General features: G+C 40.8%; 6 protein-coding genes and 1 pseudogene across 6 annotated transcripts; 5 read left to right on the top strand and 2 right to left on the bottom strand.

Annotated features, from left to right (window-relative positions):
* The first annotated feature begins 1,377 nt into the window (after positions 1 to 1,377).
* Positions 1,378 to 2,295, top strand: LOC134497309 (olfactory receptor 14A16-like). Its single transcript, XM_063302976.1, has one exon. It carries the CDS (start codon positions 1,378 to 1,380, stop codon positions 2,293 to 2,295), a length of 918 nt encoding a protein of 305 aa, XP_063159046.1.
* Positions 2,296 to 5,464: 3,169 nt separating this feature from the next.
* Positions 5,465 to 6,424, top strand: LOC134496570 (olfactory receptor 14A16-like). The gene has a single exon (XM_063302291.1). It carries the CDS (start codon positions 5,477 to 5,479, stop codon positions 6,422 to 6,424), a length of 948 nt encoding a protein of 315 aa, XP_063158361.1. The 5' UTR covers positions 5,465 to 5,476.
* Positions 6,425 to 15,876: 9,452 nt separating this feature from the next.
* On the bottom strand, positions 15,877 to 16,824 carry LOC134496571 (olfactory receptor 14A16-like). Its single transcript, XM_063302292.1, has one exon. It carries the CDS (start codon positions 16,813 to 16,815, stop codon positions 15,877 to 15,879), a length of 939 nt encoding a protein of 312 aa, XP_063158362.1. The 5' UTR covers positions 16,816 to 16,824.
* A 15,185-nt stretch (positions 16,825 to 32,009) lies between these two features.
* Positions 32,010 to 32,927, top strand: LOC134497310 (olfactory receptor 14A16-like). The gene has a single exon (XM_063302977.1). It carries the CDS (start codon positions 32,010 to 32,012, stop codon positions 32,925 to 32,927), a length of 918 nt encoding a protein of 305 aa, XP_063159047.1.
* A 4,218-nt stretch (positions 32,928 to 37,145) lies between these two features.
* Positions 37,146 to 38,104, top strand: LOC134496574 (olfactory receptor 14A16-like; annotated as a pseudogene).
* A 5,761-nt stretch (positions 38,105 to 43,865) lies between these two features.
* Positions 43,866 to 44,813, bottom strand: LOC134496575 (olfactory receptor 14A16-like). The gene has a single exon (XM_063302294.1). It carries the CDS (start codon positions 44,802 to 44,804, stop codon positions 43,866 to 43,868), a length of 939 nt encoding a protein of 312 aa, XP_063158364.1. The 5' UTR covers positions 44,805 to 44,813.
* An 11,306-nt stretch (positions 44,814 to 56,119) lies between these two features.
* Positions 56,120 to 57,037, top strand: LOC134497311 (olfactory receptor 14A16-like). Its single transcript, XM_063302979.1, has one exon. It carries the CDS (start codon positions 56,120 to 56,122, stop codon positions 57,035 to 57,037), a length of 918 nt encoding a protein of 305 aa, XP_063159049.1.
* The last annotated feature ends 15,052 nt before the right edge of the window (positions 57,038 to 72,089 follow it).

A 72,089-nucleotide genomic window follows, 5' to 3' on the forward strand; every position in this document is an offset into this window, starting at 1 on the left:
CTCTCTCTCTCTCTCTCTCTCTCTGTATATATACAGTATATATCTATAATATGAGAGAATAACTCTTTGTAAGTATTCAAAGTACTTCTATTGTTTAGTTTGTACAGTTTTTTTCCTCCAAAATTGATTCAGTAAACATATAATAATGATCTGATTATATTTTCAGATATGTGATTAATTTGACCCAGACCATATATGGGCTTATTAAGTCATTATCTTCTTTATGCTGCAATTGGATGCCCACTTACATAGCTGTGGGCTTCACTGCATTCAGGGAATGTACATCACACAGATATTTGTGTAAAGTTCAGGAGGACTGTAAAATAATACTCAGTAAAAGTGTACATATGTGTGTATGCCTGTGCAATACAGGATGGCAATACTATATAAAGTTTAGCTTAAGAAAACTTATCTTTTAATAGAAATGTCGAACTTCATAAGCTTAATCTGTCTCTTCCCCCCAAACGTAGCTGTAAATAGTTCTTGTCGAATTATGGTTAATTCAATTAATTATTTAATTCATTAATTATTTTGAGGAAGCTGAGAATACTTAGAGAAAATTATTGTTTGAAAATCATATATGCATTCATTTTCTTTCTTGTATGCAGTTTGTTTTGTTTTGATATCATAAAATCCCATGTTATTCATTCACCCAGGGAAAATGGAGAGAGAGAGAGAGAGACAGAAAGAGGACATTTTGGTGTAAATATGTCTATTTTAGTGTATATATTTACTATGGTCATCACTAGCAAAAAAAAGTCTTTCTTACAAACCAGCTATAATGTATTAAAGTTTTCCATAGCTTCCATTTCTTTTTAATTTTGCCATTACTATGGTTTCTGAAAAACACCTTTCTTCTCATTGTAATCCAGTTTGGGAGAGGTAGATTTGATATAGATAAAGGTAAAGGTTTCCCTTGACATTAAGTCCAGTCGTGTCTGAATCTAGCGGGCTGTGTTCATCTCCGTTTCAAAGCCGAAGAGCCGGCGTTTCTCTGTAGACAGTTCCATGGTCATGTGGCCGGCACGACTACACAGAACACCATTACCTGCCCGCCGAAGCGGTACCTATTAATCTACTCAAATTTGCATGTTTTTGAACTGCTAGGTTGGCAGGAGAGATTGGATATACCTTGACACATATCTTGTAGAAAGGACAAAAAATGTTGGGTAAAGGTTTTTAACAGTACCAGGTGCCCTTTTGCATTCTAAGAATGGGTAACCTTGACACCTGTATATATTTCAAACAATGTGATAATAGTAATTTAATAGTACACGTATATCAATATTACCATGAATAATTATCTACCCATATTTATTTCCTCTACTAGTTGCCTATGATCATCTCTTTCTGTCCAGAAGGAGTCCAAGAAACTCAATGGCCAACCAATCCACTGTGACAGAATTCCTTCTGATGGGATTTTCTGATGACTGTGATATGCAAATTCTGTATTTTGTAATGTTTCTTGTCATTTACTTACTAGCCTTAACTGGGAATTTTCTTCTGGTGGTAGCTGTGATCCTAAATCACCACCTTCATGCTCCCATGTACTTCTTTTTGGCAAATTTGTCATTCTCTGATGTTTGCTTCATCTCAACTATGATCCCTAAAGCCATGGCCATTTCTCTGACAAACAACAGGCTGATCTCCCATGCTGGATGTGCTGCTCAGGTCTTCTCAGTTTTCACCTTTGGAGGTTCTGAGCTTGCCTTGCTCACCATCATGGCTTATGACCGTTATGTGGCCATCTGCCATCCCCTGCAATACAATATAATCCTGAACTGGGATGCTTGTATGCATATAGCAGCTGCTTCCTGGCTTACCTGTATGATCCATGCGTTGCTCCAAACTGTAATTGTGTTTCAATGGAAATTTTGCAGGTCATATAGGATTGAGCAGTTTTTCTGTGATGTCCCCCAGTTACAGAAGATTTCCTGTAGTGATACAAGAATTAGTCAAATTCTGATTTTAGTTGTAGGGATTTTCGTAGACTCATTTTGTAGTGGGTTCATTTTTGTTTCCTATGGCTACATCTTCTCTGCTGTGCTAAAAGTTCCATCAGTTCAAGGCAGATATAAAGCTTTCTCAACATGTACTCCGCACCTGATGGTTTTTTCTTTATTTCTGAGCTCTTCTGTGTTTGCTTACATGAGGCCCCAAAGTCTTTCCTCCCATACTCTGGACTTGCTCTCTGCTGTGCTCTACACAGTTTTGCCCCCACTGCTCAATCCCCTCATTTATAGCTTCAGGAGCAAGGACGTCCAAAAGGCTGTGTGGGGAATGCTTAAAAAGTAAAAGTGCAAGTTTTATCTATATAGGGTTTTTTTTTACTTTATTTATAAACTTTATTCATATAGCATACAGTTCTCTCACCTAAGCTCTCCATATTGAAGCAATCATTGTTTAAATGGGTCTTCCAAATGCTCAGAAATATTACTTACAATTTATATGATGGAGTGGGCCCTTTTTTGATATGGCAAAGAATTGTCCCACCACAGTAATATTTGCATTAATGGTTTTGGGAAGAGAAATTTGGTTTAAAATTTGCTAGATTATGCTGAATTCAATATTGACAATTTGGAATTTATCAAGGATGAAGAACTTTGGATTTATTGTAATTGTTGTGTTTTTAAGGAGATAATTCTGTTACAATGGAAAGAACATGTCATACTGGACTTGCAACGTTGGACAGATGGTATGTGTTTGCTCTCTGCTTATGAATTGATTCTCTATGGACAGACCGGAAAGACCAACCTATCCATCTATTGTGCCTCTCATCATTGGCTTTTTGACAACCTGGGTGTGCAAACGTAATGGTTGTGTTGTGGTCTCATCTATGAAATTATCAGGCACTCCTGAGTCAACAAGAGCAGAGGATTGCATTTTCTGGCCTGAGTCTAAACAAAGAATAACAGGAACAATAAAGCCGGCTTGCCTGCTGTCAGCCATCAAGGCTTCCCTTAATTGTCTGAGGGACTCCTTCAAAGCTCTAGGGAGAGGGGCCTGTGAAGTTTCCCAGTGCTGCAGTCTTGAAGTACATTGGATGCTTGCTTGCTACATGGCCACAGTGTGCCACAGTGCATACATTTCTCCATTTCTCTTCTGGTTGGACAGAGATCATTTTATTGCTCCAATTTGCATGGGTTCTTCTGCACTGGATTCTGAGTAAGCCACAGGTTGGGGAGGGCTATGGGATAAGAGCTCTGTATTTCCATTGTTAAATCCTGGTATTTTGCATTTTTTTTCCTAGTTTCTTTTGAGCCACTCTAATGTTATCTGGTATGACCACACCTAAAAGTGATACTTCCTTTTATTCTAGTGAGTAACATCTGCTTATAGCACTCTCAGGTAAAAATTAAGATTGTAGGCCAAAACAGTATAAAAATCAGGGTATTAGAATAAAATTAATACAAGAATAGGTTTATGTTTGTTATCATCATCATCATCTAAAAAAACCCAGACAAATAGCTGTCGAAATACCATCTCTCACTGCTGTCTCTCTCTGCAAGCATAGCTGTTTATTGTAACTAAATGTTGTGAGATAAAATAATTCTAATGTTTGTCAGCTGTTTTGACAATGCCATTGTGTTAGCTCCTAATGCTCCAATAATTATAAGGGAAATATTTACTTATTTAGTCCATAATCTCTTATTTCCATTGTGAAATCCTGATAATTTACAGCCTTTCCACACCTATTAGTAATACTTGGTTTTCTTCAACTACTGTGATCTCCAGCACATTGTGTTCTTGATGTCAGTCCATTTGAATCTGGAAATACTTTCTTTACTTTTTTTTTAACATGGCCATTGTGGATCATTTTTTTTCAACATTACGACTGTATCAACACTTTGGGGCATGAAGTTTACTACAAGCACTGATTAGGGAGTCAATAGTCATCTTTCTCTGCATAACCTCCACTGGAGGTTGTTTCTAGTTCTTCTTATTTATTTTTTTTATATATATAGCATTTGTTGCTAGTTCTTGTTCTTGTCCTGCAAAGATTAAGGCTTTTATTTCCTTCCTGATGGATCTAATTTGAAGCCATTGCCAAGTTTTACTACTATTTATCTTGCCTTCAGTTTCTTTCTAGAATTGAACACTAATGTTTATCTTTCCAATATCCATCTGCCATTGTAACTGATCAGTGTCATATGCCACTCCGATTCCGTAACATTCACATTGTTTTGCTTGCAAACATTTGTTAACCTCCTCTCTTTGCTGTTTCTTCAGTAACCAATTTCTGATCTTTTACTTCACTGCCTGCTTCAATAGCAACAAACCAAATCATATTTTTTTCTTGGTAAATGCAAACAATCTTTGTTGCTTTTGTAGTATAGGGCATGCTGTATTGCCATAAGCATTTGTGTCTTGCATTAAAAAGCATCTTGTTCCATCAGCAATATATGCTGAGTAATATTACAAGAACAACTTAAATATGAATGCTTTTAATTGTATTACCACCACCAATATTCAATTTTAAAATATTTTTAACTGGTTTTGAATATTTGGTATTCAAATTTATATCCATATACCAGAAGTAAATCAGATGGAAGTTATTTACACTCATATTTGATTAGTTAGGTAAAAGTAAAGGTTTCCCTTGACATTAAGTCCAGTTGTGTCCGACTCTAGGGGGCGGTGCTCATCTCCTTTTGAAAGCCGAGGAGCCAGCGTTTGTCCATAGACACTTCCGTGTTCATGTGGCCGGCATGACTACACGGAACACTGTTACCTGCCCGCTGAAGCGGTACCTATTCATCTACTCACATTTGCATGTTTTTGAACTGCTAGGTTGACAGGAGCTGGGACTAGCAATGGGAGCTCACCCCGTCACATGGATTCGAACCACTGACCTTCTGATCAGCAAGTTCAGCAGCTCAGTGGTTTTACCCGCAGCGCCACCACGTCCCCATTTGATTAGTTAGATATGTGCAAAATATCGAAAAATATTATTTTTAGTTGTTTGTGAGAAACAAAAATAAAGAAAGTCAGGAAGGATGATTTGTAAGATGCTGAAAGATGGTTTAGAGGTGTCCTTGAGTCCATTCTGTATGTCCTCAGTTTTATTATTATTATTGTCATTATTATTATTACAGTTTCTACTGAGGGATGACATCTTGCAATGAAAGTAGTAGTAGTAGTAGTAGTAGTAATAATAATAATAATAATAATAATTCCTCATTGTAATGCAATACACACAAACACAGTATTTGTCTGTGTGTGTGTGTGTTTGTGTGTGTGTGTGTGTGTATCCCTATTCTACTTTCATGAATGTAACTCTATACATCAACCCCAAATACATTAATACAGAGATTCTACAGTTGCAAAGGCAGCCTGTTTTGCTAAATTCCCACCACTATCTCTTTCACAGCGAGTATAATAAAATTTAGTAAGCCCTTAGATCATTTGATTTTGTATTCTAACTGTATTCTCCTTTCTTTTCCTCAGAATGTCTCAAATAAATGAAATAAATGAAATGGCCAATCAATCTGGTCTGGCAGAATTCCTTCTGATGGGATTTTCTGATGACCCTGTTGTTCAAATTATACATTTTGTGATGTTTTTCTTCATTTACTTAACAGCCATAATGGGAAATGCCCTCCTTGCTATCACTGTGGCCCTGAACTGCTCCCTTCACACTCCAATGTATTTCTTTTTAGTCAACTTGTCACTTTCAGACATTTGCTTCATCTCAACCACCATCCCCAAATCCTTGGCCACTTCCTTAACAGATAACAAAGTGATTACCTTTGCTGAATGTGTTGCCCAAGTCTTCTCAATTTTCACCCTTGCAGGTTCTGACCTTGCCTTGCTTACCACCATGGCTTATGATTGTTATGTGGCCATTTGCCATCCCCTGCGATACAGTCTAATCCTGAACTGGGACACTTGTATGCAAATGGCAGCTGCTTCCTGGCTCACCTCTATGATCCATGCACTGCTAGAAACTGTAATTGTATTTCAGTGGAAATTCTGCAGGTCGTATAGGATTGACCAATTTTTCTGTGATGTCCCTCAGTTACAGAAGATTTCTTGCACTGATACAAGTACTAGTCAAACACTGATTTTTGTGACAGCAATCACTATTAGCTTACTTTGTTGTGGCATTATTTTTGTTTCTTATGGCTACATCTTCTCAGCTGTGCTAAAGATTCAATCCATTCAAGGTAGATACAAAGCCTTCTCAACCTGCATCCCCCACCTGATTGTATTTTCTTTATTTCTCGGTACTGCATTGTTTTCTTACATGAGACCAAAAGGTCCTTCTTCACATATTGTAGATTTGCTTTCTGCTGTTTTTTACACAGTTTTGCCACCATTGCTGAATCCTATTATTTATAGCTTCAGGAACAAGAACATGAAAGAAGCCATGTGGAAAATAGGGACAACAATTGTTTATTTCCTTTCTTTAAAAATAAAATGATTGTATAAGCTGTATTTTGCAAACGTACGTTATACACTCTAGTTATGAAAAGTTTTTGTGCTTCTTCTGATTTATTTAGCATGATTTTGCACTTCCCACTGCAACTTCCTCTCATGTTCCTGCTAATATTTTCAGTAACATTTGAAGCTTTTTATAAGGGACATTAATGTTTATGTGTGCTGGTGTCCAGGAACAATTTCTGTGAAGTGACCAACTTCCACTACCTTTTTCTTTTTTTCAGTCCTTTGTTCCATCTGTGGTTTAGAATCCTAATAGCCACACGTATGAAAGTCATGGCATGATGCCTTTAGTAGCCTAAAGTGATCCTCTCTATCATTACTTCACTTTTTCTTTATTTTTCCCTCATATATCCATATTCTGATAAATTTGCATAGCATACTGCATATGTATTTGCTCAGATAATCTGCCCATATTCTAGAGACTATTGTACATAACATGCAAATATGTCCATTATACTGATTATATTTAAATTTATTTTTACTAATATATGTATTTGTATCCTGTCTGCTCCTTAATAGCCCAAGATACTGTATTTGAATAGCCCTACCTTTTTTTTAACTAAGAGAAACAAAACCTTTCAATTTGCTAGATGTTGAGGAATTTAGATTATTTCATTTCTTTACTGAATATTGATTTTACCTCGATCTATCCATTTCTAATCTAACTCTCTACTGCACCATATTTCTTCTCAAACAATAAAAAAAAAAGATGGTATGAATTGCTATCTTTCTTGTTAGACCGGTAGCAAATACATTTGGCATATGTTGATGATTTTAAATATATATATATATATATATATATATATATATATATATATATTCAATTTCTATAGCCGCCCATCTCAGCAAGTGACTCTGGGTGGCTTACAATGATAAAAACCATTAAAAAAATAAACAATTACAATTAAAATAGTTACAATACAAAATAAGTATACATGGCTGTCAAGTAAAAAATGTAAGATGTTATTACAACCAAGAAACGGGACCATTACCACACTCGGGGGCTCAGGCCTGGGCACATAACCAGGTCTTCACAGTCTTATGAAAGGCCAACAGGATCAGGGACACCCTGATCTCTGAGGGGAGAATATTCCAGAGGGCAGGCACTACAGCTGAAAAGCCAAGCCCTCAAGTCTCCGCCAACCGACATTCTTTGGCTGACGGGATCCGTGCATGCCCAATCTACCAGATCAAATTGGATGGGTATAGACAGCTGGGAGAAGGCAGTCCATTAGGTAACCTGGCCCCAAGCCATGAAGGCCTTTAAAGCACCTTGAATTGCACCCAGGAGCACACCGGCAACTAATGCAGCTCCCATAGCAGCGGTGTTACATGTGTTGAATATCTGACTCCACTTACTACCCATGCAGCTGCATTCTGTGCCAGCTGAAGCTTCCAAATGCCCCTCAAGGGCAGCCCCATGTAGAGCGCATTGCAGAAATCCAGATGGGAGGTCACGAGGACATGAGTGACTGTGAGCAGTGCCTCCCGGTCCAGGAATGGGCACAACTGGAGCACAACCCGAAGGTGTGCAAAGGCCTCCTAGCCATGGCTACCAACTGCTCTTCCAGCAGGAGCCATGAGTCTATGAGGACCCCCAGATTGGGCACTGGGTCTGTCTGGTGCAGTGCAACCCCATTCAGGACCAATGATGGAAAAACCTTGTCACCGGAAGGCCCACAAACCCAAAGCCACTCAGTCTTGCTTGGGTTGAGCTGAAGCCCATTGTACCCCATCCAGACCCTTACAGCCTCCAGGCACTGGGTCAGGACATCCATGGCATCACTTAGGCGGCCAGGGGTGGAGATATAAAGCTGGGTATGGTCAGCATATTGATGATAACTCACCAAAAACTGTCAGATCACCTCCCCCAATGGCCTCATGTAGGTGTTAAATAGGAGAGGGGAGAGAACTGAGCCCTGAGGCACCCCACACAGTAGGGAATGTGGGCTGGACAACTCCCCCCTATAAACACCGACTGGAACTGACCCCAGAGGAAAGAGGAGAATGAGCACAACACTGTGCCACCCACCCCAACTCTCGAAGCCAGTCCAGAAGAATACCATGATCGATGGTATTGAAGGCCACTGAGAGGTCAAGGAGAGCAAGGATGGTCACAATTCCCCATCCCGCTCCTGTCAGAGGTCGTCTAAGAATGCAATCAATGCTGTCTCAGTCCCATAGCATGGACTGAACCCTGACTGAAAGGGGTCCAGGTAATCCGCTTCATCCAGGGTTCTCTGCAGCTACCATGTGACCACTGTCTCCACAAACTTCCCTAAAAAGGGGAGGTTGGAGACTGGACGAAAACTATCTAGGCTGGTTGGGTCAAGCAATGGCCCCTTGAGTTGAGGATGCACCACCGCCTCCTTAAGTGCTGGAGGGACCACTCCCTCTCTCAAAGAGGAATTAACCACTGCCCAGACCCAATCACATGTCTCCTCCCAGGCAGCTTTGACCAACCAGGAGGGGCATGGATCTAATACAGAAGTGGCCAAACTAGCAGCTGCAAGGGCACTGTCCACTTTCTCAGGTGCAACCAGATCAAACTCCACCTTCATAACCATGCCAGACTTAGCCCGCATAGCCTTCACTGGCCCTGCCTTAAGGCTGGAGTCCAACGAGGAGCTGATGCGAGGGACTTTACCTAATTTTGACTAATGCATTCTTGGTTTGACTGGGGATTGGTGTACCCCTACCTCAAGAAAACATTTTTGTACCTAAACATATTGGACAACCTTCAACTTGTCTTTCCCTTTTAGGGAAAGGGAAGGGAAGGTTTTAAGGGCAGATTGTTAAGACGATGGTTATACTGCATCTTCAGAGAATCCTGGAGGGAGCAGATTATCTGGAGATTTCTAGTCAGGTTTCAGGCCAAGGTTTTTGACCAAGATAGCATTGAATCTGCTTGTGGATGACTTCTGGCAGAAGCGGGTTGGTGACGGTGTGTTCATCCTAAATTGCCTTAAGCACTTGGTGGCTTTCATTACTATTGATTATAGTATCCTTCTGGACCGACTCAGGGGTTGGGAAGTGAGGGACAATGTGCTATAGTAGTTCTTCCTGCAGCACCAATTTCAACTGAAGTTAATAGCAGATGGATAAATCTAGCCCAAGGCCTCTTCTTTGTAGAGTTACTTTCTTTAGATACTTTCTTTTCAGATACTTTTCCTGCTCCTGTTTAACATCTATATGAAGCCACTTGGTAAGTTCATCTGACATTATCCTGATGCTACTCAGTGATATATCTCCACCCTGCGCTGACCAAATGATGCAGTTGAGTGCTTTCTCAATGACTGGAGGCTGTAGGGGTTTGAATGGGGAAGGCATCAACGGAGTGGCACTGAGTTTTACGGCCTCCTGAAGCCAGTGGTTTGCCATTTTGGTTCTGTTTGAGGTGGTACTACCCCAAACAGAACCAGTGCCCCAGTAGAAACAATCTGGGCATTCTCTTGGACTCATGGATCCTGTTAGAGGAGCAAGTGGCAGCCAGGGCCAGAAAAACTTTTGCATAGTTATATTTGTGGGCCAACTGAACCCTTTCTGCATTGGGAAGCACTACTTAGTTTGGTCATGCCTTGGTCACTTCCTGAGCAGATTACTTCAATCCATGGGCTAGTTCTTCAAGAACATCTGGAAGCTTCATCTTGTCTAGAATGTGGCAAGTAGTTATGGCGGTACTCTGGTATGTCCATGTTACACTCCTGATGTATGAGCTACACTTCCTTCCAGTGTGCTTATGGGGGCAATTCAAAGTGCAGGTTGTCACTATAAAGCCCTTCATGGCTCAGTTATTTGAGGGACCACCTTTCTCCAAATGTTTCTACATTCCACATTAGGTCCAACATAATGGGCATGCTCCAGATCCTATCTATCATCAAGTGTTATCTAATGAGACCTAGGAAGTGAGCCTTTTCTGTTGCAGCACATACTCTCTGGAACACCATACCTCTTGAGATCTGGTTGACTCAGTTTCTGCTGGCATTTTGTAAATCCTTAAATGTAGCTGTTTTTCCAGGTATGGGAGTTGGGAGATTAGCTGGGCTCTCAAGAAGGATGTTTATATATGATGATTGCTGTTGGCTACTATTGTATATCATCATCATCATCATCATCATCATCATCATCATCATCATCATCTTTTTGGTTATATTAAGTTTTAGTCTTATGCTAAATTAATTATGTAAATAGCAGGAAAATTAGGTTAATCAAACAACAGATCTCAAGAAATCTATTATTGGTGTTCACGTTCATGTGTCTAAAGAGGTCAGAATGTCAGTCTTGTTAATATTTTATACAGGTATGTTCTTAATGCTCAGATTAATATTTGGCCATGACATCTTGGCATTAGTCTCTGACTTTTCAAGGGGAGAATTTGATTCTACAATGTTTCAGGGTTTTTGTGCTCTACCTATCATCCATATTTATGATTTAAGTGTACTGAGTCCTCATCAGACATATTTTGTTTCTCCTTCTTCCCTCCAATGCTGGGTTTTTCATCATGAGTTTAAATACTTTTGAAGCATTTCAGCCACCAGCAAACATTGTTTTCTGGGGAAAATGTAAAATGTACATGAAATCAGAATGGAAGAGACCTTCTTTTCAGAGATCTTCAACCTTAACAGTAGTCATTGTTTTGGAATCGTGATCCATATTAAAAGTGAAAGAGGCATTCAAATTGAACTTAACTCCCAGTGACTGCATCCACAGAAATCTCTTTGATACTGATCAGAAGAATGATTTGTCATTATTCTTCACACATCCAAACTTATCAATAGCAGCTTGGTCCTGTCACCTGCTTCTGAATCCTTATTCTCTAAAACTATTTTTTCCCTTCCCTTCCCTTCCCTTCCCTTCCCTTCCCTTCCCTTCCCTTCCCTTCCCTTCCCTTCCCTTCCCTTCCCCCTTCCCTTCCCTTCCCTTCCCTTCCCTTCCCTTCCCTTCCCTTCCCTTCCCTTCCCCCTTCCCTTCCCTTCCCTTCCCTTCCCTTCAAAGATGATCAGGGAGTTGGAAAGTAAGTCCTAAAGGGTAGGACTGAAGTAATTTAGTGTCTAGCCTTAAAGAGAAGAGGTTGAGGAAGCACAGAGTATCACTCTAGAAGTCCAACAAGGCATACTGTATGAAGAGCACCGCCTATTCACTAGCATCCCCGAAGGCAGGAGATGGAATAATTATTTTAAGTTACAGAGGTACTGATTCCTTTGTAATAGTAAGGCAAACCTTCCATGTACTAGCATTTTGACAACCGAGCTAGGGACATAGGGGGAGTTAAACTCTCCAGTGTGTGTTTGAATACAGAAGGAGCCACCATTTTGTGTAGTTCTTTTGTTTGGAACCCTGCATGGAACAGTGTGTACGTATGTGTGTCAGTGATCTATTTGGGCCCTTTCCTGTTTATACAGCCATGTAAATAATGCCATGAACACACTATAGCATATTCCAGTAGCACACAAGATTATTATCACCCCTGGGATGGCAATTCCACGTAAGTGTTTGAAAGCATGAGGGAGGCAAAAAATATCAAACACTGAAGGACAACAAAGGTCATGAAGCAAAAAAGAAAGCCACACAGACTCCTGCTGGGTTCAAATGACCCACATAAGGCCCAGTGAATCAATTAGTACTTTGATCAGTCAATCCCTAAGCTTACTTCTGAAACTAATGTACCTGCCCAAATCCCTAAACCCAAACAAACCATGTGACCCAAAAAAGGCAAGACCAGGCAGCTTCTAGAATTTCCGATGACTGGACTTCAAATCCTTTCAGCCCGAACCAGCCAAATTAATGGCGAGCAGTTTTAGTAACTGTAATTCTACGCAGCGGCAGATACAAAGGTGCTTGTGACATATGATAAATACATGATATAAATTACACTGGGAAGTCCAGAAGTACTATTACGGTTCCATTTCCACTACTAGGCACTTTGGTTTACAGGAGAAGGACAACTGACCACCGGGCTTCCAAGGAGGCATCTGCCAGTGTGATGCCTGATCTTTATCAAAGCACTATCCAGACATTTACATGGATGCCTCATATACGTTGATATATTAGTCTTTTGGAAGGCCAATAGTATTTTGTTACATGTGTTCAATGGTCTTTCAAAAGATTAGTTCATCTGTCTCATAAAGTATAAAAAGAGCAGCCTATTGATTTTAATTAGAAAGGAGGTGTACTATGGTTCTCTCCCAAATGAGTGCATTGCTTCAGCACTTACCAACTCGAAATATTTGGGAGCTGGCTGATTTTGACAGAGACTCTGCTTGTTTCCCCTTCCAGTCCAGATCTGGAAGACTGGTAAACTTCTCTATCAGTTATACAGTCATCGGGAAGACTTGTGAACCCTTGTCCAAAATAGCTAGCTTGTCGTGCAGTAGAGGTGGGCAGGAAAAAGTGGAACAGAGTCGAGTTCTGGGAAGCTGCTCCCCCTCAACCTTTAGCTGGGCTATATTTTGATGTAAGACTTCCAATCTTACAAACGACTTGTACATCCCTCTTTAGAAACTCCCTGGTTAATAGTTCACAAAGCAAAGCACATCTGCACTGGTGATGCCACCCTTGGGCAACTTGAAAGTCAGGCTGTAGGTGAGATCGCTGAGTCTAGGGCCTAAATAGGAGCCTATTATTAATGATGAGCAGATGGATTTTCCAGGCTTTTTTCTATTCTGCAAAAAATATGGTTGGCCCTTCACTCCGAAATTCTGGGAACAAAAGTTCCAAATGGCTCTGAGACTCTTGGCATGTGTCTTGATAAAAAAAAAAAAAAAAAAATCTTACTAATGCTATTCATAGTGACTGTTTCTTTCTGGACTCTAGTATGCTGTTATGGGTTTTACAAAGATATGGTGATAATCTCTGGTACACAATCCAACCTATCTACCCTACCACTCTTTATTTTATCCATTCATCTTGCATGGCTTGGGAATTGACAAATATGGATGTGCAAGCATTTTAACGTAGAAATATTCCACTCACAAAACAGCTGCTGTGAGTGTTCCATGCTTTTCAAGCTCAACAAACCAGACAAAACCCAGACATAGAACCACCTAGATCTGAGAAAGGCCTTTTTATTGCTTCTTATGGGTAAAAACATGATGTTGCAGGAAGCCTTGTAGCAAATTACTATAATTAAGGCAGAGTCTTTTGGAAACATTTTCTCCCCATGTCTTGCATAACTGGGTTATGATACCATTTTTCAAAGCAAGAGAACTGCTTCATCTGTTCTCACAGTCTTTAACAATATCTGAAATGAGTGTGTTTCCATATTTTGTTTTGAGGTTAGAACACAACTTGGTCATTTTGAGTCGTTTGAGTGAATAGAATGCTGCACTTAGCTATTTCTGTGGTTGATAGTTTGATTACTGTTTATAACAATTTTACTAGCCGTCCTGTAACACAAAAATGTGATAGAAACAGTATTTTACAGTAAAATTCATCTCAATTCAGGTACTTCTGTCATCCCCAAATGCACATTTAAAAAGGCACACTGGATTGGCAGAAACTGATAAGTTGTTCTCCTGCTTTATTCCTTTTACCTATGCCATATATTTCAATTAGGTTTCCTTGTTATTTCAACTTTGGCATCTATGCAGTCAATGTCCAAATAATATCAGTTAAACTTTGTGGATATTTTATAAGATAATTACCTGAAGTTACATTTCAATCACTGAGGAAGAAGAAGAGGAACTTCATTAATTTAAAGGCCAAATTCAATCTGAAATTGACAGAACATGCAAGTAAGATGTGCTGTTTGTGATTAGAGGTTGGAATGCCACCGTACAGTATTTATTGCTCCTCAAATATTCAGATGATATCAAAACCCAGTAGTGAGCATGTGTTATACGTATTAAATTTTGAACTGTTATTTTAGCCAACAAACCTCAGCAAGGGAATTTTTAGCAGTCAAAATGATAAGTTTCAGTGTATCAAAATAGACAAGAATCAGATAACATTTGGCTAGTAGTAGATTTGACTGATTTGTATAAAGATGGAAATGACAAAGATACAATTCTATTGCTTAATTTGGAAAAAAATAACTAACCACCCAGAGTCCCCCACTGGGGAAGAGGGGCAGTAATATAAATCTAATAAAGGAAGGAAGGAAGGAAGGAAGGAAGGAAGGAAGGAAGGAAGGAAGGAAGGAAGGAAGGAAGGAAGGAAGGAAGGAATAGTGATTCATAAAATTTATAGGAAGAATCTGTATGTTATCTTAGCCAGGTTCATAAATATCTCCCACCCTAACTTCTGAAACAGTTTGTCTTTAGGTAAAATCTGAGCCCACTGGGATGAAAAAGGCTAACTAATTTATCATCTTTTAAAATTTATTTTAGACTTGTGCCATCAGGGATTATTAAAGTTAAAAATGACTGAGACGGATATGGTATATACTATTATTCTGTGAGCAAGAAATATAGTATACACCTTATCCATTTATACTTTACCTGGATTACATTTAAAATCCAGTCCCAACCCACAAAAGTGAGAAATATAAAATACTAAATAAAATAATGCTATAGTGATAAATTAAAATGAATCTCTGAATCCCAGTCAGTGGTCATCAGGCATCATAGAATTTCCCTGCTGTCCCCTATGTAATTGAATAAAAAAAATCATGTTATTGTTACTGATAATATTATAAAAACAATTGGGAAAAGATGAGGCAGTTTAATGAAGGGGAAAATCTCCCAATTTAAAGAAGGGGGAAAAATCAAGGAAGGGGGAAAGAGAGAGAAAGCACATAGCCATATAAATATGCCAATTCCTAATTTTTCCCTATAAACAAGATCATACGCAAATAAATACAAAGGAGTATGTAAGAGCCACAGACGAAGAGGCCTAACAAACTGAATACAAGCATGCCTTTTAATCTAGTATAGTAGCTTCATGATCTCTGCCTGCTCTATATGAAAAACGTCCTGCTTCATGGAGACGATTAAGGTACTGCATTCCTATTATATATCCCAGCACATGAAACCTAAATTAAATGCTTGTATCAATGCCATGAAAATAAATTGAATCAGTAGTAGAATGATGTCAGACTAAAAGTGGAGGTCTCACCCCAAAGCTTCTGCAAAATATCACTTGACAAAGATATCATCTGAGTAATTCCCCTCTTGGTGAAAGGTGAAGGGTCCGCTGCGCAAGCACCGAGTCAGGTCTCACCCTTTGGAGGGATGCCTCTTTCATGACATTTTCTTGGCAGACTGTAGCGGGGTGGTTTGCCATTGCCTTCCCCAGTCGTCACCTTCCCCAGCAAGCTGGGTCCTCATTTCACCGACCTCGGAAGGATGGAAGGCTGAGTTGACATAAATGCAATTCAAAACAGAGGGGTGGTAGCCTACCCTATACATTAGACTGGAAGAATGTAGGCATATGTGTGGGTGGAGGATTGCTAAACTTTAACAAGGATGCTACTTAAACAGAATGATATATTTGTCAGATTAGGAAATTCCTTTTCATGGTTGATGTTAATTTCCACACAGCTGCTTGAATGTCCTTGTTCCGGAGGCTATAAATGATGGGATTCAGAACGGGAGGCAAAACTGTATACAAAACAGCAGAAAGTAAGTCTACAGTGGGAGAAGAAAGAGATATTGGCCTCATGTATGAAAAAAAAGCTGTAAAGACAAATAAAGAAAAGACAACCAAGTGTGGAATACAAGTTGAGAAAACTTTCCATCTGCCTTCAACAGATGGAATCTTCAGCACAGCAGAAATAATATAGCCATAAGAAGCAGAAATGACTCCAGTAATAAATGAATCCAACACAAATGCAATTATCCAAATCAAAATGTGGTTAACTTTTGCATCACTGCAAGAATTTTTTAGTAACTGAGGAATATCACAGAAAAACTGCTCAATCTTGTTTTGCCCACAGAAGTTTAATTGGAAAGTCATGACAGTTTGAAGTGATGCATGTACCAGGGAACTGATCCAGGAAGCCACTGCCATTAGGTTGCACATATTCCAGGTCAGGATGAAACTATATTGTAAAGGATTGCAGATGGCAATGTACCGGTCATAAGCCATGATGGTAAGCAAGGCAATCTCAGAACCTGCACAAGTCAAAACTAAGAAAACCTGAGCAACACATGCAGGAAGAGAAATTACTTTGTTACCTGTCAGTGAAACTGCCATTGATTTGGGGACAGTGGTTGTGATGTAACAAATATCAGTCAGGGACAGGTTGACCAAAAAGAAATACATGGGGGTATGAAGGTGGTGGTTCAGGATTACAACAATCACAATCAGAAAATTTCCAATTAAAGCTATTAAGTAAATGGATAGAAACATGACAAAATGTAGAAGTTGTATATTACGGTCAGAAAAAAATCCCATGAGAAGAAATTCTGTCACGGTAGAGTGGTTGGACATAGTTCTTTCAATCACTCTGGACAAAAACAAATTATGACTGGAGGTTAGTAGGGGGAAAAGATGAGGACAGTAAATTGATATTCATAACAATTTAATGTCACACTGCAATTATAAATCTTTATTACATTCAAAAATGACTGCCAAAATACAGAATTTGGATATCATGTTCATCAGAATTACCCACCATAAAGATTTCTGAGGTTGTAAATTGATTATCCTTTAGATATATTTGCATCATTGTAGAAAAAAAGGGATTATAATAGATTACAAACCACAATTACTGGAGGAAATTTAGAAGGAGGAATTATAGCTATATATCATTATTAATGTTTTTATTATTTATTTGCAATGCTTTTAATTAGCAGTATTAGTACTTGTTATTTCTCTATAATTATAATTGGTTTTAATATAGATTTAATTGTCAAACATAATTTACTAATGCCAAAAGTAGGAGGAGACATTATTCAGGTTACGGGGATGGATGTTTGCTCATCCAACATATCTTTTCTTTTTTTCTATAATGATAGCTACTTAGATAGCTAGATTTGTTGTTGTTTATTCGTTTAGTCTCTTCCAACTCTTCCTGACATCATGGACCAGCCCACGCCAGAGCTTCCTGTCGGTCGTCAACACCTCCATCTCCCCCAGGGACAAGTCCATCACCTCTAGAATATCATTCATCCACCTTGCCCTTGGTCGGCCCCTCTTCCTTTTGCCTTCCACTCTCCCTAGCATCAACATCTTCTCCAGGCTGTCCTGTCTTCTCATTATGTTTCCAAAGTATTTCAGTTTGGCCTTTAATATTGTTCCCTCAAGTGAGCAGTCTGGCTTAATTTCTAGGAGGATGGACTGGTTTGATCTTTCTGCAGTCCAAGGCACTCTCAGAATTTTCCTCCAACACCACAGTTCAAAAGCATCGATCTTCCTTCTCTCGGCCTTCCTTATGGTCCAGCTCTCACAGCCATATGTTACTACGGGGAACACCATTGCTTTAACATAGCTAGATAGCTAGACAGATATACATTATAATAAAGTAATATAAATAGAATTCTGCAAAAATCTTCTGTACTTTAGAGTTCCAAGAAAACAACAAACTCTTACCAATTTGGCTAAAATAAACTATGCATGCAGATGAGGGTTTTTTAAATAAGAATATGTTTCTGTAATCCATCCAAACAAATAAAATCTGATCCTCCCTCCCTGTCTTCCTGCCTGCCTGCCTGTCTGCCTGCCTGCCTGCCTTCCTTTCTGCCATCCTTCCTTCCTTCCTTTTTGCAAGGGAAATTAATCTCTATTTCTCTGTATTCTAATTTGCTACTGTCAGGAGAATTCATGCAATTTAACTCTTACAGAATTGCCGGTGGATGTCTTTTACAGAGAGATATAGGATAGCAATAGGACAATGAGAAGGCAAAGGAGAACCAGAACTGGAAACAGGACCAGTACTCCTTTTTTATTATAGTCAATGACCAGTTCATAACACTTTACATACATAAAACTGATACTAATTAACCAATTAGGTAAACAAATTAATTTTAAAAATCCACACATCTTACATCTCACATTAAAAAAAAAAATTCTACAAATCCTCCTGATTTTAGATATGCATATATTCTGTAAAACTTTGGCCAACCTGTCAAGCTCATCAACATTCAGTGTGATGACTGTTAAAAAGAAAAGCAGAGTATTGCAAGCTGAACATCAGAATTACCTATCTCAGTTTTGTATCAAATTATTATTAGATAATATTATGAGATTTCTAATATATTTTATTCAAACAATAAGAAATCCAGTTGATCACATATTGTATCATGAGAAAGCAAACTTCAAATATTTGCCATCCTTTCTTTAGTATCATATTACTTGGATTCAAAATGTAAGTAATTTATTCCAGCTAATAATTTTGTGACCTTTTACCTAAGCCCAGAAATATGTAGTCTTTATTTCAGGAGTAAAACAATATAACCATAGTTCATCTTATAATATTCTGGGTGAATTATAAATAGCCAACACGTGGCAATGTGTTAATAACTGGTGTTCTACATACCTGGAATAAATGAAAGAGAATTGTACTTACCTTTCACTTCTTTGGCCGAGTAGATGACTCTGCCAATCTGTCTAAATATAGATCCTGTGTAGATGTTTCTGCTTTGCAGAATGAAATGATGTCATCTCTGTTTTCTGTAATATTCCAAGGAATCGGTCCTTTGGGACCACGGTAAATCCCATGTTAATGTAGAAAATTTAAATTTCCCTTTCCTTCCATTTATATTGGAAGACTGGTTGTTAAGACATAATATTTAACAGATGGCTGCAGGTTGGTGTTCTTTTAATATCTCCTTTATCCAGAGAGATTCCCTCAGCCACTGCTATTGTGCCATGTCTGCTCCTTCAGAGTAAGTGGCAGCTGTTTCCAGGAAGACCTTTGCACAGGTTTATCTACTTTACCAGTTGCACCCATTCCAGGACCAGGAGGCCCATCAGATAATCACTTATACCTGGTCACCTCATGATTGTATTGTATTGTTGTAATATCCTTGACATGGGGCTGCCCTTGAAAACTAGCCAGAGACGACAGCCAGTCCAGAATTCAGTGGTGCAGCCTATTATGGGGGGTTGGGTCATGTTCTCATGACCCCACTGTTCTATGAGCTATAGTAGTTACCAGTTGGCTTCCAGGTACAATTAAAGATGTGAGTTATCAACTAGAAAAGTCTTAATGGCATAGGGCCTGGCCCTCTGAGGGGTCACTTAGCCAAATGTTTCTGCCTGTCTGGTGAGATGAGGCAGGATGGTTATGCTCCAGGTGTCGTTGACTAAACAGTGTCATCTTACAAGAGACAATAAACATGCCTTGTCTGTTGCGGTGCAAGCCATCAGCAACGATATCCTCCCAAGAGATTCATATAGTTCCCACCCTAATGAGATTTAGAAAATAATTAAAATCTTGGTTGTTCTCCCAGACCTGGGGATAGGGTGGTTGTGGCGTCTCTTATAGCCTGATATTTTTTACTGGTTTCAGATTGGTCTTCTGTTCACCTACATTCTTCTTATATGCTTTTTTTTTTAACTTGTATACAACCGAGAGTTGCTAGGGAGTCAGGTGGCCCTGAAATTTAAATAAACAAATAAGTAATATTTTATGAGTAAGATTGGCTCAGTGATCAGGACCGTCCCAATTAAGTGTACTACTAAATGCAGTCTTCCTAGAGTATTGCACCTATAGTGATGTTCATTTTACTACACTGGAACTGGTATGCATAATATAAAAAGGTAGCTCAGAAAGAGACTCTATCTTACCGGGGCAACGGTAATTAATATTTTGTTCTTCTTGTTGTTTATTCATTCAGACGCTTCCGACTCTTTGTGATTACATGGACCAGCCCACGCCAGAGCTTCCTGTCAGTCGTCAACACCCCCAGCTCCCCCAGGGACGGGTCCGTCACCTCTAAAATATCATCCATCCACCTTGCCCTTGGTTGGCCCCTCTTCCTTTTGCCCTCCACTCTTCCTAGCATCAGCATCTTCTCCAGGCTGTCCTGTCTTCTCATTATGTGGCCAAAGTATTTCAGTTTTGCCTTGAATATCATTCCCTCAAGTGAGCAGTCTGGCTTGATTTCCTGGAGGATGGACTGGTTTGATCTTCTGGCAGTCCAAGGCACTCTCAGAATTTTTCTCCAACACCACAGTTCAAAAGCATCCATCTTCCTTCTCTCAGCCTTCCTTATGGTCCAGCTCTCGCAGCCATATGTTACTACGGGGAATACCATTGCTTTAACAAGGTGGACCTTTGTTGTCAGTGTGATGTCTCTGCTCTTAACTATTTTATCGAGATTTGATATTGCTCTTCTCCAAAGGATTAAGTGTCTTCTGATTTCCTGACTGCAGTCAGCATCTGCAGTAATCTTCGCCCCTAGAAATACAAAGTCTTTCACTGCTTCTACATTTTCTCCCTCTATTTGCCAGTTATCGATCAAGCTGGTTGCCATAATCTTGGTTTTTTTGAGGTTTAGTTGCAAGCCAGTTTTGCACTTTCTTCTTTCACCTTCATCATAAGGCTCCTCAGTTCCTCTTCACTTTCCGCCATCAAAGTGGTATCATCTGCATATCTGAGATTGTTAATGTTTCTTCCAGCGATTTTAACTCCAGCCTTGGATTCCTCAAGCCCAGCATGTTGCATGATGTGTTCTGCGTACAAGTTGAATAGGTATGGTGAGACTATACAGCCCTGCCGTACTCCTTTCCCAATCTTAAACGGGTCCGTTGTTCCGTGGTCTGTTCTTACTGTTGCTACTTGGTCGTTATAGAGATTCTTCAGAAGGCAGACAAGATGACTTGGTATCCCCATAATGCTAAGAACATGCCATGATTTGTTATGGTCCACACAGTCAAAGGTTTTAGAATAGTTAATAAAACAGAAATAGATGTTTTTCTGAAACTCCCTGGCTTTTTCCATTATCCAGTGGATATTGGCAATTTGGTCCCTAGTTCCTCTGCCTTTTCTAAACCCAGCTTGTACATCAGGCAATTCTCACTCCATGACTTGCTGAAGTCTACCTTGCAGGATCTTGAGCATTACCTTACTGGCATGTGAAATGAGTGCCACTGTTAGATAGTTTGAACATTCTTTCGTGTTTCCCTTTTTTGGTATGGGGATGTAAGTTGATTTTTTCCAATCTGATGGCCATTCCTGTGTTTTTCCAATTTGCTGGCATATAGAATGCATTACCTTGACAGCATCATCTTGCAAGATTTTGAACAGTTCAGCTGGGATGCCATCATCTCCTGCTGCCTTGTTATTAGCAATGCTTCTTAAGGCCCATTCAACCTCACTCTTCAGGATGTCTGGCTCTAGCTCACTGACCACACCGTCAAAGCTATCCCCGATATTGTTATCCTTCCTATGCACATCTTCCGTATATTCCTGCCACCTTTTCTTGATCTCTTCTTCTTCTGTTAGGTCCTTGCGATCTTTGTTTTAAATCATACCCATTTTGGCCTGGAATTTACCTCCAATGTTTCTAATTTTCTGGAAGAGGTCTCTTGTCCTTCCTATTCTATTGTCTTCTTCCACTTCCGCGCATTGCTTGTTTAAAAATAATTCCTTATCTCTTCTGGCTAACCTCTGGAATTTTGCATTTAATTGGGCATATCTCCCCCTATCACTGTTGCCTTTTGCTTTCCTTCTTTCTTGGGCTACTTCTAGTGCCTCAGCAGACAGCCACTTTGCCTTCTTGGTTTTCTTTTTCTTTGGGATGTATTTTGTTGCCACCTCCTGAACAATGTTGCGAACTTCTGTCCAGAGTTCTTCCGGCACCCTATCTACTAAGTCCAGTCCCTTAAATTGATTCTTTATCTCCACTGCATATTCCTGAGTGATATTAGTAAGCTCATATCTAGCTGATCTGTGGGTCTTCCCTAATCTCTTTAGTCTGATCCTAAATTGTGCAAGAAAAAGTTTGTGACAGAACTACAGTCAGCTCCAGGTCTTGTTTTTACCAACTGTATAGATGACCTCACCTTTGGCTGCAAAGGATGTAGTCAATCTGATTTCGGTGTTGTCCCTCTGGTGAAGTCCATGTATAAAGCCGTCTCTTAGGTTGTTGGAAGAGAGTGTTTGTTATGCAGAGTGAGTTGTCTTGGCAAAATTCTATCAGCCTATGTCCTGCTTCATTTTGTTCTCCCAGGCCATGCTTACCAGGTGTCACTTGACTGCCCACCTTAGCATTCCAGTCTCCCGTGATGAAAATAACATCTCTTTTAGGCATGTTGTCCAGTAGGTACTTCAGATCCTCATAGAACTGCTCTACTTCAGCTTCTTCAGCATCTGTGGTTGGGGCATATATTTGGATCACTGTGATGTTAGATGGCTTGCCCTGAATTCGAATTGAGATCATTGTATCGTTTTTTGGATTTTATCCAAGCACTGCTTTAGCCACTTTACTATTAATTATGAAGGCTACTCCATTTCTTCTGTGGTCCTCTTGTCCACAGTAGTAGATCTGGTGGTCATTTGATGTGAAGTGGCCCATTCCAGTCCATTTCAGTTCACTGATGCCCAAAATGTCTATGTTTAATCTTGACATCTCACCAATAACCACATCCAATTTGCCCTGGCTCATAGATCTTACATTTCACGTTCCAATGGCGTGTTGATCCTTAGAACATCGGATTCGCCGTTCACCACCAGCACCGTCGGCCGCTAGCCATCCTTTCGTCTTTGAGCTAGCTGCGTCATCACGTCTGGGGCTAGTTGAACTCATCCTCTGTTCCTCCCCAGTAGCATTTTGACCATCTTCCGACCTGGGGGTCTCATCTTCCGATGGTATACCGACATATCTCTGGTTGTACTGATCCATTTAGTTTTCACGGCAAGAATACTGGGGTGGGTTGCCATTACCTTCCCCAGGGATCACATTTAGTCTGATCTCTGTCATGACCTTCCCGTCTTGGGTGGCCCTTCATGGTTTAGCTCATGGCATCATTGAGGTGCTCAAGCTCCAGCACCATGACAAGGTAACAATCCTTTGCTGAAGCTCCAAGCCTCTAAGGCAGCTTTAACAGCAAAAGCCTCCATTTCCCAAACAAGCCAGCGCCTCTCCGTCTCAGAAAACTTACAGGAAATATAAGTGAAAGGCTTCAAAATCCGCCAGAATCCTTTTGCAACAAAATAGCTCCAATAGGAAAATCAGAGGCATCCACCTGAACAACGAATGGAAGGTTGGGTCAGGGTGGGAGAGGATGGGCTCCTCAGTAAAAAGAGCCTTCAGCCGATCAAAAGCAGCCTGACATGCAGGAGTCCAATTGAGCACGACCCCCAGTTTCTTAACCTTGCGGGTTTCCCCCACCCACTTTGTGTGCAATAAATCAGTTAAGGGTAGGGCAATTTCACCGAATTCCCTGACAAAGACCTGTAAAAATTGGTGAACCCCAGGAAACTTTGAAGTTGACACCTGGTTCAGGGTCACTCCCAACTAAGCACTGCCTGAACCTTAACAGGATCCATTTCAATGCCCTTATCGGAAATCCTGTAACCAAGGTAATCCAAGCAAGATTTATGGAACTCACATTTAGAAAGTGTCATGAATAAGGATGGCAAGCAGGGGGCTCCCACCCAGACTGTCAAGCGCATGCGTAGCACTGAGGAACTGTTCAGCCATTCAAAGAGACACAGATCGGGTCCGCCTTAACCTTTGGGGTTTATATGGCTGGGTTTTTCCCATGCTTCCTCAGTTTGTTAGGATTCTTGTTAAGTACTAGTAATAAATATTAGAGACCAAGTCATTGTCTCAGTGTGTTTCCTGGTAGTCAGGACAGAAAGCTTAGCATAAAGCTTGGCATTTCTAAGCTTGGTTAGAACCTGTTTAAGAAGCCGTTTGTGCTCTTCCGAATATTTAGTATAAATGAGGACAACATCTAAATACACCAAAAGACCCTTAAACAAGTGGTCATGTAAAACTTCATTAATCAGCTGCATGAAAACCCCCAGAACCTCTGCTAGACCAAAAGGGACAACCTTATACTGGAAAGAACCCAATGGGCAATTGAAAGCCATTTTCCATTAATCCCCATCCCAAATGCGGATTCGGTAATAGGCTTCGCGGAGGTCCAATTTCGAGAAAACTCTGCCAGTGGACAGATGTGCGAGGATATCCTTGATGAGAGGCAGAGGGTACTTGTTGGAGAGGGAGGTGGAATTTAACCCACAGTCTTCTGTGCACAGTCTGAGGCTGCCATCCTTCTTCTCCCGGAACAACACGGGAGCCCCAACCGGCGAGTTTGCAGGCTCAATGAAGCCACAAGCTAGGTGTTTATTAATGAACTCCCGTAATGCGGTGAGTTCTTTCTTGGTCATTGGGTAAATCTTTGGCTTTGGCAAGGGGACATCAGGAAGAAGTTCGATGGAGCAGTCCATCTTGCAATGGGGGGGCAATTGGTCGGCTTCCTCCTCCCCAGAAACATCAGAAAAGTCTGTGTATGTATCTGGCAGATCTTCTAAGAGGAAGGGGGAAGCTGGAGAATCGACAATCTCTGCTCGCCCCGCCATCATAGCCAGGGAACGTCCCAGCAGAGGAGCTTGATAGAAGCCATCCTCAAAGGTAATAGAGCAGGACTTCCAATTGATATAGGGATTGTGAGAGGTGAACCATGGAATCCCTAATACCAATAAAGGATTACCCACTGGGTTACGATGAACTCAATGAGTTCGAAGTGCGACCCCATACGTAAAGCAACCTCCCCAGTAAATTGAGTGGCCGCCCCCCCCTGCCATGGAGCCATCCAGCTGCTGAAAAATCAGTGGCTTTGGAAGAGGGAAGCAGGGCAAATCCAATGCCTTGACCAAGTCAGGATGGATCAAACACCTGGAACAGCCGGAGTCTAGTAACGCCCAGACCTCTACGGACTTGGATTGAAATCCTAATTCAATTTTGACAGTGAGGATAGGGCAATCAGCAGTCACCATGTTGGTTTTGCACCCAGTTTCCACCACTTGCCCCACAGCGCCATTTAAGGCAGGTGGAAATCGTTTTCTGCCAGCTGTTCCAGAGCGGCCAAAGCGTCGCCCGGTGTGTAGGCATCATCATCATCCATAGTCGCCAGTGCTCCCGCCAGCCGATGAGGAAGGTTGAGCGGTTCCTTTGGTGTGTTTTGTGGCAATTTAGACAGACGATCCGTTGTCTTAGCCTTGGGCAGTCTACGGCGGGGTGACCCGGTTTTCCACAGGTGATGCACTGCCCATGAAGAAATTGGTGTTGCCTCTTGGTATCCCATCTAGAGCTTGATTGTAAGACCGGTGCCTTCATAGTGGTGGCAGGCCTGTCCTCTTTGGTGGCCATCATAAAGGTGCGCTGGGCATGTCCAACTTTACCAGCGAGGCAGATCCAATCTCCGACAGCTGGACATACCAGTCTGCAGCCCTGCCCTTCAATTCCGTGGCCACCGCCAAAATATGTTCTTCTTCTGACGAAAAGAGGTGGCCATGCTGTCTCATGTAACTGGCGGCATTGGTGAGGAAGAAAGACAAATTAGCTGGGTCACCATCAAACTTGACTGGGAAGTCCTGGGGAGTTCCTCCATCATGTGGGACCCCCCCCAGATGGACGATTCGGGGGCCCCAATACTGGAGTGAATCCCCGCGGACCTGATGGAAAGTCGCATGGTTGGCTTCTTGGTACTGACGCCTGTGACGGGGAAGTCGGGAAGCTGGGCGGCCCCATGGGTGCGGGACCTCGGACGATTCTTATGAGGTCCCCAAAGGCAGCCGATATAGATCACAGTAAGTGTTCCATCGACTCTATTTTGGATTCCAGGACCCTGATCCTGTCGCATGTGGCAGAATCCTCCAGCCCTGGTCCCTCGGGTGGCAGGCCTCCTGACACATCTGGGTGCACCTACCTCGGAGTGTCGGGCCAGCACAGCTTCCACATGGATCGGGATGTGCCGGGTCGGGAGTCCATCAGTGCATCCCAGAAAATCGTTCCTGCCCCATCACATCGGTCTCTGGTGGCTTTTTCGATCCCGGGCTAGAGCTGAAGTCCCCCGACTGGGGTGTGGTGTGGGTTGGGAGAGGGCTCGGATCCCTGCTCGGGAACGTCGACTCGGGCAGCTGTCCTGTCACCTCCTCAAAGTCCATAGGATCCTTACCCCCTTCTGCCATTGCTAGTTCCGCTTTTGCATGAAAAAATTCCGGGTAAAGAGTAGCGAGGTTGGTTTGAACAAAGATTCTGAGCTTTATGTAGCGATTGCCTTAATCCAAATAAAACTCTCAGACTCAAAATCACAATTCAGGTTCTGAGTTTATTTAGAAGAGTGCAAACAGGTAAAAAGCTGAGAATGAGAAAAGCGCGCCTAAACTCAAACTAAATAGCATTGTTTCAAACATCAGCCCACCCACCCACCCGCATCCAGTACAACCCCACATTCCCAGGTGCTCCTAACGAGCTCCGCCGATCAACGGGTAAAAAGACCTTGACATTTAAGAGATAGCCCAAACACATTCCTCCCTGGCACAGTCCAGCACTCTCCCGTACAAGGTTTCTCAGCAGCACCCTCCCAGCCAGAGACACGTATCAGCACTTTGGCAAGCGAACCGTTACGATGGAGAAACATCGCAACGGTGGACATGACACAGCCTGGAGAAGATGCTGATGCTAGGGAGAGTGGAAGGCAAAAGGAAGAGGGGCTGACCGTGGGCAAGATGGATGGATGATATTCTAGAGGTGATGGATTTGTCCCTGGGGGAGCTGGGGGTGTTGACGACCGACAGGAAGCTCTGGCATGGGCTGGTCCATGAAGTCACGACGAGTCGGAAGCGACAATGAATAAACAACAACAAAAGTTGATATAGTGTGACTGCACATCGTATATAATTTTCAGTTCCTAAAAGCATTTGAAACTCCATCAGCACACAGTATCTTTCTCGAAGTGATTTTAGTTCACTACTGTATTTTCACTATCAGGGAATTACTTTTTCTTATAAACTAATGAGGGTAAGAAGATGTTGACAAAATATTGTTACTAATATTGCAAAGCATTTTGACTTACTTGGTTGTTTGTGCATTTCTTATTTACTAATATCTTCACTGATCTCTTTTTCACAGAGAATATAATGATGTTTAGCAAAACCATAGGGTTTAATTTTTTTCTCTGCTATGTATTTGCATATCCTTTTCCTATAAAGTCTGAAAGAAATGAAATGAATCAATCCAGTCTGGCAGAATTTCTTCTGATGGGATTTTCCAGTGACAATGATCTGCAAATTATGCATTTTGTAATGTTTTTCTTCATTTACTTAACAGCCATAATGGGAAATGCCCTTCTTGTTATCACGGTGGCCCTGAACTGCTCCCTTCACACTCCAATGTATTTCTTTTTAGTCAACTTGTCACTTTCAGACATTTGCTTCATCTCAACCACCATCCCCAAATCCATGGCCACTTCCTTAACAGATAACAAAGTGATTACCTTTGCTGAATGTGTAGCCCAAGTCTTCTCAATTTTCACCCTTGCAGGTTCTGAGCTTGCCTTGCTCACCATCATGGCTTATGACCGTTATGTGGCCATCTGCCATCCCCTGCGATACAATCTCATCCTGAACTGGGACGCTTGTATGCAAATAGCAGCTGCTTCCTGGCTCACCTCTATGATCCATGCATTGCTACAAACTGTAATTGTGTTTCACTGGAAATTTTGCAGGTCATATAGGATTGAGCAGTTTTTCTGTGATGTCCCCCAGTTACAGAAAATGTCCTGTAGTGATACAAGAATTAGTCAAATTATGATTTTAGTTGTAGGGATTATAGTAGACTCATTTTGCAGTGGGATCATTTTTGTTTCCTATGGCTACATCTTCTCTGCTGTGCTAAAAGTTCCATCAGTTCAAGGCAGATATAAAGCTTTCTCAACATGTACTCCCCACCTGACGGTTTTTACATTCCACCTGCTACAATATAATACAACATTCCAACTGTTGAGAAAGTGGCAAGAACAAGGTTACAGAAAGGTCTGGTTTACAGGAAAATCGACAGGATATCCCAAATCCATATCCATACCAACCAAGCATTTTTCGCTTTTCATTTGTTTAGTCAGCAAGCCTTGAGTTACAGTCATGGGTCACCAGGGGGTCATGTCCCCCTTCTCTGGTACAGAGGCCCTGAGTTTGCAGTTTCAGCCCCTTAGTAAGCTACTCACATTTAATTCCCAAGCATTAGGCTAAGCACTGAAGCCCCTCTGAAGCCATTTGTGCTAGGCCAAACTGTTTTATTTCTTCTTTTCCCCTTCAAGAGTTGATCTGGTAAATTATTCCAGCTGTTAAAACATGCTAGGAGCAATGGAGGTCCTTAGGGGTATATGGATTCTAATCAGGAATTCATAGAGGTGGGTGGATAGGCATAGTTCTCTTTGCCAGGGTGAGAAAGTGACCAGTGAAGTTTGGTCATTTCAGAACCTCATCTGCCCATTCCAGTAGCTGGAAGTGTTTATGGGAAGTGCCAAGGGAGATCACAAAGGGAAGCAGCATAGCCATTTTTCTTTACCATTCGTAGTGAAAGTATTAGGTATGAAGGTATCCTTCATGGAGCTCCTGTGAAGAATTTGGTGGCTGATTGTCTTTCAGAGCTTGGAAGAGAACTGCATTCCAACCCTTCTCTGTTAATTCCGCATATATAGGGACAGAAGCAGGAAATGTGGACTGCTACCTTAACTATTCTTATGGACGCCTGCTCTAAAAGCAAAACATGTTTCCCCTCCCCCACCCAAAAGGGTATCAGTTATCAAACAAACTTCCTTATTGACTCTGTAAGAGAAAAATTAAACTTACCGCAATGTCTAATTCATGGTAACTTAAAATTCATCTGTATTCATTTATATTAATATATTTCCACAACGGTGAAGGGAGGGGAAAGAAGGATGTTGGCAAAAAATAAAATATATTATCTGTGACTTAAGAAGATGGCAGTTGTTCCCAACCACTAAACCTTTAACTTGGACTAATTGTTCTTTGTCAACTTATCTTACCCGTTTAGGTAACTTTCAGGGATAATGTCAGAACTATTTTAATGGGTTCTAAGGCATCTGATTCTCAGAGAGCCACAAGGTTCATTATAGGATTTCTAATGCGACATAGAACTTTTATGGGACAGAGATTTGGGCATGGAATTCAAAAGACCTAATCTGGAGGCCATCTAGAACACCTTTCTGAGGAACGTTCTGGATCTACCTCAGAGTGTCCCTGTTCCACGTTTAATCTCTATCAGATTTTACTTGGACTTCTTAAAATATTTCAAGAAATGTGATCGTCTTCCATTGGAACATTTTGTAATATCTTATCATTGGTATTACTGTGGGAAATTATTCTGATGGTTATTATGCAGCAATACTAGTGAATCTTACGCTTTGGGTCAGGGAAAAAGGTCTATGGCTGGCTCTTTGAGCAGGATACCAGGAAAGATGCTCATTTAATTCAGTGTTGTTGTTGTTGTTGTTGTTGTTTATCCTTAGAATATGATGATAAATGACAGATAGATAGCAGATGATAATCAGTCCCTTTCTTGTTTTGTAATTTAAAGTTTCAATTCAGCATGAGAATTCTGATCAATCTCCAGAGAGTGACTCCTTGAAGCACAATAGAAAACAAGGGTGACATAATTATTGTTTCTTTCAATTCTTCTTAGGAGTTAGAATCTATAAAATGGTGGAAAATCACCGGTGAATTTGTATTGTCACCTTTCAGGCATAATTCAACATAGCAAGAAAAAGTGTGGTGAGTAGAACACTTAAGCAAAGACCGCAATTCCTATGTGCCCAGGATTTTAGCTATGAAATCACTGTGCAATATTTCTTGCAGGAAGACCATAATGTCTAATGCCATAAAAATCCCCTCTTGGACTGAACGTGATTTTTATCTAGGGTGGTAGAACCCTGCTACTTTTCACAGATGTAGTGATCAGCTTTAAGATCTGAGGTATGGTCCTACTAAAGAAGTTCTTCATCCCTGTTAAAATACATATATGATCTGTAGCGTATGTGTTTGTTTTCAAGCATTACAATTCATTATGTCTGATGATCAGAGGAATAAACTGGTATAAATATGGCTTTATTAAGAAAAATATGTCAGCTACATCATCACTCATGATGTCATGATTTTTTGATTGATTTATTAATTGTTTATTTATTTTCTATCCCACCTTTATTGTTTTTATAAATAACTCATGGCGGCGAACATACCTAATACACCTTCCTCCTCCTCTTTTCCCCACAACAACAACCCTGTGAAGTGAGTTGGGCTGAGAGAGAGGGACTGGCCCAAGATCACCCAGCTGGCTTTCATGCCTAAGGTGGGATTAGAGCTCACAGTCTCCTGGTTTCTAGCCTGTTGCCTTAACCACTAGACCAAACTGTCTGTCTGTCTGTCTGTCTGTCTGTCTCTCCCTCTCTCTGTATATATACAGTATGTATCTATAATACTAGAGAATAACTCTTTGTAAGTATTCAAAAGTACTTCTATTGTTTAGTTTTTTACAGTTTTTTCTCCAAAATTGACTCAGTAAGCATATCATAAAGATCTGATTATATTTTCAAATATGTGATTAATTTGACCCAGACCATATATGGGCCTATTAAGTCATTATCTTCTTTATGCTGCAATTGGATGCCCACTTACATAGCTGTGGGCTCCACTGAATTCAGGGAATGTACATCACACAGATATATGTGTAAAGTTCAGGAGGACTGTAAAATAATACTCAGTAAAAGTGTACATGTGTGTGTATGCCTGTGCAGTACAGGATGGCAATACTATATACAGTTTAGCTTAAGAAAACTTATCTTTTAATAGAAATGTCTAAATTCATAAGCTTAATCTGTCTCTTCCCCCCAAACGTAGCTGTAAATATTTCTTGTCGAATTATGGTTAATTCAATTAATTATTTAATTCATTAATTATTTTGAGGAAGCTGAGAATACTTAGAGAAAGTTATTGTTTGGAAATCATATATTCATTCATTTTCTTTCTTGTATGCAGTTTGTTTTGTTTTGATATCATAAAAACCTGCATTATTTATTCACACAGGGAAAATGGAGAGAGAGAGAGAGAGACAGAAAGAGTACATTTTGCTGTAAATATGTGTATTTTAGTGTATATATTTAGTATGGTCATCACTAGAAAAAAAGAATCTTTCTTACAAACCAGCCATAGCTTCCATTTCTTTTTCATTTTGCCATTACTATGGTTTCTGTAAAACACCTTTCTTCTCAATGTAATCCACTTTGAGAGAGGTAGATTTGATATAGGTAAAGGTAGTCGGCGTTTCTCTGTAGACACTTCCGTGGTCATGTGGCCGGCACAACTACACAGAATGCTGTTACCTGCCCGCTGAAGCGGTACCTATTCATCTACTCACATTTGCATGTTTTTGAACTGCTAGGTTGGCAGAAGAGATTTGATATACCTTGACATATATCATGTAGAAAGGGCAAAAAATGTTGGGTAAAGGTTTTTAACAGTACCAGGTGCCCTTTTGCATTCTAAGAATGGGTAACCTTGACACCTGTATATATTTCAAACAATGTGATAATAATAATTTAATAGTACATGTATATCAATATTACCATGAATAATTATCTACCCATATTTATTTCCTCTACTAGTTGCCTATGATCATCTCTTTCTGTCCAAAAGGAGTCCAAGAAACTCAATGGCCAACCAATCCACTGTGACAGAATTCCTTCTGATGGGATTTTCTGATGACTGTGATATGCAAATTCTGTATTTTGTAATGTTTCTTGTCATTTACGTACTAGCCTTAACTGGGAATTTTCTTCTGGTGGTAGCTGTGATCCTAAATCACCACCTTCATGCTCCCATGTACTTCTTTTTGGCAAATTTGTCATTCTCTGATGTTTGCTTTCTTTCAACTCTGATCCCTAAAGCCATGGCCATTTCTCTGACAAACAACAGGCTGATCTCCTATGCTGGATGTGCTGCTCAGGTCTTCTCAGTTTTCACCTTTGGAGGTTCTGAGCTTGCCTTGCTCACCATCATGGCTTATGACCGTTATGTGGCCATCTGCCATCCTTTGCAATATAGGCTAATCCTGAACTGGGATGCTTGTATGCAAATAGCAGCTGCTTCCTGGCTTACCAGTATGATCCATGCATTGCTCCAAACTGTAATTGTGTTTCAATGGAAATTTTGCAGGTCATATAGGATTGAGCAGTTTTTCTGTGATATCCCCCAGTTACAGAAAATTTCCTGTAGTGATACAAGAATTAGTCAAATTCTGATTTTAGTGGTAGGGATTTTCATTGACTCATTTTGCTGTGGGTTCATTTTTGCTTCCTATGGCTACATCTTCTCTGCTGTGCTAAAAGTTCCATCGGTTCAAGGCAGATATAGAGCTTTCTCAACATGTACTCCGCACCTGATGGTTTTTTCTTTATTTCTGAGCTCTGCTGTGTTTGCTTACGTGAGGCCCCAAAGTCTTTCCTCCCATACTTTGGACTTGCTCTCCGCTGTGCTCTACACAGTTTTGCCCCCACTGCTCAATCCCTTCATTTATAGCTTCAGGAGCAAGGACGTCCAAAAGGGTGTGCGGGGAATGCTTAAAAAGTAAAAGTGCATGTTTTATCTATGTAGTGTTTTTTTTTTTTACTTTATTTATAAGCTTTATTCATATAGCATACAGTTCTCTCACATAAGCTCTCCATATTGAAGCAATCTTTGTTTAAATGGGTCTTCCAAATGCTTAGAAATATTACTTACAGTTTATATGATGGAATGGGCCCTTTTTTGATATGGCACAGAATTGTCCCACCGCAGTAATATTTGCTTTAATGGTTTTGGGAAGTTAAATTTGGTTTAAACGTGCTAGATTATGCTGAATTCAATATTGACAATTTGGAATTTATCAAGGTCTGAAGAACTTTGGATTTATTGTAATTGTTGTGTTTTTAAGATGATAATTCTGTTACGATGGAAAGAACATGTCATACTGGACATGCAAAGTTGCACTGATGGTATGTGTTTGCTCTCTGCTTATGAATTGATTGTCTGTGGGCAGACTGGAAAGACCGAACTATATTAATCTACAGTATGTGATTGAGTTTAAAAGCTGGGTTAAAAACTGAGCTGCTTCTTTATGTGATTTTTATTATTAATATTTTCAAAGGGGTAGTATTTTTATGTTTTATGTATTAAAGTGCACACATAAACACACTTGATCTTAGCCGAAAGGCCAGGAAACAATACAAATAAACCTTTTTTTTTAAAAAAAAGAGGAAATTCCTTAGGTTGAGGCAGTTGGAAGAAGCTGAGAAGTCAAGAGTTCATTCAAGTAGCTTTTCAAGTTCATAAGCTGACTTTCTCTCCCTATTAACTTTTATTCTTCATTTGAGAGGTAATCTATATCCAGTTCTTTGACTGCCATAATTTTTGAAGGGTGTCTAATATGTTTCTAAACTTAGGTATTCTGTAGACTTCACTGATAGACTGCATTACCAGGTGACCATTTTGCTTCTGAAACCAATCATATCAAATTGATTGATATTTTGTAATATATGCATCAGTTCAAGGCAGATAAAAAGCTTTCTCAACATGTACTCCCCACCTGACAGTTTTTTCTTTATTTCTGAGCTCTGCTGTGTTTGCTTACATGGGGCTCCAAAGTCTTTCCTCCCATACTTTGGACTTGCCCTCTGCTGTGCTCTACACAGTTTTGCCCCCACTGCTCAATCCTCTCATTTATAGCTTCAGGAGCAAGGACGTCCAAAAGGCTGTGTGGGGAATGCTTAAAAAGTAAAAGTGCAAGTTATATCTATGTAGGGTTTTTTTATTTACTTTATTTCTAGCTTTATTCATATAGCATACAGTTCTCTCACATAAGCTCTCCATATTGAAGCAATCATTGTTTAAATGGGTCTTCCAAATGCTTAGAAATAATACTTACAGTTTATATGATGGAATGGGCACTTAAAGATATGGCACAGAATTGTCCCACCACAGTAATATTTGCTTTAATGGTTTTGGGAAGAGAAATTTGGTTTAAATGTGCTAGATTATGCTGAATTCAATATTGACAATTTGGAATTTATCAAGGTGTGAAGAACTTTGGATTTATTGTAATGGTTGTGTTTTTAAGAAGATAATTCTGCTACAATGGAAAGAACATGTCATACTGGACTTGCAAAGTTGGACTGATGGTATGTGTTTGCTCTCTGCTTATGAATTGATTCTCTATGGACAGACCAGAACAACCATCTATCCATCTATTGTGCCTCTCATCATTGGCTTTTTGACAACCTGGGTGTGCAAACCTAACAGTTGTCTTGTGGTCTCATCTATGAAATTAGCAGTCACTCATGAGTCAACAAGAGCAGAGGATTGCATTTTCTGGCCTGAGTCTAAACAAAGAATAACAGGAACAATAAAGCCTGCTTGCCTGCTGTCAGCCATCAAGGCTGCCCTTAATTGTCTGAGGGACTCCTTCAAAGCTCTAGGGAGAGGGGCCTGTGAAGTTTCCCAGTGCTGCAGTCTTGAAGTACATTGGATGCTTGCTTGCTACATGGCCACAGTGTGCCACAGTGCATACATTTCTCCATTTCTCTTCTGGTTGGACAGAGATCATTTTATTGCTCTAATTTGCATGGGTTCTTCTGCACTGGATTCTGAGTAAGCCACAGGTTGGGGAGGGCTATGGGATAAGAGCTCTGTATTTCCCTTGTTAAATCCTGATCTTTTGCATTTTTTTCCCTAGTTTCTTTTGAGCCGCTCTAATGTTATTTGGTATGGCCACACCTAAAAGTGATACTTCCTTTTATTCTAGTGAGTAACATCTTCTCATAGCACTCTCAGTTAAAAATTAAGATTTTAGGCCAAAACAGTATAAAAATCAGGGTATTAGAATAAAATTAAGACAAGAATAGGTTTATGTTTGTTATCATCATCATCATCTAAAAAAACCCAGACAAATAGCTGTCGAAATACCATCTCTCACTACTGTCTCTCTCTGCAAGCATTGCTGTTTATTGTAACTAAATGTTGTGAGATAAAATAATTCTAATGTTTGTCAGCTGTTTTGACAATGCCATTGTGTTAGCTCCAAATGCTCCAATAATTATAAGGGAAATATTTACTTATTTAGTCCATAATCTCTGATTTCCATTGTGAAATCCTGTTATCTTACAGCCTTTCCACACCTATTAGTAATACTTGGCTTTCTTCAACTACTGTGATCTCCAGCACATTGTGTTCTTGATGTCAGTCCATTCGAATTTGGAAATACTTTATTTTCTTTTTTTTAACATGGCCATTGTGGATCATGTCTGCTTCAATTGCAACAAACCAAATCATATTTTTTTCTTGGTAAATACAATCTTTCTTGCTTTTGTAGTATAGGGCATGCTGTATTGCCATAACCATTTGTGTCTTGCATTATAAAGCAAATTGTCCAATCAGCAATATATGCTGAATAATATTGCAAGAACAGCTTACATATGAATGCTTTTAATTGTATTACCACCACCAATATTCTATTTTAAAATAATTCTAACTGGAGTTGCATATTTGGCATTCATTTTCTTTTTTACATGGGCATACAGATATTGTTTGCTTCTAAAACACCCACACTCTTTCACTTTCTTCCATTTTCAGTGGTGTGATTTTAGTGCCATTCCATAATTCAATTCCATCTGAGTACTAATTTCCCCTCTTTTTTTTACTGCCAGAGTTGCAAATGAATATGAATATTATGGAATTATCAGTAATTAACTTTCTTATCTCCGTTAACTGATTGATAGAATAAGGGGGAGAAAAAAATTCAAGTACTGACTCCTATTTTCAAATACTCATGATAAAGTTTCAGTTTTTTTAATGTGTGCTTATAAAATAAAATCTAGGAAGAATTTATATCCATTTACCAGAAGTAAATCAGATGGAAGTTATTTACACTTATATTTGATTAGTTAGGTAAAGGTAAAGGTTTCCCTTGACATTAAGTCCAGTCGTGTCCGACTCTAGGGGGCGGTGCTCATCTCCGTTTCAAAGCCGAAGAGCCAGCGTTTGGCCATAGACATTTTCGTGGTCATGTGGCCGGCATGACTACATGGAACAGCGTTACCTGCCTGCCGAAGCGGTACCTATTAATCTACTCACATTTGCATGTTTTTGAACTGCTAGGTTGGCAGGAGCTGGGACTAGCAACGGGGGCTCACCCCGTCACACAGATTCGAACCACCGACCTTCTGATCAGCAAGCTCAACAGCTCAGTGGTTTAACATGCAGTGCCACCGCATCCCTATTTGATTAGTTAGGTATGTGCAAAATATCGAAAAATATTATTTTTAGTTGTTTGTGAGAAACAAAAATGAAGAAACAAGTCAGAAAAGATGATTTGTAAGATGCTGAAAGATCATTTTAGAGGTGTCCTTGAGACCATTCGGTATGTCCTCAGTTTTATTATTATTATTATTATTATAATTATTGCTGTTTCTACTGAGGGATGACATCTTGCAATGACGGTAGTAATAATAATAATAATAATAATTCCTCATTGTAATGCAATACACACACACACAGTATTTGTGTCCGTGTGTGTTTGTGTGTGTTTGTGTGTTTGTATGCCTATTCTACTTTCATGAATGTAACTCTATACATCAACCCCAAAGACATTAATAAAGAGATTATTTCTACTGTTACGAAGGCGGCCTGTTTTGCTAAATTCCCACCACTATCTCTTTCACAGCGAGTATAATAAAATTTAGTAAGCCCTTAGATCATTTGATTTTGTATCCTAACTGTATTCTCCTTTCTTTTCCTCAGAATGTCTCAAATAAATGAAATAAATGAAATGGCCAATCAATCCGGTCTGGCAGAATTCCTTCTGATGGGATTTTCTGACGACCCTGTTGTTCAAATTATGCATTTTGTGATGTTTTTCTTCATTTACTTAACAGCCATAATGGGAAATGCCCTCCTTGTTATCACTGTGGCCCTGAACTGCTCCCTTCACACTCCAATGTATTTCTTTTTAGTCAACTTGTCACTTTCAGACATTTGCTTCATCTCAACCACCATCCCCAAATCCTTGGCCACTTCCTTAACAGATAACAAGTGATTACCTTTGCTGAATGTGTAGCCCAAGTCTTCCCAATTTTAAGCCTTGCAGGTTCTGAGCTTGCCTTGCTCACCATCATGGCTTATGACCATTATGTGGCCATCTGCCATCCCCTGCAATACAGTCTAATCCTGAACTGGGACGCTTGTATGCAAATGGCAGCTTCTTCCTGGCTCACCTGTATGATCCATGCATTGCTAGAAACTGTAATTGTATTTCAGTGGAAATTCTGCAGGTCGTATAGGATTGAGCAATTTTCCTGTGATGTCCCTCAGTTACAGAAGATTTCTTGGACTGATACAAGTACTAGTCAAACACTGATTTTTGTGATCGCAAGTATAATTAGCTCATTTTGTTGTGGCATTATTTTTGTTTCTTATGGCTACATCTTCTCAGCTGTGCTAAAGATTTGATCCATTCAAGGTAGATACAGAGCTTTCTCAACCTGCATCCCCCACCTGATTGTATTTTCTTTATTTCTCGGTACTGCATTGTTTTCTAACATGAGACCAAAAGGTCCTTCTTCACAAATTGTAGATTTGCTTTCTGCTGTTTTTTACACAGTTTTGCCACCATTACTGAATCCTATTATTTATAGCTTCAGGAACAAGAACATGAAAGAAGCCATGTGGAAAATAGGGACAAAAATTGTTTATTTCCCTTCTTTAAAAATAAAATGATTGTATAGGCTGTATTTTGCATACGTAAGTTATACACTCTAGTTATGAAATTTTTTTGTTCTTCTTGTGATTCATTTAGCATGATTTTGCACTTCCCACTGCAACTTCCTCTCATGTTCCTGCTAATATTTTCAGGAACCTTTGAAGCTTTTTATAAGGGATGTTAAGGTGTATGTTTGCTGGTGTTCAGGAACAATTTCTGTGAAGTGACCAACTTCCATTACTTTTTTTTCTTTTTTTCAGTCCTCTGTTCTATCTGTGGTTTAGAATCCTAATAGCCACGCATATGCAAGTCATGGCATGATGCCTTTAGTAGCCTAAAGTGATCCTCTCTATCATTACTTCACTTTTTCTTTATTTTTCCCTCCATAATATATCCATATTCTGATAAATTTGCATATTGTACTGCATATGTATTTGCTCAGATAATCTGCCCATATTCTAGAGACTATTGTACATAACATGCAAATATGTCCATTATACTGACTATATTTGAATTTATTTTTACTAATATATTTATTTGTATCCTGTCTGCTCTTTAATAGCCCAAGATACTGTATTTTATTACGCCTATCTTTTTTTTTTAACTAAGAGAAACAAAACTATTCAATTTGCTATATGTTGAGGGATTTATATTATTTCATTTCTTTACTGAATATGGATTTTTACCTGGATCTATCCATTTCTAATCCAACTCTCAACAGCACCTTATTTCCTCTCAAATGATTAAAAAAAAAAAGATGGTATGAATTGGTCTCTTGCTTGTTAGTCCAGTTGCATATACATTTAGCATATCTTGATGATTTTTTTTTTTAAATATTTATTTATTCAATTTCTATAGCCGCCCATCTCAGCAAGTGACTCTGGGCGGCTTACAATGATAAAAACCATAAAAAAAATAAACAATTACAATTAAAATAGTCACAATACAAAATAAGTATACATGGCTGTCAAGTAAAAAATGTAAGATGTTAATACAACCTGATCTCTGGGGGGAGAATATTACCATTATTCTCGGCCATTACCACACTCGGGGGCCCAGGCCCGGGCACATAACCAGGTCTTCACAGTCTTATGAAAGGCCAACAGGATCGGGGACATCCTGATCTCTGGGGGGAGAATATTCCAGAGGGCAGGTACTACAGCTGAAAAGCCAAGCCCTCAAGTCTCCGCCAACCGACATCATTCTTTGGCTGATGGGATCCATGCATGCCCAATCTACCAGATCAAATTGGATGGGTAGAGACGGCTGGGAGAAGGCAGTCCATTAGGTAACCTGGTCCCAAGCCATGAAGGGCTTTAAAGCAGCTTGAATTGCACCCAGAAGCACACCGGCAACTAAGGCAGCACCCATAGCAGCGGTGTTACATGTGTTGAATATCTGACTCCACTTACTACCCATCAGCTGCATTCTGTACCAGCTGAAGCTTCCAAACACCCCTCAAGGGCAGCCCCATGTAGAGCACATTGCAGAAATCCTGATGGGAGGTCACGAGGGCATGAGTGACAGTGAGCAGTGCCTCCCGGTCCAGGAATGGGCACAACTGGAGCACAACCCGAAGGTGTGCAAGGCCTCCTAGTAATGGCTGCCACCTGCTCTTCCAGCAGGAGCCATGAGTTTACAAGGACCCCCAGATTGCGCCCTGGGTCTGTCTGGTACAGTGCAACCCCATTCAGGACCAAAGATGGAAAAACCTTGTCACTGGAAGGCCCACAAACCCAAAGCCACTCAGTCTTGCTTGGGTTATGCTGAAGCCCATTGCACCCGATCCAGACCCTTACAGCCTCCAGGCACTGGGTCAGGACATCCATGGCATCACTTAGGCAGCCAGGGGTGGAGATATAAAGCTGGGTATGGTCAGCATATTGATGATACCTCACCCCAAACTGTCAGATCACCTCCCCCAATGGCCTCATGTAGATGTTAAATAGGAGAGGGGAGAGAACCGAGCCCTGAGGCACCCCACACAGTAGGGAATGTGGGCTGGACAACTCCCCCCTATAAACACCGACTGGAACTGACCCCAGAGGAAAGAGGAGAACGAGCACAACACTGTGCCACCCACCCCAACTCTCGAAGCCAGTCCAGAAGAATACCATGATTGATGGTATTGCAGGCCACTGAGAGGTCAAGAAGAGCAAGCTACCCTTCCCTTCCCTTCCCTTCCCTTCCCTTCCCTTCCCTTCCCTTCCCTTCCTTTCCTTTCCTTTTCTTTTCTTTCCTTTCCTTTCCTTTCCTTTCCTTTCCCTTCCCTTCCCTTCCCTTCCCTTCCCTTCCCTTCCCTTCCCTTCCCTTCCCTTCCCTTCCTTTCCTTTCCTTTCCTTTCCTTTCCTTTCCTTTTGTTTCCCTTCCCTTCCCTTCCCTTCCCTTCCCTTCCCTTCCCTTCCCTTCCCTTCCCTTCCCTTCCCTTCCCTTCCCTTCCTTTCCTTTCCTTTCCTTTCCTTTTCTTTCCCTTACCTTACCTTACCTTACCTTACCTTACCTTACCTTACCTTACCTTACCTTACCTTACCTTACCTTACCTTACCTTACCTTACCTTACCTTACCTTACCTTACCTTACCTTACCTTACCTTACCTTACCTTACCTTACCTTACCTTACCTTACCTTACCTTACCTTACCTTACCTTCAAAGATGATCAGGGAGTTGGAAAGTAAGTCCTAAAGGGTAGGACTGAAGTAATTTAGTGTTTAGCCTTAAAGAGAAGAGGTTGAGGAAGCACAGAGTATCACTCTAGAAGTCCAACAAGGCATACTGCGTGAAGAGCACCGCCTATTCACTAGCATCCCCAAAGGCAGGAGATGGAATAATTATTTTAAGTTATAGAGGTACTGATTCCTTGTAATAGTAAGGCAAACCTTCCATGTACAAGCATTTTGGCAACCGAGCTAGGGACATAGGGGGAGTTAAACTCTCCAGTGTGTGTTTGAATACAGAAGGAGCCACCATTTTGTGGAGTTGTTTTCTTTGGAACCCTGCATGGAACAGTGTGTACGTATGTGTGTCAGTGATCTATTTGGGCCCTTTCCTGTTTATACAGCCATGTAAAAAATGCCATGAACACACTATAGCAAATTCCAGTAGCACACAAGATTATTATCACCCCTGGGATGGCAATTCCACGTAAGTGTTTGAAAGCATGAGGGAGGCAAAAAATATCAAACACGGAAGGACAACAAAGGTCATGAAGCAAAAAAGAAAGCCACACAGACTCCTGCTGGGTTCAATTGACCCACATAAGGCCCAGTGAATCAATTAGTACTTTGATCAGTCAATCCCTAAGCTTACTTCTGAAACTACTGTACCTGCCCAAATCCCTAAACCCAAACAAATCATGTGACTCAAAAAAGGCAAGACCAGGCAGCTTCTAGAATTTCAGATGACTGGACTTCAAATCCTTTCAGCCCGAACCAGCCAAATAATGGCAAGCAGTTTTAGTTACTGTAATTCTACCCAGCGGCAGATACAAAGGTGCTTGTGACATACGATAAATACATGATATAAATTACACTGGGAAGTCCAGAAGTACTATTAGGGTTCCATTTCCACTACTAGGCACTTTGGTTTACAGGAGAAGGACAACTGACCACCGGGCTTCCAAGGAGGCATCTGCCAGTGTGATGCCTGATCTTTATCAAAGCACTGTCCAGGCATTTACATGGATGCCTCATATACGTTGATATATTAGTCTTTTGGAAGGCCAATAGGTATTTTGTTACATGTGTTCAATGGTCTTTCAAAGGATGAGTTCATCTGTCTGATAAAGTATAAAAAGAGCAGCCTATTGATTTTAATTTGAAAGGAGGTGTACTATCGTTCTCTCCCAAATGAGCGCATTGCTTCAGCACTTACCAACTTGAAATATTTGGGAGCTGGCTGATATTGACAGAGACTCTGCTTGTTTCCCCTTCCAGTCCAGATCCGGAAGACTGGTAAACTTCTCTATCAGTTATACAGTATCTGGAAGACTTGTAAACCATTGTCCAAAGATAGCTTAGCTTGTCATGCAGTAGAGGTGGGCAGGAAAAAGTGGAACAGAGTAGAGTTCTGGGAAGCTGCTCCTCCTCCCCCTCAACCTTTAGCTGGGCTATATTTTGATGTAAGACTTCCAATCTTACAAACGACTTGTACATCCCTCTTTAGAAACTCCCTGGATAATAGTTCACAAAGCAAAGCACACTGAACTCCTCAAATATTCAGATGATATCAAAACCCAGTAGTGAGCATTTGTTATACATATTAAATTTTCAACTGTTGTTTTAGCCAACAAAGCTCAGCAAGTGAATTTTTAGCAGTCAAAATGCTATGTTTGAGTTTATCAAAATAGACATGAATCAGATAACATTTGGCTAGTAGTAGATTCGACTGATTTGTATAAAGATGGAAAGGACAAAGATACAATTCTATTGCTTAAAGTGGAAAAAAATAACTAACCACCCAGAGTCCTCCACTGGGGAAGAGGGGCGGTAATATAAATCTAATAAATAAATAAAAAGTGATCCATAAAATTTATAGGAAGAATCTGTATGTTATCTTAGCCAGGTTCATAAATACCTCCCACCCTAACTTCTGTGACCGTTTGTCTTTAGGTAAAATCTGAGCCCACTGGGATGAAAAAGGCTAACTAATTTCTCATCTTTTAAAATTTATTTTAGACTTGTGCCATCAGGTATTATTAAAGTTAAAAATGACTGAGACGGATATGGTATATACTATTCTTCTGTGAGCAAGAAAAATAGTATACACCTTATCCATTTATACTTTACCTAGATTACATTTAAAATCCAGTACCCACCCACAAAAGTGAGAAATATAAAATACTAAATAAAATAATGCTATAGTGATAAATTAAAATGAATCTCTAAATCCCAGCCAGTGGTCATCAGGCAACATAGAATTTCTCTGATGTCCCCTATGTAAATGAATAAACGAATCAGGTTATTGTTACTGATAATATTATAAAAACAAAGGGGAAAAGGTGAGGCAGTTTAATGAAGGGGAAAATCTCCCAATTTAAAGAAAGGGGGAAAATCAAGGAAGGGGGAAAGAGAGAGAAAGCACATAGCCATATAAATATGCCAATTCCTAATTTTTATCTATAAACAAGATCATACAAAAATAAATACAAATGTGTATGCAAGAACCAAAGAAGAAGAGGCCTAACAAACCAAATACAAGCATGCCTTTTAATCTAGTATAGTAGCTTAATGATCTCTGCCTGCTCTATATGAAAAATGTCCTGCTTCATGGAGACAATTAATGTACTGCATTCCTATTATATATCCCAGCACATGAAACCTGAATTAAATGCTTGTATCTATGCCATGAAAATAAAATGAAACAGTAGTAGAATGATGTCAGACTAAAAGTGGAGGTCTCACCCCAAAGCTTCTGCAAAAGATCACTTGAGGAAGATATCTCCTGAATAATTCCCCTCTGGGTGAAAGGTGAAGGGTCCGCTGTGCAAGCACCGAGTCAGGTCTCACCCTTTGGAGGGATGCCTCTTTCATGACATTTTATTGGCAGACTGTAGCAGGGTGGTTTTCCATTGCCTTTCCCAGTCGTCACCTTCCCCAGCAAGCTGGGTCCTCATTTCACCGACATCGGAAGGATGGAATGCTGAGTTGACATAAATGCAATTCAAAACAGAGGGGTGGTAGCCTACCCTATACATTAGACCGGAAGAATGTAGGCATATGTGTGGGTGGAGGATTGCTAAAATTTAACAAGGATGTTACTTTAACAGAATGATATGTTTGTCAGATTAGGAAATTCCTTTTCACGGTTGATGTTAATTTCCACACAGCTGCTTGAATGTCCTTGTTCCGGAGGCTATAAATGATGGGATTCAGAACGGGAGGCAAAACTGTATACAAAACAGCAGAAAGTAAGTCTACAGTGGGAGAAGAAAGAGATATTGGCCTCATGTATGAAAAAAAAGCTGTAAAGACAAATAAAGAAAAGACAACCAAGTGTGGAATACAAGTTGAGAAAACTTTCCATCTGCCTTCAACAGATGGAATCTTCAGCACAGCAGAAATAATAAAGCCATAAGAAGCAGAAATGACTCCAGTAGTAAATGAACCCAACACTAATCCAATTATCCCGATCAAAATGTGGTTAACTTTTGTATCACTGCAAGAAATCTTTAGTAACTGAGGAATATCACAGAAAAACTGCTCAATCTTGTTTTGCCCACAGAAGTTTAATTGGAAAGTCATGACAGTTTGAAGTGATGCATGTACCAGGGAACTGATCCAGGAAGCCACTGCCATTAGGTTGCACATATTCCAGTTCAGGATGAAACTATATTGTAAAGGATTACAGATGGCAATGTACCGGTCATAAGCCATGATGGTAAGCAAGGCAGTCTCAGAACCTGCACAAGTCAAAACTAAGAAAACCTGAGCAACACATGCAGGGAGAAGAATTACTTTGTTATCTGTCAGTGAAACTGCCATTGATTTGGGGACAGTGGTTGTGATGTAACAAATATCAGTCAGGGACAGGTTGACCAAAAAGAAATACATGGGGGTATGAAGGTGGTGGTTCAGGATCACAACAATCACAATCAGAAAATTTCCAATTAAAGCTATTAAGTAAATGGATAGAAACATGACAAAATGTAGAAGTTGTATATCACGGTCAGAAAAAAATCCCATGAGAAGAAATTCTGTCACGGTAGATTGGTTGGACATAGTTCTTTCAATCACTTTGGGCAAAAACAAATTATGATTGGAGGTTAGTAGGGGGAAAAGATGAGGACAGTGAATTGATATTCATATCAATTTATTGCCACACTGCAATTATAAATCTTTATTACATTCAAAAATGACTGCCAAAATACAGAATTTGGATATCATGTTCATCAGAATTTCCTATCAGAAAGATTTCTGAGGTTGTAAATTGATTATCCTTTAGATATATTTGCATCATTGTAGAAAAAAAGGGATTATAATAGATTACAAACCACAATTACTGGAGGAAATTTAGAAGGAGGAATTATAGCTATATATCATTATTATTGCTTTTATTATTATTTATTTGCAATGCTTTTAATTAGCAGTATTAGTACTTGTTATTTATCTATAATTATAATTGGTTTTAATATAGATTTAATTGTCAAACATAATTTACTAATGCCAAAAGTAGGAGGAGATATTATTCAGATCAGGGGGATGGATGTTTGCTCATCCAACATATCTTTTCTTTTTTTCTATAATGATAGCTACTTAGATAGCGAGATAGCTAGACGGATATACATTAGAATAAAGTAATTTAAATAGAATTCTGCAAAAAAAATTCTGTCCTTTAGGGTTCCAAGGAAAAAACAAACTCTTACCAATTTGGCTAAAATAAACTATGCATGCAGATGAAGGTTTTTTAAATAAGAATATGTTTCTGTAATCCATCCAAACAAATAAAATCTGATCCTCCCTCCCTGTCTTCCTGCCTGTCTTCCTGCCTGCCTGCCTTCCTTCCTTTTTGCAAGGGAAAATAATCTCTATTTCTCTGTATTCTAATTTGCTACTGTCAGGAGAATTCATGCAATTTAACTCGTACAGAATTCCCGGTGGATGTCTTTTAAAGAGAGATATAGGATAGCAATAGGACAATGAGAAGGCAAAGGAGAACCAGAACTGGAAACAGGACGAGTACTCTTTTTTTTATTATAGTCAATGACCAGTTCATAACACTTTACCTACATAAAACTGATACTAATCAACCAATTAGGTAAACAAATTAATTTTTAAAAAATCCACACATCTTACATCTAACATGAAAAAACAAAATTCTACAAATCCTCCTGACTTTAGATATGCATATATTCTGTAAAACTTTGGCCAACCTGTCAAGCTCATCAACATTCAGTGTGATGACTGTTAAAAAGAAAAGCAGAGTATTGCAAGCTGAACATCATAATTACCTATCTCAGTTTTGTATCAAATTATTATTAGATAATATTATGAGATTTCTAATATTTTTTGTTCAAACAATAAGAAATCCAGTTGATCACATATTGTATCATGAGAAAGCAAACTTCAAATATTTGCCATCCTTTCTTTAGTATCATATTACTTGGATTCAAAATGTTAGTAATTTATTCCAGCTAATAATTTTGTGACCTTTTACCTAAGCCCAGAAATATGTAGTCTTTATTTCAGGAGTAAAACAATATAAAAATAGTTCATCTTATAATATTCTGTGTGAATTATAAATGGCCAACACTTGGCAATGTGTTAATAACGGGTGTTCTACATACCTCGAATAAATGAAAGAGAATTGTACTTACCTTTCACTTCTTTTGCCGAGTAGATGACTCTGCCAATCTGTCTAAATATAGATGCTGTGTAGATGTTTCTGCTTTGCAGAATGAAATGATGTCATCTCTGTTTTCTGTAACATTTGAAGGAATTGCTCCTTTGGGACCACTGTAAATCCCATGTTAATGTAGAAAAAATAACTTTCCCTTTCTTTCCTTTTATATTGGAAGACTGGTTGTTAAGACATAATATTTAACAGATGGCTGCAGGTTGGTGTTCTTTTAATATCTCCTTTATCCAGAGAGATTCCCTCAGCCACTGCTATTGTGCCATGTCTGCTCCTTCAGAGTAAGTGGCAGCTATTTCCAGGAAGACCTTTGCACAGGTTTATCTACTTTACCAGTTGCACCCATTCCAGCATCAGGAGGCCCATCAGATAATCACTTATACTTGGTCACCTCATGATTGTATTGTATTGTTGTAATACCCTTGACATGGGGCTGCCTTGAAAACTAGCCAGAGACTACAGCCAGTCCAGAATTCAGTGGCGCAGCCTATTATGGGGGGTTGGGTCCTGTTCTCATGACCTCACTGTTCTATGAACTATAGTATTTACCAGTTGGCTTCCAGGTACAATTAAAGAGGTGAGTTATCAACTAGAAAAGTCTTAATGGCATAGGGCCTGGCTATCTGAGGGATCACTTAGTCAAGTGTTTCTGCCTGTCTGGTGAGATGAGGCAGGGTGGTTATGCTCCAGGTGCAATTGACTAAACAGTGTCATCTTACCAGACACAATAAACATGCCTTGTCTATTGCAGTGCAAGCCATCTGCAATGATATCCTCCGAAGAGATTCATACAGGTCCCACCCTAATGAGATTTAGAAAATAATTAAAATCTTGGTTGTTCTCCCAGAGCTGAGGATAGGGTGGTTGTGGCGTCTCTTATAGCTTGATATTTTTTACTGGTTTCAGACTGGTCTTCTGTTCACCTATGTTCTTATTATATGCAATTTTTTTAACCTGTATAACACCCAGAGTTACTAAGGAGTCAGGTGGCCCTGAAATTTAAATAAACAAAAGAGTAATATTGTATGAGTAAGATTGGTTCAGTGATCAGGACTGTCCATCTTAAGTGTACTACTAAATGCAATCTTGCTAGAGTATTGCACCTATGGTGATGTTCATTTTACTACACTGGAACTGGTATGCATAATATAAAAAGGTAGCTCAGAAAAAGACTGAATCTTACTGGGGCAATGGTAATTAATATTTGCTTACCAATAATCAGTCACTATATAGACAGGATAATTCTGGATCCTGGGCTCATGTTATTGTAGCATTTCTTATTCTTGCTGCAAAAGAGAAATCCTGTATATTAGACCAATTTATGCTAATTATTCCCATTCTCACTCAGCTGGATGATAGAACTGACTCTAAATATGTCAACATTAGTTTAACTAATCCAAGCTGTGTTCTATAAATACATTTTTGTGATCTGTACTAAGCCCAAGGAGGAGCATGGGAAAACTATTTCAGGGAGATCAACAGTCGTTTTGTTAATGCTTTAGATCTAGAAACATAAAGAAATAGAATTGGTCATTTAAGAGAATTAACAGATCGGCTTTAGATAAGTTGGCCCAAAGTCGAATGTAAATACAGAATGTGTGCATTACTATTTTTTTTTTAATTTTAGCCTATATTTTTAATATTCATTACTACCATGGCAGCCATAGGACTGTCCCAGATTATTCAGGACCCAACTCGAGACAGTGGCCTCACTCCAGACTTGATTTTCCTGTCGGAGCAGTGGCAATGTGATCTGAGTGGAGATTTAGATCTATCCCCGTTGTCATGGTCAGACCATGCCCTGGTGGCCCTGAGATTCTCTTCTGCTGTCCCCCTCTGCAGGGAGGTGAGACCCATTTATTAGTCTGTCCCCGGCAACTGATGGACCCAGTAGGGTTCCAGAGGGGGCTGGGGGTTATACCCAGGGATCTGCTGCACAGTCCAGTGGAGGTCATGGCTGCAACCTGGAATAGGGAGGTGGCCAGAGCCTTGGACAGGATTGCCCCTATGCAGCCTCTCTTGCCCAACTCTACTCAACAATTCCTGTGGTTTATGGAGGAATTGCAGGTTTTGAAGAGTGTTAAGAGATGCCCAGAGAGCTACTGGCAGAAGACAACGACTGAATCTGACCAAACTCCAGCTAGAGCCACTATTAAGTCCTACCTTGTGGTGATAAGAGCAGTGAAACTTCAATATTTCTCTGCTCTTATTGTGTCCACATAATGCCCCCTGATGGCCCTGTTTAAAATTACTACATCTTTATTAGGTAAGGGGGGGTTATTCTCCCACCTACTGGGCCATGTGGAGGAGTTTTCTGAACATCTGCAGGATAAAATCACTCAGATTCATTCCAAGTTGGACTCTAAGCATGTGGCACAGTCTGAGGAGATGCCGAGGGAATGTACTTACCCGGTTATCTGGGAACAGTTTGATCCGAGGAAGTGGACAGGATCCTCTGGATTGTAAATGCCAGATGTTATCTAGACCCATGCCCTACCTGGCTTGTGATGGCGCCCCAGGAGGTGACACGTGGTTTGGTCCAGGCGATGGTTAATATATTCTTGACAGAGGGGGTGTTTCCGGCAGACGCACTGGTACACCCCCTCCTCAAGAAACCATCACTGGACCCTACGGTTCTGGACAATTTTCCCCTTTTTGGGGAAGGTGGTTTTGAAAGTGGTGGTGTTATAACTTCAGAGGATTCTGGTTGAAATGGATTATCTAGAGCCCTTTCACTCAGGTTTCAGGCTGCATATGTGACAGAGACTGCACTGGTCATGCTTATGGATGATCTCTGGCAGGATCGGGATGAAGGGAATGCATCCATCCTGGCTCTTCTTGACCTCTCAGCAGCTTTCAATGCCTGACCATGGTATCCTTTTGGGGCAGCTCAGGGACTTGTGGGTGGGTGGCGTGGTTTTGCAATGGTTCACCTCCTTCCTCAGGGCTGGTCCCAGTTGGTGGTGATAGGAGATGAGAGATCCAACCCTCGACCTCTGCTGTGCCACAGGGTTTGCTTCTCTCTACACTCCTTTTCAACATCTACATGAAACCACTGGGTCAGATCATCCATCACAACAGGATGAGGTACCATCAATACGCTGATGACACTCAGTTATATATCTCCATACCAGGTGAGGTAAGTGATGCAATGGCTGCCCTTTCTCAGTGCCTGGTGGCTGTGGAGGTCTGGATGGGGAACAACAAGCTTCAGCTCAACCGTGGTAAGATGGAATGGCTGTGGGTTGACGGCTCCTCAGTATCCAGCAAGTTGTTGTCTTTAGTTCTGGATGGGGTGGCACTGCCCCATTCAGAACCAGTACGGAACTTGGGGGTCCTCCTGGACTCATGACACCTGCTTGAAGAGCAGGTGGCAGTCGTGGCTATGTGGGCATTTGCAGAACTTCATGTTGTCTGCCAGTTATGGCCTTTGCTAATTGAGATGCCCTCTGGACAGTCACTCATGCCCTGGTCAACTCCCATATAGACTATTGCAATATGCTACCCCTGAAGCATATCCAGAAGCTTCAGCTAGTCCAGAATGCAGCCTCACGGGCAGTGATGCATGCCCCAAGATTGGCACATATGACAACACTGCTGCACAAGCTGCACAGGGTACTGGTTTGCTTCCAGGTCCAATTCAAAGTGATGGTTATCACCTTTAAAGCCCTTAAAGGCATGCGAACAGGCTACCTGAGAGACCATCTCATCCCCATAACATTGACCCATCCAACCTGGTCAGGCAAAGAGGGCATGCTACAGATCCCATCAGCACGGGAGTTTCACTTGGTGGGGTCCAGGAGGCAAGCCTTCTCTGCAGTGGTGACAGTCCTTTGGAACATTCTGCCTCCTGAGGTGAGGCATGCCCCTTTGCTCCCGACCTGCCAGAAGGATTTGAAGACCTGGTTCTGCTGCCTCACCTGAGATGGGAAGGGAAACAGCTCTTCCTGGGGGTGGCTGGTGGCATAGAGTTCTCCCTACCAAATGTAAATTCTCCCACATGGATTTCAAATTTATTTATTATTTTAGTATTTTGAATGTTGTCTTTATATGTTGAGGTTTTAAATGGATAATTTTATTGTAAACTGCCCAGAGTCCCCCTCTTTGGGGGAAGATGGGTGGTTATTGAAATCCAGAAAATAAATAAATAAGCAAATAAATAAATAAATAAATAAATACTATTGATACCTATGATATTGGGCCTTGCACCTATCAATCACTACCAGGCCTTGCAACAACTGCTTTATTGGTTTATGCTGGGGTATTTTCTTGTGTGTAGAATGGTATGTGTGGCACCAACTGTCCTAAATTCTTTTCTATCTACTCCTCACTTCCAATATGTTGGAGTCTGGAATGTCAATAACATTCCAAAGTAGTCCTGACCTACTTTGAAGGCCTGACAATATGTACATCCTTTTCAACCATTCCACCCTTTCAAGGAGCTGTTCTAGCTGTTGAATAAGAAAGAAGAAAGCTACTATCTCAGAGACAAATTGGTAGACTGGAAGATTAATTCCCAATGAATTTAAGAGCTATTGTTGTTTTCAGACATTCCATTTTTTATTTTCTTTCAAGGATGCTAACTCCTGTTGCATGGCAGAATGCCAATTTTGTGCAATCTCAGGTGGTAAAGCATTCACTTGTTCTAAGGACTCAGGTTCTGTAAATATGTGAAAAGCCTTTACTGTTTCAGCCTGAATCGTGATGGAGGAACACCTTTATTACTCCTCTGAGACCTGCGAGGTAATACAGGGCTTAAATTTTGACTCCTATCACTTTCCTGAGAAGCATCTGTCTCATCAGTCAGATCTTCAGTTTGCTTTTCTGGCTTAATGTCCTCATCAGGCAAAAGATCACTATCAGCAAGTCCTTATAAGAAAAAAGGAAAAAAAGGAACATTCTCACTTTCTTTGCTGGCTTGAACTTGCTGCCTCATCAGGAGGGTTGCCACGGACCAAAATATGACCAAAACATGACATTTGTTAAAAAAAATAAGCAGAAATATGACATAAGACCTTCAAAAAGGTCAAAATATGACTTTTCAGGCAAAATAAACATGTTTTAGAGTAATTCTCACCAGATTACTCTAAAACATGTTTTAACTTTTAAATTCAAATAAAGGTTCCAGAAAAAATATGACATGTCAGAGAAATCCTCAACCTCATTATGACATATGCTTCATTCAATGAAGAAGATAAGATTCAACTGCCAAAGTTTTCATTATATTATTTTTAGGGTTTGGGAAAATGTTTGTCAGCAAAGACCTTTTAGCATCTTACCAAAAACCCATGAAGTCCTAGTTCTTTTCCAGTACTTGCAATCAAAATTCCTTCTTCATCTCATCTGTACCTGAACGAGGAACTTGCAACCAATTTTCTTTTTAAATTAAACTTTAAAAGAATTGAAACCTTTGTGTTTCTTATATTTTGTTTTGACCATAGTATGAGTTAGTTTGAGTTGTTCCGGAGGGGAAGAATTTGCCACTGACTAGTTGCTCTCTTTGCAATGGGTTACATTTAAAAAAGGGCTAAGTAGCCTGTACAATAGCAGGGACCAAAAAGCCACACTTGCATTAGAGATTAGATTAGATGGGTTTGTGTGAATTGCAGTGTGAAGAGGACAACAACATGTAAGTGTGTGGCCAGAAAAAAACAGACTGAAGGGAAAAACTCCCACAACCAATTGACCGGCACAGTCTGCTTGAGCCAAGTTTAATACCCTTCCTGGCTTCACCCCAGTATTCCACTCAATCCCAGAGGAGCCCCCAGTGGAAGGGGACCCCCCCCAATCCAAGTGACAATGGGGACCATGAGATCTGCTTGAGCCAAGTTTATTGAACTGCACAGAGGTCCGAATACAACATTCCACCTGCTGAGAAAGTGGCAAGAACAAGGTTACATAAAGGTCTGGTTTACAGGAAAATCAACAGGAAATCCCAAACCCATATCCATACCAACCAAGCATTTTTAGCTTTTCATTTGTTTAGTCAGCAAGCCTTGAGTTACAGTCATGGGTCACCAGGGGGTCATGTCCCCCTTCTCTGGTACAGAGGCCCCGAGTTTGCAGTTTCAGCCCCTTAGTAAGCTACTCACATTTAATTCCCAAGCATTAGGCTAAGCACTGAAGCCCCTCTGAACCCATTTGTGCTAGGCCAAACTGTTTTATTTCTTCTTTTCCCCTTCAAGAGTTGATCTGGTAAATTATTCCAGCTGTTAAAACATGCTAGGAGCAATTGAGGTCCTTAGGGGTATATGGATTCTAATCAGGAATTCATAGAGGTGGGTGGATAGGCATAGTTCTCTTTGCCAGGGTGAGAAAGTGACCAGTGCAGTTTGGTCATTTCAGAACCTCATCTGCCCATTCCAGTAGCTGGAAGTGTTTATGGGAAGTGCCAAGGGAGATCACAAAGGGAAGCAGCATAGCCATTTTTCTTTACCATTCGTAGTGAAAGTATTAGGTATGAAGGTATCCTTCATGGAGCACCTGTGAAGAATTTGGTGGCTGATTGTCTTTCAGAGCTTGGAAGAGAACTGCATTCCAACCCTTCTCTGTTTATTCCGCATATTTAGGGACAGAAACAGGAAATGTGGACTGCTACCTTAACTATTCTTATGGATGCCTGCTCAAAAAACAAAACATGTTTCCCCTCCCCCACCCAAAAGGGTATCAGTTATCAAACAAACTTCCTTATTGACTCTGTAAGAGAAAAAATAAACTTACCACAATGTCTAATTCATGGTAACTTAAAATTAATCTGTATTCATTTATATTAATATATTTCCACAATGGTGAGGGGAGGGGAAAGAAGGATGTTGGCAAAAAATAAAACATATTATCTGTGATTTAAGAAGCTGGCAGTTGTTCCCAAGCACGAAACCTTTAACTTGGACTAATTGTTCTTTCTCAACTTATCTTACCCATTTAGGTAACTTTCAGGGATAATGTCAGAACTATTTTAATGGGTTCTAATATATCTGTTTCTCAGAGAGCCACAATGTTCATTATAGGATTTCTAATGGGACATAGAACTTTTATGGGACAGAGATTTGGGCATGGAATTCAAAAGACCTAATCTGGAGGCCATCTAGAATACCTTTCTGAGGAACGTTCTGGATCTGCCTCAGAGTGTCCCTGTTCCACGTTTAATCTGTATCAGATTTTACTTGGACTTCTTAAAATATTTCAAGAAATGTGATCGTCTTCCATTGGAACATTTTGTAATATCTTATCATTGGTATTACTGTGGGAAATTATTCTGATTGTTATTATGCAGCAATACTAGTGAATCTTAAGCTTTGGGTCAGGGAAAAAGATCTATGGCTGGCTCTTTCAGCAGGATACCAGGAAAGATGCTCATTTAATTCAGTGTTGTTGTTGTTGTTGTTGTTGTTTATCCTTAGAATATGATGATAAATGACAGATAGATAGCGGATGATAATCAGTCCCTTTCTTGTTTTGTAATTTAAAGTTTCAATTCAGCATGAGAATTCTGATCAATCTCCAGGGAGTGACTCCTGGAAGCACAATATAAAACAAGGGTGACATAATTATTGTTTCTTTCAAATCTTCTTAGGAGTTAGAATCTATAAAATGGTGGAAAATCACCGGTGAATTTGTATTGTCACCTTTCAGGCATAATTCAACATAGCAAGAAAAAGTGTGGTGAGTAGAACACTTAAGCAAAGACCGCAATTCCTATGTGCCCAGGATTTTAGCTATGGAATCACTGTGCAATATTTCTTGCAGGAAGACCATAATGTCTAATGCCATAAAAATCCCCTCTTGGACTGAACGTGATTTTTATCTAGGGTGGTAGAACCCTGCTACTTTTCACAGATGTAGTGATCAGCTTTAAGATCTGAGGTATGGTCCTACTAAAGAAGTTCTTCATCCCTGTTAAAATATATATATGATCTGTAGCGTATGTGTTTGTTTTCAAGCATTACAATTAATTATGTCTGATGATCGGAGGAATAAACTGGGATAAATATGGCTTTATTAAGAAAAATATGTCAGCTACATCATCTCTCATGATGTCATGATTTATTTATTTATTTATTGTTTATTTATTTTCTATCCCACCTTTATTGTTTTTATAAATAACTCATGGCGGCGAACATACCTAATACACCTTCCTCCTCCTCTTTTCCCCACAACAACAACCCTGTGAAGTGAGTTGGGCTGAGAGAGAGGGACTGGCCCAAGATCACCCAGCTGGCTTTCATGCCTAAGGTGGGATTAGAGCTCACAGTCTCCTGGTTTCTAGCCTGTTGCCTTAACCACTAGACCAAACTGTCTGTCTGTCTGTCTGTCTCTCCCTCTCTCTGTATATATACAGTATGTATCTATAATACTAGAGAATAACTCTTTGTAAGTATTCAAAAGTACTTCTATTGTTTAGTTTTTTACAGTTTTTTCTCCAAAATTGACTCAGTAAGCATATCATAATGATCTGATTATATTTTCAAATATGTGATTAATTTGACCCAGACCATATATGGGCCTATTAAGTCATTATCTTCTTTATGCTACAATTGGATGCCCACTTACATAGCTGTGGGCTTCACTGCATTCAGGGAATGTACATCACACAGATATATGTGTAAAGTTCAGGAGGACTGTAAAATAATACTCAGTAAAAGTGTACATGTGTGTGTATGCATGTGCAATACTGGATGGCAATACTATATAAAGTTTAGCTTAAGAAAACTTATCTTTTAATAGAAATGTCTAACTTCATAAGCTTAATCTGTATCTTCCCCCCAAACGTAGCTGTAAATATTTCTTGTTGGATTATGGTTAATTCAATTAATTATTTAATTCCTTAATTATTTTGAGGAAGCTGAGAATACTTAGAGAAAATTATTGTTTGAAAATCATATATGCATTTATTTTCTTTCTTGTATGCAGTTTGTTTTGTTTTGATATCATAAAAACCGGCATTATTCATTCACAGAGGGAAAATGGAGAGAGAGAGAGAGACACAGAAAGAGTACATTTTGCTGTAAATATGTGTATTTTAGTGCATATATTTAGTATGGTCATCACTAGCAAAAAATATATATATTTCTTACAAACCAGCTATCATATATCAAAGTTTTCCATAGCTTCCATTTCTTTTTCATTTTGCCATTACTATGGTTTCTGTAAAACACCTTTCTTCTCATTGTAATCCACTTTGAGAGAGGTAGATTTGATATAGGTAAAGGTAAAGGTTTCCCTTGACATTAAGTCCAGTCGTGTCCGACTCTAGGGGGCGGTGCTCATCTCGGTTTCAAAGCCGAAGATTCGGCGTTTCTGTGTAGACACTTCCGTGGTCACATGGCCGGCACAACTACACAGAATGGCGTTACCTGCCCACTGAAGTGGTACCTATTAATCTACTCACATTTGCATATTTTCAAACTGCTAGTTTGGGAGAAGAGATTTGATATACCTTGACATATATCATGTAGAAAGGGCAACAAATGTTGGGTAAAGGTTTTTAACAGTACCAGGTGCCCTTTTGCATTCTAAGAATGGGTAACCTTGACACCTGTATATATTTCAAACAATGTGATAATAAGAATTTCATAGTACACGTATATCAATATTACCATGAATAATTATCTACCCATATTTATTTCCTCTACTAGTTGCCTATGATCATCTCTTTCTGTCCGGAAGGAGTCCAAGAAACTCAATGGCCAACCAATCCACTGTGACAGAGTTCCTTCTGATGGGATTTTCTGATGACTGTGATATGCAAATTCTGTATTTTGTAATGTTTCTTGTCATTTACTTACTAGCCTTAACTGGGAATTTTCTTCTGGTGGTAGCTGTGATCCTAAATCACCACCTTCATGCTCCCATGTACTTCTTTTTGGCAAATTTGTCATTCTCTGATGTTTGCTTCATCTCAACTCTGATCCCTAAAGCCATGGCCATTTCTCTGACAAACAACAGGCTGATCTCCTATGCTGGATGTGCTGCTCAGGTCTTCTCAGTTTTCACCTTGGCAGGTTCTGAGCTTGCCTTGCTCACCATCATGGCTTATGACCGTTATGTGGCCATCTGCCATCCCCTGCGGTACAGTCTAATCCTGAACTGGGATGCTTGTATGCAAATAGCAGCTGCTTCCTGGCTTACCTGTATGATCCATGCGTTGCTACAAACTGTAATTGTGTTTCAATGGAAATTTTGCAGGTCATATAGGATTGAGCAGTTTTTCTGCGATGTCCCCCAGTTACAGAAAATTTCCTGTAGTGATACAAGAATTAGCCAAATTCTGATTTTGGTTATAGGAATTATTGTAAACTCATTTTGTACAGGATTCATTTTTGCTTCCTATGGCTCCATCTTCTCTGCTGTGCTAAAAGTTCCATCGGTTCAAGGCAGATATAAAGCTTTCTCAACATGTACTCCCCACCTGACAGTTTTTTCTTTATTTCTGAGCTCTGCTGTGTTTGCTTACATGAGGCCCCAAAGTCTTTCCTCCCATACTTTGGACTTGCTCTCCGCTGTGCTCTACACAGTTTTGCCCCCACTGCTCAATCCCCTCATTTATAGCTTCAGGAGCAAGGACGTCCAAAAGGCTGTGTGGGGAATGCTTAAAAAGTAAAAGTGCAAGTTTATCTATGCAGGGTTTTTTTTTTTTTTTTACTTTATTTATAAGCTTTATTCATATAGCATAAAGTTCTCTCACATAAGCTCTCCATATTGAAGCAATCATTGTTTAAATGGGTCTTCCAAATGCTCAGAAATATTACTTACAATTTATATGATGGAATGGGCCCTTTTTTGATATGGCAAAGAATTGTCCCACCACAGTAATAATTGCTTTAATGGTTTTGGGAAGAGAAATTTGGTTTAAATGTGCTAGATTATGCTGAATTCAATATTGACAATTTGGAATTTATCAAGGTGTGAAGAACTTTGGATTTATTGTAATGGTTGTGTAATTGAATTTAGTAGCCTAAAGTGATTCTCTCTATCATTACTTCACTTTTTCTTTATTTTTTCCCTCCATAATATATCCACATTATGATAAATTTGCATATTGTACTGCATATTTATTTGCTCAGATAATCTGCCCATATTCTAGAGACTATTGTACATAACGTGCAAATATGTCCATTATACTGACTATATTTGAATTTATTTTTACTAATATATGTATTTGTATCCTGTCTGCTCCTTAATAGCCCAAGATACTGTATTTGAATAACCCTACCTTTTTTTTAACTAAGAGAAACAAAACCTTTCAATTTGCTAGATGTTGAGGAATTTAGATTATTTCATTTCTTTTCTGAATATTGATTTTTACCTGGATCTATCCATTTCTAATCCAACTCTCAACAGCACCATATTTCCTCTCAAACAATTTTAAAAAAAAAAGATGGTATGAATTGGTATCTTGCTTGTTAGTCCAGTTGCATATACATTTAGCATATGTTGATGATTTTTTTTTTTAATATTTATTTATTCAATTTCTATAGCCGCCCATCTCAGCAAGTGACTCTGGGTGGCTTACAATGATAAAAACCATTAAAAAATTAAACAATTACAATTAAAGTAGTTACAATACAAAATCAGTATACATGGCTGTCAAGCAAAAAATGTAAGATGTTAATACAACCAACAAACGGGACCATTACCACACTCGGGGGCCCAGGCCCGGGCACATAACCAGGTCTTCACAGTCTTATGAAAGGCCAACAGGATCGGGGACATCCTGATCTCTGGGGGGAGAATATTCCAGAGGGCAGGTACTACAGCTGAAAAGCCAAGCCCTCAAGTTTCCACCAACCGACATTCTTTGGCTGACGGGATCCATGCATGCCCAATCTACCAGATCAAATTGGAGAGGTAGAGACGGCTGGGAGAAGGCAGTCCATTAGGTAACCTGGTCCCAAGCCATGAAGGGCTTTAAAGCACCTTGAATTGCACCCAGAAGCACACCGGCATCTAATGCAGCACCCATAGCAGCGGTGTTACATGTGTTGAATATCTGACACCACTTACTACCCATGCAGCTGCATTCTGTACCAGCTTAAGCTTCCAAACGCCCCTCAAGGGCAGCCCCATTTAGAGCGCATTGCAGAAATCCAGATGGGAGGTCACGAGGGGATGAGTAACAGTGAGCAGTGCCTCCCGGTCCAGGAATGGGCACAACTGGAGCACAACCCGAAGGTGTGCAAAGGCATCCTAGCCATGGCTGCCACCTGCTCTTCCAGCAGGAGCCATGAGTCTACGAGGAGCCCCAGATTGCTCTCTGGGTCTGTCTGGGGCAGTGCAACCCCATTCAGGACCAATGATGGAAAAACTTTGTCACCGGAAGGCCCACAAACCCAAAGCCACTCAGTCTTGCTTGGGTTATCTGTACTAAGCCCAAGGAGGAATGGGGGAACTATTTCAGGGAGAACAACAGTGGTTTTGTTAATGCTTTAGATCTAGAAACATAAAGAAATAGAATTGGTTATTTAAGAGAATTAACAGTTGGACTTTAGATAAGTTGGCCCAAAGTCAAATGTAAATACAGAATGTGTGCATTACTATTTTTTTTTTAATTTTAGCCTATATTTTTAATATTCATGACTAATATGGCAGCCATAGGCCTGTGCCAGATTATTCAGTATTATTCAGGACCCAACTCGAGACAGTGGCCTCACTCCAGTCTTGGTTTTCCTGTCAGAGCAGTGGCAATGTGATCTGAGTGGAGATTTAGATCTATCCCCATTGTCATGGTCAGACCATGCCCTGGTGGCCCTGAGATTCTCTTCTGCTGTCCCCCTCTGAAGGGAGGTGAGACTCATTTGATTAGTCTGCCCCCGGCAACTGATGGACCCAGTAGGGTTCCAGAGGGGCCTGAGGGTTATACCCAGAGATCTGCTGTACAGTCCAGTGGAGGTCAGGACTGCAATCTGGAATAGGGAGGTGGCCAGATCCTTGGACAGGATTGTGCCTATGCAGCCTCTCTTGCCCCACTCTACTCAACACTCCCCGTGGTTTATGGAGGAATTGCAGGTTTTGAAGAGTGTTAAGAGATGCCCAGAGACCTGCTGGAGGAAGACAAAGACTGAATCTGACCAAACACCAGCTAGAGCCACTATTAAGGCCTACCTTGTGGCGGTAAGAGCAGTGAAACTTCAATATTTCTCTGCTCTTATTGTGTCCACATAATGCCCCCTGATGGCCCTGTTTAAAATTACTACATCTTTATTAGGTAAGGGGGGGTTATTCTCCCACTTACTGGGCCATGTGGAGGAGTTTTCTGAACATCTGCATGATAAAATCACTCAGATTCATTCCAAGTTGGACTCTAAGCATGTGGCACAGTGTGAGGAGATGCCGAGGGAATGTACTTACCCTGTTATCTGGGAACAGTTTGATCCTGTTGCACCCGAGGAAGTGGACAGTATCCTCTGGATTGTAAATGCCACATGTCATCTAGACACATGCCCTACCTGGCTTGTGATGCCGCCCCAGGAGGTAACATGTGGTTGGGTCCAGATGACAGTTAATATGTCCTTGACAGAGGGGGTGTTTCTGGCAGATGCACTGGTACACTCCCTCCTCAAGAAACCATCACTGGACCCTACTGTTCTGGACAATTTTCCCCTTTTGGGGGAAGGTGGTTGAGAAAGTGGTGGTGTTACAACTTCAGAGGATTCTGGATGAAACGGATTATCTAGAGCCCTTTTAGTCAGGTTTCAGGCTGGGATATGTGACAGAGACTGCACTGGTCATGCTTATGGATGATCTCTGGTAGGATCGGGATGAAGGGAACGCATCCATCCTGGCTCTTCTTGACCTCTCAGCAGCTTTCGATGCCATTGACCATGGTATCCTTTTGGGGCAGCTCAGGGACATGGGGGTGGGTGGTGTGGTTTTGCACTGGTTCACCTCCTTCCTCAGGGCTGGTCCCAGTTGGTGGTGATAGGAGATGAGAGATCCAACCCTCAACCTCTGCTGTCCACAGGGTTTGGTTCTCTCTCCACTCCTTTTCAACATCTACATGAAACTGCTGGGTCAGATCATCCATCACAACAGGATGAGGTACCATCAATATGCTGATGACACTCAGTTATATATCTCCATCCCAAGTGAGGTAAGTGATCCGATGGCTGCCTTTTCTCAGTGCCTGGCGGCTGTGGAGGTCTGGATGGGGAACAACAAGTTTCAACTGAACCATGGTAAGATGGAGTGGCTGTGGGTTGACGGCTCCTCAGTATCCAGGAAGTTGTCTTTAGTTCTGGATGGGGTGGCACTGCCCCATTCAGAACCAGTACGGAACTTGGGGGTCCTCCTGGACTCATGACACCTGCTTGAAGAGCAGGTGGCAGTCGTGGCTAGGTGGTCATTTGCAGAACTTCATGTTGTCTGCCAGTTACGGCCTTTCCTGGATTGAGCTGCCCTCTGGACAGTCACTCATGCCCTGGTCATCTCCCATATAGACTATTGCAATGTGCTACCCTTGAAGCATATCCAGAAGCTAAAGCTGGTCCAGAATGCAACCGCATGGGCAGTGATGAGTGTTGGCAGATGCTGGGAAAGCCTTTAGCCCAGGAGAGGTCAAAAAAGTCACACACCAAGCATTTCTATAAAAATAATTTATTTACAGAAAGCAAAAACAAAAGCAAAACATTTAAAGGACTTAGCCCCCTTTGGAGCAAGCCTTACTCGCTACATATCGGCAGTGAGAAAAAAAAGAAGTGAGAAGACAAGTCCGGGCAGGATTCCTCCCCTCCCCCCAGGCTATTTGCATGAAGCACGTGAGAGGAGACAATCACTTGCAACCTTTTCACCCGGCCAAATGATTAGGTATAATAGTAGCTTAATCTGTTAGTAGGAAAACCTCAACACTCCCCTTTTTACACTACAGATTAAGATGCATAACCAATCTTCTCTGACACCTTTATATGTCTTTCCATTCACATTACTTTACCATTATCTCCCCTTTGGTTCAACAGAAAGCTACCATTCTTCTTCCTGTGTTTTTCCAAACCTAGGTTATTATAATTCCAAGGCTTCTTAATGTGAAATGGCTTTTCATGCAGGCTTCAAAATCAAGCCTTTGTTTTTCTGTTGATGTGAACAGCAGCAAATCATCAACATAAATGCACAGATACATACAGCCTTGTTTGTCCTTCTTCATATATACACAGGGATCTGCTTTTCCTTTTTCAAAACCAAAATTCTGCAGTTTTTCATCTACTTTTTGGTTCCAGGATCTAGCAGCTTGTTTTAACCCATAGATTGACTTCTGCAGTTCACAGACTAGATTCTCCCCTTTTTCATAGCCAGGGGGTTGCTGCATGTATAATCTGTGGTCTAAATCACCATAGAGAAATGCAGTTTGAATGTCATAGTGGTTAACTGACATTCCCTTGAGTGCAGCAACTTTTAACAGTAATCTAATTGATTCACCTTTAGTAACTGGTGCAAAAGTCTTGTCAAAGTCTAAATCTTTCCTTTGAGTGAACCCTTTTGCAACCAACCTTGCTTTATATTTTTGGATTTTGCCATCAGCATCCCTTTTCAGTTTGAAAACCCACCTACAACCCAGACAGCGTTCATTGGGAGGTAGATTTACCAGTTTCCATGTTTTATTTTCTTTCAAGGATGCTAATTCCTGTTGCATGGCAGAATGCCAATTTTGTGCAATCTCAGGTGGTAAAGCATTCACTTGTTCTAAAGACTCAGGTTCTGTGAATATGTGAAAAGCCTTTACTGTTTCAGCCTGAAAACGTGATGGAGGAACGCCTTTATTACTCCTCTGAGATCTGCGAGGTAATACAGGGCTTAAATTTTGACTCCTATCACTTTCCTGAGAAGCATCTATCTCATCAGACAGATCTTCAGTTTGCTTTTCTGGCTTAATGTCCTCATCAGGCAAAAGATCACCATCAGCAAGTCCTTGCTGTTCTCTTGTGGTGGTCAGTTCAACTGGAGAGCTAGAATTTAATCTCCCCCAGTTTTGTTCAGCAAAAGAAGCGCTTTTGCTAATTATTAATTTATCTCCCATTATGAACCTGTAGCTCCTCTGGCTTTGTTCATAGCCAACAAAGATGGCTTTCTTTGTTGTGGGGCCTCCTTTCCTTCTCTGCTGTTTTGGAATTTGAACCCATGCAGTGCTACCAAACACTCTAAGATGGCTTACCTTTGGTTTCACACCATAAAACAAATGGAATGGAGTGTCCTGAATCATAGAGTTATACAACCTGTTCTGTACATAACAAGCAGTCGATAAAGCTTCTCCCCAGTACTTAAAACATAATCGTGAATATTTTAACATGCATTCCATCACATTTTGCAAGGTTCTGCCCTTTCTTTCAGCAACACCATTTTGCTGAGGGGTGTACGGGTTAGAAAGAATTTGTTCTATCCCTTTTTCCACTAGGAACCTTCTGAATTTGTGAGAAAGGTATTCTCCTCCTCTATCACATTGGAGTGCAGATACAGGCCTAGGGAATTTTCCATTTGCCCATGTCACAAAACTTTTAAATTTCTCAAATGCCTCATCTTTATGTTTTAAGATGTAGATAAATGTGTATCTTGAGAAATCATCAATGATGGCCATTGCATACCTTGCTTGTCCAAGACTTGGAGCAAAAGGACCAATAATGTCAGAGTGTACAATTTCCAAAGGTCTAGTTGTAACTCTGTCACTGTGCTTACTCACAGGAGCTTTCAGTGTTTTGCATTCCTTGCAAACTACACAGTCTAAGTATTTATCACCAGGTTTTATCTTTAGGTCAGCACACAGCTGTGGCATTTGTGCTATATATTTGAAATTAGCATGACCAAATCTCCTGTGCATCAGGTGTACACATTGGTCATGATATGGTGTGTTGCCAACTGCAGCCTTGCAGCTTGGCTTCCTTGCATTTTGCACAATGTACAAGGAGTCTTTTAACATACCAGTAGCACACAATTTCCCATTTTTACGTATCTCACAACCATTTTTCTTAAATGTTATGATATACCCTGTTGCAGCCAATTGTGCCACAGATAAAAGGTTTGATTGTAAATTTGGCACATACAACACACCTTTTACAGTTTCTCCCAAGCAGGATAAATACAAGTCACCTTGTCCCATAATTTTGGTCACAGACCCATCAGCCAAAGATACACTTTGTCTTTCAGTTTTAGACAGTGACACAAAAAAGCTTTTACAATTACATAAATGACAACTGGCCCCAGAATCTAACACCCATACATCAGAATTACCCTTCTCAGCAACCTGTGCAATTTGGGATGTCTGAAGAGCCTTCTTCTGTGTTGCCATTGTGTTCTTCTTCTTTGTCTTTCTACTCTTGGGTCTCATGGCACAGTCTCTTTGCAAATGTCCAGCTGAACCACAAGTGAAGCATCGCTGGCTTGCTAGCGCTGTGACCTCAGGTTCCTTTCCCTTCTTTTCCCTCATTTTCTGGTCTTGCAGCTTTCCAGAAGAGATGGGGGGGGATCTTTCCTCTCTCTTCTCCCATTCAGCGAGTAAACGCTGTGTAACATATGATGGGGTGAGGTCTGCTTCAGGCATAGCCTCCAGGGTACAAATCAGTGTGTCCCACGTTTCATTCAGTGAGGACAGGAGGATATAGGATTTTGTGGGAGGTGTAAATTCCATTCCTCTCTCCTGCAACTCAACAAACAGCTGCTGAATATAATGCAGGTGCTCAGGAAGGCTATCTCCTTCCGCAAGGTAGGCTCTGTACAGCTTTTTCGTCAGAGTAACTTTACTCCCTGCTGTTGCCTTTACATATAAGTCTCTCAAAGCGTCCCAAAGTTGCTTTGCAGACTGCATGCCTCGCACGTGGACTAGCTGATTGTCCTCAACTCCCAAGATAATGGTGGCTCTAGCCCGCTCATCCTGTCTCAGCCATTCAGCACTGGGATTTTGGGGGGTTTGCTCACCAATTGGCAGCCAAAGATTCTCTCTGCGAAGATACATCTCCATCTTCAGGGCCCAATTCAAATAGTTGGTCTCTGATAGGCGCTCCAGAGGCATCACTGAGGGCTGGGAGGTAGCCATGGCTCCTTCCTCCTTTTGCAAGTCACCTCAGCTAGCTTCTTTGTCCCGCAGACCGGCAGTTGCTGGAAAATCTCCAGGTGGCTCCAAAGAAAATCTTCACAGGTCTTTGCTACCTGCCTTTAAATTGTGCATGAGGTGTGGAGCTGATCTCTCTGGGTTTTACTGCATTGCTCATTTACTGGGCACATAACCTGTTGGCAGATGCTGGGAAAGCCTTTAGCCCAGGAGAGGTCAAAAAAGTCACACACCAAGCATTTCTATAAAAATAATTTATTTACAGAAAGCAAAAACAAAAGCAAAACATTTAAAGGACTTAGCCCCCTTTGGAGCAAGCCTTACTCGCTACATATCGGCAGTGAGAAAAAAAAGAAGTGAGAAGACAAGTCCGGGCAGGATTCCTCCCCTCCCCCCAGGCTATTTGCATGAAGCACGTGAGAGGAGACAATCACTTGCAACCTTTTCACCCGGCCAAATGATTAGGTATAATAGTAGCTTAATCTGTTAGTAGGAAAACCTCAACAATGGGTGCCCCAAGATTGGCACATATGACAACACTGCTGCACAAGCTGCACTGGGTACCGGTTTGCTTCTAGGTCCAATTCAAGGTGCTGGTTATCACCTTTAAAGCCCTTAAGGGCATGGGAACAGGCTACCTGAGTGACCATCTCATCCCCATAACATTGACCCATTCCACCTGGTCATGCAGAGAGGGCATGCTACAGATCCCATCAGCACGGGAGTTTCACTTGGTGGGGTCCAGGAGGCAAGCCTTCTCTGCAGTGGTGCCAGCCCTTTGGAACATTCTGCCTCCTGAGGTGAGGCATGCCCCTTTGCTCCCGACCTGCCAGAAGGATTTGAAGACCTTGCTCTGCTGCCTCACCTGGGATGGGAAGGGAAACAGCTCTTCCTCAGGGTGGTTGGTGGCATAGAGTTCTGCCTACTTAATGTAAATTCTCCCACTTGGATTTTATATTTATTTATTATTTTAGTATTTTGGATGTTGTCTTTATATGTCAAGGTTTAAAATGGATAATTTTATCGTAAACTGCCCAGAGTCCCCTCGTTCGGGGGAGATGGGCGGTAATCGAAATTTGAAAAATAAATAAATAAATAAATAAATAAATAAATAAATAAATACATACATACATTCATACATACATACATACATACTATTCAGTAGCGCTGGCTGATATGTCGACTGAAATGAAAAAAATAGCCATAATACTATTCTGGGATATAAAATATAAAATTAATGTGATGCTCATAGTATGAGGTAATCAACTTTGGTTGCCTCAGTTCATGAGAACATGGATAATCATTGAAAACACCGAGAGTCAGTACTATACAGGGCACAGCATGCCAGTCCTGGCCCATAGGATTAGTATGCCCAGTTAACAGGGATGCTTCATATATATTGCCAAATGCACCATTATGTAGCGACAAGTTAATGGCATAACTAGTTGGCATCTATACAAGAGGTGAGACTAAACACCACAAGGGTCAATTAAACCATCCTTTAAAAGAAATGGGGTTGTTACTGATGGATGATCTCTCAATGCAGAATAAATATCACCGAAATAATGGATTTAGTAACAGCGTATGGAACAAGCAAGGAATAAAATTACAATTCAATAAAAGCACTATTAGGAATTAACTGAGGTATCAGAGGAACATTCCCACACTGCTACCAAGGTTTAAGAAGTAATGCAATAGGCAGCATATAGCTATGAAATTCTTGCACCGGTCAAATTATTAACATTACAGAAGAAATTCACAAGGGACTCCATTACTAGAATATCACCATTTTGATAGTTTATAGGATGGTCACCGTCTGCTAACAAATTTATTAACATAGCTATACACCTATTGTATGGTTCTTATTATTTGACACTTTACTTTTGAGGTTCATGTATTACCAGATTAAGGAACTGAATAAGAAGATTTTTATGCTAGCCATAAAACAGCACGACTTATCCAACATACAGTCAGTTCAAAGGTTGGATTGGAAAGTGTTGTTATCTTGTGCAGTCAGTAGAAAAGTAACAAATATAAATAAATTATATCTGCTTTTATCTCATGGAAGGATTTTTTTTTTACTTTTAACCCTTAGGGTAGCTGTATCTTGATTATAAATCCTCATATAACCATTAGAGATTAAGATGTTTCAATTGCACCACGGGTTTCACTGCTTAAGCCATTTCCCATATGGAAGGGATTTAAGCATTTCTTATGTGTTTCCACTAAAATTCTTTATTAGACTATATCAGTGTGATTTAATGTCTTACTGAGATCCTACAAATTAAAACTCTACTTCTGGCCAAAGAAACACCAAATTGAACAGGGAAATGTGCAAGTCAGATGACTGTAAAAAAGGACAAGTAAATTCAAAAAGGATGCACCTATAAATCACTACTGGGCCTTGCAGATATTGGACCTTGCACCTATCAATCACTACCAGGCCTTGCAACAACTGTTTTATTGGTTTATGCTGGGGTATTTTCTTGTGTGTAGAATGGTATGTGTGGCACCAACTGTCCTAAATTCTTTTCTATCTACTCCTCACTTCCAATATGTTGGAGTCTGGAATGTCAATAACATTCCAAAGTAGGCCTGACCTACTTTGAAGGCCTGACAATATGTACATCCTTTTCAACCATTCCGCCCTTTCAAGGAGCTGTTCTAGCTGTTGAATAAGAAAGAAAACTGCTATCTCAGAGACAAATTGCTAGACTGAAAGATTAATTCCCAATGAATTTAAGAGCTATTGTTGTTTTCAGACATTCCATGTTTTATTTTCTTTCAAGGATGTTAACTCCTGTTTCATGGCAGAATGCCAATTTTGTGCAATCTCAGGTGGTAAAGCATTCACTTGCTCTAAGGACTCAGGTTCTGCTAATATGTGAAAAGCCTTTACTGTTTCAGCCTGAAAACGTGATGGAGGAACGCCTTTATTACTCCTCTGAGATCTGCGAGGTAATACAGGGCTTAAATTTTGACTCCTATCACTTTCCTGAGAAGCATCTGTCCCATCAGACAGATCTTCAGTTTGCTTTTCTGGTTTAATGTCCTCATCAGGCAAAAGATCACTATCAGCAAGTCCTTATAAGAAAAAAGGAAAAAAAGGAACATTCTCACTTTCTTTGCTGGCTTGAACTTGCTGGCTTAACAGGAGGGTTGCCAGGGACCAAATTATGACCAAAATATGACCAAAACATGACCAAAACATGACCAAAGCATGACATTTGTTAAAAAAATAAGCAGAAATATGACATAACACCTTCAAAAAGGTCAAAATATGACTTTTCAGTCAAAATAAACATGTTTTAGAGTAATTCTTACCAGATTACTCTAAAACATGTTTTAACTTATAAATTCAAATAAAGGTTCCTGAAAAAATATGATATGTCAAAGAAATCCTCAACCTCATTATGACATATGCTTCATTCAATGAAGAAGATAAGATTCAACTGCCAAAGTTTTCATTATATTATTTTTAGGGTTTGGGAAAATGTTTATCAGCAAAGACCTTTTAGCATCTTACCAAAAACCCATGAAGTCCTAGTTCTTTTCCAGTACTTGCAATCAAAATTCCTTCTTCATCTCATCTGTATCTGAACGAGGAACTTGCAACCAATTATCTTTTTAAATTAAACTTTAAAATAATTGAAACCTTTTTGTTTCTTATATTTGACCATAGTACAACATAGTTTGAATTGTTCCTGAGGGGAAGAATGTGCCACTGACTAGATGTTCTCTGGCACATTCTTTAAATGTAACCTTTGCAATGGGCTACACTTAAAAAGGGTAACTAGCCTGTACAATAGCAGGGACCAAAAAGCCACACTTGCATTAGAGATTAGATTAGATGGGTTTGTGTGAATTGGAGTGTGAAGAGGAAAACAACAAGTAGCTGTGTGGCCAGAAAAAAAACAGACTGAAGGGGAAAAACTCCCACGACCAATTGACCCACACAGTCTGCTTGAGCCAAGTTTAATACCCTTCCTGGCTTCACCCCAGTATTCCACTCAATCCCAGAGGAGCCCCCAGTGGAAGGGGACCCCCCCCATCCAAGTGACAATGGGGACCATGATATCTGCTTGAGCCAAGTTTATTGAACTGCACAGAGGTCCGAATACAACATTCCACCTGCTGAGAAAGTGGCAAGAACAAGGTTACATAACGGTCTGGTTTACAGGAAAATCAACAGGAAATCCCAAGCCCATATCCATACCAACCAAGCATTTTTGGCTTTTCATTTGTTTAGTCAGCAACCCTTGAGTTATAGTCATGGGTCATCAGGGGGTCATTTTCCTCTTCTCTGGTACAGAGGCCCTGTCAGGCCCTGCCTGCTACCCAATAAAAACGCAGACGCTAATTCGGAGGTTTAGGTTCTGATTTTATTTGGGCATAGAATGTATGCCTTGTGTAAAAAGCTGAGTGTGATTGGAGCGCGCCGGAACGGGATTTAAATAGCCCGCGCCGGTCAGCGCTCCACCCCTGCTTACTCTGGGTGTGCCCCGAGCCCCGAGTGTCCTGTTGCCGGTGGGTGAGGTGTCGCGGAGCCCCCTCTGGTGCCCCAGGTGTTTCCTTAATCTTTTCCCCTGGCCAGTGATGGGTTTAAGCCGGGCGATAATGCCCGTGATTCTTTTGACAGTTCGGGCGCGCCTCATGGTCGGGCGTTGTCAATTTCCTTCTTTGCAACATTGTATCTTTCCTGTCTGCTTTTCCGGCTAGTGTCATTACTTTGTTGCCCATGTCTGTTGCTCTCCTTTGTTAATCAGTTGCTTATCCCTTAATCCCCTGGCACCCCTTTCCTTGTTATTGTTATGTGAGTCGTTGCACTGTAACAAGCATCGCAATGGTGATCAGGACATACTGCCCCACTTTCGGAAGGTTAAGCCACGGGTTTAGCGGGGTAAGCAGTGTGGAATGCGTGGACCTTATCAGGCACCTTAACATGGCAGGCAGCGACCCATTCAGGGTGTGGGAAGTGTTTCCACTTCACGAGGTAGTGAAGGGAGCCCTGCTGCTTGCGAGAGTCAAGCACCTCTTTCACCTCAAAGTGTTGCTGTCCGTCTGTCATCACCAGGGGGGGTGGGGACGTGTGTGGGTGCCACCGGGAGGGGTTGCTTGCCGGCTTTAGTAGTCTACAATGAAATACTGGGTGCAGCCTCTTTAAATTGTGTGGCAGGTCCAAGCGTACCGTGACTGTGTTAACTTTTTGAGTCACCCGGAATGGACCAATGTACTTGGGGCCCAGTTTCTTGGAGGGTTGTGGTGATTTTATGAATTTGGTAGAGAGATAGACCATGTCTCCTACCTGGGATGTTGGTTGCTGTCGCTGGTGTTTGCCTGTGCTTTGTAGGCTGTTTGCGCTTCTTTAAACGCGTCTGTGATGACCAGCCATGAGTCTGCAATCCTCTTGCCCCAATCACATGCGGCCGTTGTTGGGGACAGGGTTTGTGGCAGTTCCGGGATGGGGACGAACTCGTGACCCGACACCACCTCGAATGGGGTTTTCCCCATGCTTGTGTGTATTGCATTGTTGTAGGTGACCTCTGCAAATGGGAGTAGGTCCACCCAGTCGTCTTGGTGATAGTTGATGTAGGAGCGGAGGAATTGTTCCAGCATGGCATTGAGGATCTCTGTGGCGCCATCCATCTGGGGATGCCAGGCTGTTGATAGGGCTTGTTGGGTACCGATCAGTTTTAAAAAAGCCCGCCAAAACTTTGAGGTGAATTGTGTGCCCCTATCAGTCACCAAGCGGGAGGGACATCCGTGTAATCAGTACACGTGTACTAGGAACAGTTTTGCCGGCTGTTGGGCTGACGGGATCGATGCACAATGGATGAAATGTGCTTGTTTAGAAAAATAGTCTTTTACCACCCAAATGGTTGTTTTCTTTTGGCTGGGTGGTAAGTCGACTATGAAGTCCATGGAGATCTCCTCCCAAGGGTGGGTGTCCTGACTCCCAGGAAACACTCTGAGACAGGGAACTGGTCTCTAATGTTTTATTGCTAATACATAACAGTAATCCTAACAAACTGAACAAACGTGGGAAAACCCAGCCATATAAACCCCGCAGGTTAAGGCGGTCCCAATTCATGCCTCTTGGAATGGCTCACCAATTCCTCAGTGCTATGCATGCACTTAACAGTCTGGAAGGGAGCCCCCTGCTCGCCATCCTTACTCATGACAGTGGGAGGGCTCCGCTATGGGTTGCAGTAGTCCCTGGGGTTTGCTCATCGGTCGTTTGGCCATCGCGCACACTGGGCAGGACGCCACGTATGCCTTGACATCTGTCCTCAGTGAGGGCCACCAGAATTGCCTCCCAGTCAGGTGCAGCGTCTTTAAGAATCCGAAATGTCCCACCTGCTTGCTGTCATGCGATCTGTTGAGGATCGCCTGCCTTTGCGAGTTGGGTACGTATAGTCTGCCCTCCCCCCATGCTAGGTCCTGATCCATAGTCACCTTGTTGGGATTGGCGAGGAGCCAGGGGTCAGATTTTAATGCTGTTATGAGGTCTGCCCGTATTCCCCCTGGTAGTTGCGGTCACCTGTGTCTGGGGGCGGGTTGGCTCACGGTCGTTTGTGCAGCGGGGTTGGGCTGTCTTTGAGCATGGCCCCGGGTGATTGCTGTCATACCCAGCTGGGACTCAGAAAGTACAGTCCCTACTATGTCGGAGATGGGCTCCGTGTCCTGGGGCAGACGGGAGAGTGCGTCTGCCAGGAAGTTTTTCTTCCCTGGTATGAACTTCAGTTGGAAAATAAACCGGCCGAAGAACTGAGCCCATCTTACTTGTTTAGGGCTGAGGTGTTGGGTCATCCGGAGTGCCTCAAGGTTGCGGTGGTTTGTCCAGACCTCAAACGGGCAGGTCGTCCTTTCCAGAAGTTGACGCCATGCCTCAAGTGCTGTTTTTACCACAAACGCCTCCTTCTCCCATACATGCCAGCGCCTCTCCATCTCTGAGAATTTCTTTGAGAGGTAGGCGCATGGCTTAAGGACTCCTGTGGCATCTTTTTGCAGCAGGATGGCACCTATGGAAAAGTCAGAGGCGTCCGCCTGCACTACAAACGCTCATTGGGGTCCGGGTGCACAAGAATTGGCTCCGCTGTAAACAGCGCTTTCAGCCTGTCAAACGCTGTTTGACAGGTGGGAGTCCAATTGAGTACGGCCCCTGGGTTTTTTACTTTGCGCGTCTCCCCAACTCCCTTGGTTTTGAGTAAATCTGTTAAGGGGAGGGCTATTTCCGCGAACTCCCAGGCGAAGGACCTATAGAAATTAGTGAATCTGAGGAAGCTTTGAAGTTGGCGCCTGGTGCGTGGGCGTTCCCAATTCAAAACTGCTTGTACCTTCGTGGGGTCCATTTCTACACCTTTATCAGAAATTCTGTACCCTAGGTAGTCCAAGCGCGATTTGTGGAATTTGCACTTGGACAACTTAGCGTAGAGTTTGGCCGTTCTCAGTTTGGTGAGGACTTGCCTCACCAATCTTTCATGTTCCTTCTGCATCCTCATGTATATGAGGACATCATCAAGGTATACCAGCACGCCCTTGAACAGGTGCTCATGCAGCACCTTGTTTATGAGTTGCATGAAAAGCCCCGGAGCCCCCGCCAGCCCGAATGGCAGTACCTTAT

This window comes from Candoia aspera, chromosome 4 (genome assembly GCF_035149785.1).
Source record: "Candoia aspera isolate rCanAsp1 chromosome 4, rCanAsp1.hap2, whole genome shotgun sequence".
In the NCBI taxonomy this organism is placed as follows: domain Eukaryota; kingdom Metazoa; phylum Chordata; class Lepidosauria; order Squamata; family Boidae; genus Candoia; species Candoia aspera.

Excerpts from the sequence above, each read along its gene's own strand:
- LOC134497309 (XM_063302976.1), top strand. The coding sequence starts at position 1,378 with ATGGCCAACCAATCCACTGTGACAGAATTCCTTCTGATGGGATTTTCT.
- LOC134496570 (XM_063302291.1), top strand. The coding sequence starts at position 5,477 with ATGGCCAATCAATCTGGTCTGGCAGAATTCCTTCTGATGGGATTTTCT.
- LOC134496571 (XM_063302292.1), bottom strand. The coding sequence starts at position 16,815 with ATGTCCAACCACTCTACCGTGACAGAATTTCTTCTCATGGGATTTTTT.
- LOC134497310 (XM_063302977.1), top strand. The coding sequence starts at position 32,010 with ATGGCCAACCAATCCACTGTGACAGAATTCCTTCTGATGGGATTTTCT.
- LOC134496575 (XM_063302294.1), bottom strand. The coding sequence starts at position 44,804 with ATGTCCAACCAATCTACCGTGACAGAATTTCTTCTCATGGGATTTTTT.
- LOC134497311 (XM_063302979.1), top strand. The coding sequence starts at position 56,120 with ATGGCCAACCAATCCACTGTGACAGAGTTCCTTCTGATGGGATTTTCT.